This window comes from Rana temporaria, chromosome 1 (assembly GCF_905171775.1).
Source record: "Rana temporaria chromosome 1, aRanTem1.1, whole genome shotgun sequence".
Lineage (NCBI taxonomy): Eukaryota > Metazoa > Chordata > Amphibia > Anura > Ranidae > Rana > Rana temporaria.
Window position 1 is genome coordinate 393,387,582 of NC_053489.1, and position 61,816 is coordinate 393,449,397.

The 61,816-nt window shown below is 44.4% G+C and overlaps 1 protein-coding gene across 1 annotated transcript; it reads left to right on the plus strand.

Moving 5' to 3' along the window:
* Positions 1 to 27,923: 27,923 nt before the first annotated feature.
* Positions 27,924 to 60,663, plus strand: DIRAS1 (DIRAS family GTPase 1). Its single transcript, XM_040322646.1, has 2 exons — positions 27,924 to 28,297; positions 59,445 to 60,663. The coding sequence occupies exon 2, from the start codon at positions 59,464 to 59,466 to the stop codon at positions 60,058 to 60,060; it is 597 nt and encodes a 198-aa protein (XP_040178580.1). The 5' UTR covers positions 27,924 to 28,297; positions 59,445 to 59,463; the 3' UTR covers positions 60,061 to 60,663.
* The last annotated feature ends 1,153 nt before the right edge of the window (positions 60,664 to 61,816 follow it).

Genomic DNA, 61,816 nt, shown 5'->3' on the forward strand with positions numbered 1-61,816 from the left:
AATGTCCAACTTGTGCAGATCAGCATCTGATTCCGCTGGGAAGGCTGGAAGCACCCATTCACTGGAAATATGGATGCCACTCTTTGGAAAAATTATCCAATGGTCTCAGCACAACCCTGTCTGGGAATAACATTTTGGAGTCGACACACTTTCCCCTGAAATTATGGCTAATAGAAAAGCCGATTTTAAGGAGATCTCCCATAAAGAACAGTCGTCTGTCAGAATACGATGAGGGTTTGCTAGAAAACTGATCTAAGAAGTGATCCATCAGCAGGTTTGCTGCCCATTTCTTTTGGGTAAAATCCAAGATGCCTGAAATTTGCACCTTAAGCAAACTGAGCCCCAAATCCAATTCAGAGAAAAGACAGGATTTGAGATAAATGTGGGTCACTAGGGTCAAACTGATGTCCAGCTGCAAAGCTTGTGAACCTAATCCATATTCTGGAGTAGATGGCATTGATTGACCCCTTCATAGAACTCTGTAAAGTTCTAATCCCCCCTGGAAAACATCCTCACTCTTGTAAACTCTGCCTTACAATTTCCAGGCTGCTAAAGTTAGTCATGATGGTTGCCGATGTAGTGCATCTCCCTCAGATATGAGGAGTCACCGGCAGAGTGATCGGTGTGCACACGCTGATACCCATTTCCAGAGAAACCCAAGGTCTGTGTGGCCAGTAAGGAAAACCTGTGATGACTGTCAAATCTCATCAGGAATTTCAGGATTAAAGAAGTTGGAGGGAAGGTATTGGCGAGTTGCCCAACCCAAGGATTGGTAAAGGCATCTGTCCCCTCCACTAATGGATGAGGGTAGCGTGAGAGGAACCAGTTCCCCTTGTAGTAGGCCGATGAGGCAAAACAGATTCAGTTGTGGGAACCCCCACTCGTGGATGAGCCTTTGGAGCACTTCGGGTTGAAGGGACCATTCGTTGGGATCCTTGAATTGTCTGGATAGACAATCCGCTTCCAAATTCTGATAGGCTGGGAGATATATGGCCCTCAAATCTTTGAGATATTGCTGGGCCAAAGTCATGATTGGATCCACCTCTCTCAGGAGGGATTGGCTGTGCATGTCACCTTGTCGCTGTATATAGGACTGCTGCCGTGTGGTCCAGACGGAGTAGGACAGGCAGACCCTATATGTGTGGCAGTAAAGTGTTCAATGTCAATGCTGGTAGGAGTTCCAGAATATTGGAAACTAGACCCTGAGTGGGAAATTCCCACCTGCCCTGGATCCTGAGATGCTCCCTGCTGTGCTGGCATTTGTGGCAACAATGATCCATGGCTGCAGCCCTAATACACCAAGCCATTTAGCAGTTTTTTTTTATTTTATTTTTTTTTATTTGAAATCACCAGAACTCTGGAGCCTCCGGCTGGAGATCCTAATTGGCTGGGCTATACAAACTCTTCCATTGCATCAGGAAGCCTTGTTGGAAAACTGAGTTTCCAGTGAACCCAGAGGATCATCGGAATACAAGAAGCCATTGTCCCGAGAGGACTCATGCACTGGGATGCTGACATCACTGGTGCAGCCAACGCCTGTTGGAACATCTCCCTGACTTTAGGGAGTTTGAGGTGGCAAAGAAACTAAGGCCGCCTGAGTATTGAATCGGGCCCCATTGGTAGAGCACATTCTGCATAGGCGCCAACTGATTTTGGCAATGCTTGCCCCTCAACTCGAAACTGCTGGTATGACTGAAGGATCGGGACATGCTGATAGGTATATTGCAGGTCCACTGAAATCCTCCAGTGACCTGGTTGAATGACCTGGATTTATGGTATGGAGAGACTCCATCTTGAGTCTATCCGTATAAATTGATTCAGCCTCTTGAGGTAGTTTTGGAGGCTGCCGTTTGAGCAACCAATAACGGCCTTGCCATTGGTAATGATTAAGCACAAAATGAATGTGTGAAATGCGTCTATGTGACCTTGTGTTGGTGTCATCACTTTGAACAATAAAAGGCAAACGTAATGCCTGGATGTGCAGCCATTTCTTTTCTTACATGGCCTTGCGCCACTGTGGACTGAAACCACAATTTTTCGGCAGTGGTCTTACCAGAACTGGGTCACTTTGAGCCACTTGGCTCCAACTGCCTTCTGGGCAGGCCTGGCGTTAAAAGGGCTTCGAGTATCTTGGGAAGCCACAGGGATCTTGGCTCCCTGCAATCTTACGATGGTTGACTCTGTACCCTTCCAACGCCTTCTGAAGCCCTTGGATGGGCGAAAGCCTCCGAAATCCCAGTACCTGTTTGGCGCTTCTCTGGATGGTTGCCCCCTCTGGCTCTTCGATCTTGGGACAGAAGATCTGATTTTCCTCCTATAACCCTGGAGATGATAGTTTCCATTTTTTATTTTTGGCAAAACAGCGCCTTCCCATCAAAAGGCAGTTTACAGCAATTCTGCTTTGAGGATGGGCCAGCCGTCCAGGATTTTAGTCGCAGTGCTATTTTGGCTGTGACTGAGCCGAGCATGGCTCTGTATGACCATCGAATGATGTCTATAGCTGCCTCACCTGTAAAGTCCGCTGAGAGTTTTCTCTCATCAAGAGCCTTGATGACTCTTCTCTTTGGCAGCTGGTTTTAATCGCATACTCCAAGTTCTGCGCCCACACTCACATAGCACTTGCTACAGATGTTAAAGCAATGCGTCAATCAAGGATATCGTGAAAAGAGGAAGAGTCTTCCATCGGAAGTGTCACATTCTTGGCCAGTCTGGTGACTGCCGCATCCACGTAGGTGGGTTAGATAAAGGAGTCGCATCCTTCTCTGTTAGTGGATACAACTTCTGCAACCTATTGGTTTAGGAGGATTTTCTCTCTTTTCTCATTCCTCCTGAAACAGGCTTCTTATTTATGTCATAAGAGAAAAGGTAGCTTACCTGCTTCTTTAGATTCCTCCTATAGAACCCAAAGGCTTGTTCACACTTGCAGCAGGATCTGCTATTGCACTGAAAAGCAATCTGTGCTTAGGTCACTTTTCAGAGGCATTTGATATTGTCACTTAGAGGGGACCAGTGTTTCTGCAATGCGATTTTCAAATAGCGATTTGTACACAATGTTGCAACTCGCATGGGTGCGGCCCATTCATTTGGTTACCCTCCGTGTGCAAAAAGAAGCCCCTGCTCCTATTTAAGGATGACCAGTTTTACACAATGTTTTAAAAGGCACGTTCTCCCATGTGACCTATCACAGCAGAATCGCATGCCATTTGGGGTGCCCTGAAAGGATAACGGCACCTAATGCATATTGTTCAGTGATTGTCACAATTTTAAAATCAATTTTAAAATCAGATTGTATGGTATGTAATAACAAGCTTTTCTCTTTCTTTGGAGGAGGTTCCGGATCCACCCATTTCAGTGCAGCTTTACTGCCATAACGAATGGTGATATTAGCGTAAAACAAAGCCTCAACCTTCAGGATTCTATGTTGAGGAGGAGGCAATATCATCTCCCTCTGCCTGAAAGGTTGGCTGTAATACTGGGGAACCAGCCTGCCTAATCTGCTGGGCTGGAGTCACCCCTGAAGTGCCTGGTACCCCTCTAGTTAGAGAGGGTTAAATGGCTTGGTTTAGACCTGGTGTAGTGCCCATACTATCTGTCCACTTCTGTCCCTGGCTGCCCGAGATGATTGGAAAATTCAGCCAGGGGGTTGGGGACTATTTTGCTGAGCAAGTTTGACACCTGCTGACTCTCAAACTCCTGGTCTCTGGCAAGCTGCCTGAAGCAGTTGCTGCAAAGTAGCTTTCCAGGCATAGGGTCGCCTCCACATGACCAACATTTGCCTTTCGGGCACTGAGCCCTCATAGGAGAAGCTGTGTGCGTTCTCTTAAGCATACATTTGCGCCGTTAGTACTGGGATCTGCCAGGACTGGAGGAGACACTTTCCGCCCTGAAAATCCTGATGATCCAGAGGGCCTCTGAACCTCCTTGAGCGGGTGTGAGCGGCCGGGGTTGCAATAGATAAGAAGACACGCTCCTCAGGGCTCGATGCACTCTTTTCTCCCGTGTCTTCTTACTTACCAAAAGTTGGCCCTTTACCTGATGGCGCGGTGGTGGTCTTTATTATGTGGCGGTGGGCTCATGCTAATGGAAGTTACTGAAAGATGCAAGGGGGACTGCATGACAACAGAGAAATAAGGGAAGCGAGAGAGAAAAATATATACATATATCGCTCTTTTTTTTTTTTTTGGCAAATGGTAATAATTTAAACAAAATAAATCTGGGAAAACCCCCATCCCCTAGTAATACATTGCTCCTTCCTCATCCCCCCCATATATCCCCATTACTAGGATAGATAAAAACTTACCTGTCATTGACTGTTCCTCAAGACATTCATTACCTGTCTATTTGTTCCCTGGAATTAGATCATCTGAGACTCAGTCCTCTCTCACCTCTACTCTGATACAATTAGGAGGGCCAACGCCCATCCACACAAAAGGACACCTTTAAGCTGGCTACACACCATACAATCTTCTGCAGACCATTTCCCTCAGATCTATCAAAATCACACATGAGGCCAAACCCTAAGGCCTCAACCTGAATGCAATCAGGCAAGCACCACATGGTCCCAGCAAATCTAAAGGAAATCAGACAACAAAAGCTGCAGTGTGTATGGGGACTTTAAAGACATGAGAGCAAGAAAAAAGTTTTATAGAAATTGACAGACCTGGAAAGGGTTCCATAGAAGAGAAGGCATCTTGCAGTCCCAGCTTGCTTAAATCAGACTCCATCGCAGGCAATGCCAAAGGAGGACTATCGTCTCTGATTAGAGAACACCTCAACCCCAGAAGACCACCAGAAGGGGTTCCCCACCTTGTTGGTGCATTTAGCGTGCCTAAGATGTGGGACCTTGCACTGGGAGAGGCTTGAACCCAGCCGGAACTTCGACATAGTCGGTAGGTAAGGGCCTATCCTGAATGTAACGGTCTGTAGGTTGATCTTTGAGGACAAGAAGGAGAATGGGGAGGTTGCTCTCAGTCAGACTTTTATAAGAGTTAAACGTGTCCTGTGGGTGGATATAGGGGTGGGGCTATATCATATGTAATGCTGCCATGTCTGGCATCAGGAAAATGGATTTTACCTCATTTCAGGATAACCATGCAAATACTTTGCTTATACCTCATGGCCAATGATGCATCCAGAGCCACTGGTGTGTGGAAGATACAACCTGATACTATAGAGTAATTTAATAAAAACTACAGACCGCTGTTTCAGTCTTGTTGGCCATCTTCGGTGCAGTGCATGGAAACAATGGCTTTTATAAAGTAGGGCTATGCTTGTGAAGCAATATGAAGTCTATGGGACTAAACTGTACATGCACGGACATCAAATAGAGAATCTGGTGGAAGAATGTAAACAGTGCAGTAGGCCACAGAGCAATATCTAGGTAAATATATAAATTTGGGAGAGAATGTGGGTTAGGCCTACATAGGGGAGGGGGTTAGCGGAAATGGGTAAAGTTGCCCTGCCCTTTAAACCGAAAAGATGGGAAAATAATACATTGCTCAAAAAAATTAAAGGAACACTTTTTAATCAGAGTATAGCATCAAGTCAATTAACTTCCTGGGATATTGATCTACTCAGTTAAGTAACAGAGGGGGTTGTTTATCAGTTTCAGCTGCTTTGGTGTTAATGAAATTAACAACAGGTGCACTAGATGGGCAGCAATTAGACGACCTCCAAAACAGGAATGGTTTTACAGGTTGAGGCCACCGACATTTTTTTTCCCTACTCATCTTTTCTGACTGTTTTTCACCTAGTTTTGCATTTGGCCAGGGTCAATGTCACTACTGGTAGTAGGAGGAGATACTTGAACCTGGTAGAGGTTGCACAGGCAGTCCAACTCCTCCAGGATGGCACATCAATACGTGTCATTGCCAGGTTTGCTATGTCTCCCATCACAGTCTCAAGAGCATGGAGGAGATTCCAGGAGACGGGCAGTACTCTGGGAGAGCTGGACAGGGCCATAGAAGGTCCTTAATCCATCAGCAGGACCGGTATCTGCTAGTTTGTGCAAGGAGGAACGGGATGAGCACTGCCAGAACCCTAAACAATTACCTCCAGCAGGCCACTGGTGTGAATGTCTCTGAGCAAACAATCAGAAACAGACTTCATGAGGGTGACATGAGGCCCCAACGTCCTCTAGTGGGCCCTATGCTCACTGCCCGGCACCGTGGAGCTCGATTGGCATTTGCCATTGAATGACAGAATTGGCAGGTCTGCCACTGGCGCCCTGTGCTTTTCACAGATGAGAACAGGTTCATCCTGAGCATATGTGACAGATGTAAAAGGGTCTGGAGAAGCAGTGGAATACATTATGCTGCCTGTAACGTCGTTCAGCAAGACTGGTTTGGTAGTGGGTCATTGATGGCCTGGGGAGGCATATCCACTACAGACTAGACAACACAGACTACATTAGGTATTTTGATGAAATCCGTGGACTCATTGTCAGACCCTACTCTGATGCATTGGGTCCTGGGTTTCTCCTTGTGCATGACAATGCCCGGCCTCATGTGGCGAGAGTATGCAGCCAGTTCCTGGAGGATGAAGAAATTAATACCATTTAATGGCACCCACGCTTGCCTGACTTTAATCCAATAGAACACCTCTGGGACATTGTTTTGGTCCATCCGACGCCACCAGGTTGAACCTCAGTCTGTTCAGGAGCTCAATGATGCCCTGGTCCAGATCTGGGAGGAAATACCTCAGGACCCCGTCCGTCGTCTCATTAGAAGCATGCCCTGATGTTGTCAGGCTTGCATACAAGCACTTGGGGGCCATACAAACTACTGAGAACCATTTTAAGTTGCTGCAATGACATTTCAGCAAAATTGACTAGCCTGCTGCATCATTTTTTCACTTTGATTTTTGTGATTCTTTGAATTCAGCCCTCTGTAGGTTAATAATTTTAATTTCCTTCAAACCATGTGGCATCTTTTTGTTCCTAACACATTACCCAGTCCATATCAATATAGATATCCAGCGTGAGATTTTTCCCCATTGAGATCTGATATGTTTTTAAAGTGTTGCTTTAATTTTTTTGAGCAGTGTATATATATCATTCCGCTTTTTTTCTGCAAAACAGAAATATAGTTTTATCAATGCAGTCACTACTCAGTTCCCTAAAGAATTACCATTACACAATTTCACACTTTAAATCAAAACACATTTATGTATTTAGAAAAGGTATACACAAACACTTGGGTGCTGTAGATATGAACTGCACTGTAATATCCATTCAAACAGCAGAACTAGTGATTATATAAACGGAACACAGTTTCCCAGGAAGACTACAAGTTTCACTTCTGCCATTACTACCCCTTTGAATTTGCCGCCTAGCGGGTGCCACAAACTCGATGTTCGGCGTCGGCCCACGATCATGAAACGGAGAGGCAGAACGGGGAGATGTCCATGTAAACAAGGCATTTCCCTGTTCTGCCTTGCAACATTACAGGGATCTACTGCTCCATCATCGGGAGCAGTGATCTTTGTCATGTTGTAGTGAGCCCATCTCCCCTACAGTTAGGACACCTCCCTAGGACACACTTAACCCCTTGATCGCCCCCTAGTGTATAACCTCTTCCCTGCCAGTGTCATTTTTGACAGTAATCAGAGGCTATTTGTAGCTCTGATCGCTGTATAAATGTCACTGGTCCCAAAATAGTGTCAAAAGTGTATGATGTGTTCGCCATAATGTCGCAGTCCCGATAAAAATCGCAGATCGCCACCATTACTAGTAAAAAAATTATAATAAAAATGCCAAAAATCTAGCCCCTATTTTGTAGATGCTATAACTTTTTTTCGCAAACCAATCAATATGCACTTATTGCATTTTTCTTTTAGTTTTTTTTACCAAAAATATGTAGAATACATATCGGCCTAAACTGCGGACGAAATTTGTTTTTTTTTATATATTTCGTTGGGATATTTATTATAGCAAAAAGTCAAAAATATAATTTTTTTTCAAAATTGATGCTGCTTGGGTACAACGTGGCACGACCCCGCAATTGTGAGATAAAGCGACGCAGTACAGAATCGCAAAAAATGCTCTGGTCAGGAAGGGGGTAAATCCTTCCGGGGGTGAAGTGGTTAAAATTCACACTTTAAATGGAAGTCGTGTGCTCACAAAGTTCTGACAAACTCTGGCACACAGAACGCAAGGGCTGCCCTATAAGGTTTGCAAAGTCCAGTAGCAGTCATTACATGTCCATTACACAGCTGGGAAGTAAATAGGTTTACTTCAAACCATCCCTGCCTTCACTCTGCTCTTAAAAATAATACACCACATCTACAATTATGCAGTTAAAAAAATACACTCTTATGCCCCGTACACACCATCACTTTATGTGATGAAAAAAATGACGTTTTTAAAAACGTCACTTTAATTGACCGTGTGTGGGGGAAAACGTCATTTTATGTCTTGTAAAAAACGACCAAAAAAAATTGAAGCATGCTTCAATTTTATGTGTCGTTTTTCAAAACGTTGTTTTTTACTTCACAGGAATTGACCGTGTGTAGCAAAAAACGTCGTTTAAAACGACGTTTTTTCACCCGCGCATGCCCAGAAGCTACTTATGAAGCGAGCTTCAATGGAAAAAGTGGTGAGAACGTAACCTCGCTTTGCTAGAACAGTGTGAGAAAAACGATGGTGTGTAGGCAACTTCGTCTTTGAAAATTGAAGTTTCAAAAACGTCGTTTTTTACTTCATAGAAAATGTCGTTTTTTTTCATCACATAAATTGATGGTGTGTACGGGGCATAACTGGTCATCACTTATATGTTCAGAAAAGCCATCCAAAGTCTCTTAGAGGTAGAGGCTGGACAATTTGCACTATTTGATTTGCTTAGGAAGATGAAGGTTAGTCAGTTACCCAGTAACAAAGTTAAAGCGTAACTTTACCCATAACTAGAGTTGAGCGGACACCTGGATATTCGGGTTTGACGGGTTCGGCCGAACTTCGGAAAAAAGTCCAGGTTCGGGACCCGAACTTGACCCCGAACCCGAACCCCATTGAAGTCAATGGGGACCCGAACTTTTCTGTACTAAAATGTCTCTAAAAAACGAATTGAAAGTGCAAATGGCAGCAAAATGTTGGTAAGAGCATGGCATGTACTCTGCAAACACATGTGGATAGGGAAATAACTTAAAATAACATAAAATACATAAAAATAAAAACACTGCAAAAATATATATTTTTGCCCTAAATGGGTGTTTTTTGAATAGAACAATAGAAGAACACTAGCTAAAGTGTTTATCTCACACGTACAGATATGGAGGAAAAACTGCAAACACTGGAGGAAACACTGCAAACTAATTTTTGTTTTCCCTAAATGGATGTTTTTTGAATAGCACAATAGAAGAAAGGTATCTAAAGGGTGTATCTCACACATACAGATATGGTGGAAACACTGCAATTTTTTTTTTTTTTGCCCTAAATTTATGTTTTTTGAATAGCACAATAGAAGAAAAGTATCTAAAGGGTGTATCTCACAGTAATATATGCAGTGCTGGTGTAATTTGATTTCTGAAGCAGGACTGACTCCTATATATTTCTCTCCCTACAAGCAAAAGCAGGAACCTTTCCCTAAAGTATCTAATGCAGAGTGACTTTCTGTGCTATGTAGATCGCTGAGTAATTTGATTTATTTCTGAAGCAGGACAGTCTGACTCCTATCTAAATCTCTTCCTCAGAGCAGCAGCAGCAGCCTTTCCCTACCCTATATAAAGCAGAGTGACAAGCTGTTCTATGTGCCTCTAGCTTATATAGAGGCTGGGTCACATGCTGGGTCACAAGCTGCACTGGCCAATCACAGCCATGCCATTAGTAGGCCATTTAGTAGGAATTCAAAACTGCCCAGAATCTAGACAAGAAAAATAGAGAACCTGCTCTCTATTTTCTCTTTGTGAGGACAGGGCCTCTTCCCGACAAACCTGGCCATTGGTTGTCGGGGTCTGCGGGTGGGGAGCTTATCAGAATCCGAGAGCCCCCTTTAATAATGGGCCCCCCAGATCTCGGCCCCCCACCCTAGGTGAATGAGTATGGGGTACATCGTACCCAAACCCATTCACCTGGAGGAAAAGAAAATGTTAAAAAAACACACTACACAGGTTTATTAGTCAGCTCCTAGGTGAATGAGTATGGGGTACATCCAGGGCCGTTTGAAGGAATTTGGGGGCCCCAAGAAAAATGGACATGGAGGCCCCCAACCCCCCCCTCCCCCGAACGCCCGCAAAGCCTACAGGAACCACAGCATAGCGATCCAAATACAAACAGATGAACATTTGCAAAAAACACCACTGTACCATAAAATCAATTAATATAAATAAAAAAGTGCACAATAACTAAATCCAACATACTTCTTACTCCCCACTCCCCCTCCCACCCCACAGCAGGTGTCCCCACCAGAGTCACCCCACAACAGGTGTCCCCCATCATAGCCCCCCACAGCAGGTGTCCCCCATCAGAGCCCCCCACAGCAGGTCTCCCCCATCAGAGCCCCCCACAACAGGTGTCCCCCATCAGAGCCCCCCACAACAGAACACCTCTGATTTTCACTTTTAATTTAACAGTTAAACAGTCCGTCGGATTTACAAATACTGTATTTAAGCAAATAAGCTCCGTTTTGTGTTGAAATTACTGCATCCCGCAATACTTATACTTGCATCCACCATTGCCCCCACTCATCACGTAATGTCCACCATTGCCCCCACTCATCACGTAATGTCCACCATTGCCCCCACTTATCATGTAATGTCCACCATTGCCCCCACTTATCACGTAATGTCCCCCCACTCGTCATCACCATCACTGTTCCAGTGCAACATTGCCCCCACATTAGTAATAATTGCCAGTAGTTTAACATTGCCCCCACATTAGTAATAATAGCCAGTAGTTTAACATTGCCCCCACATAGTAATAATAGCCAGTAGTTTAACATTGCCCCCACATAGTAATAATAGCCAGTAGTATAACATTGCCCCCACATTATTACTAATAGCCAGTAGTTTTTTTTTAATCAGAAAAGTTTTTATTTTGAAAAAATAAAAAAGGTACAGTAGCAGTACAGAATACCAGGGATGTACAACCCGGATAAACAACACAAAGAAGATAAGCACCTTCACAGTACATAACTAATCAAACCCATAGCCTATGGATGATACACATTCCTGATGACGGTGCTAAAACAGTGTTTCCATGAACCTGGCATTTCTTCTGTAGGCAATACAAGCCTGAGAAAAATACAAGGCAAATAAACAATAATCAAATAAGAAGAAACAAAGAAAAGGTAAAAAAAAGAAAAAAAAGAAAAAGAAAAAGAAGGGGAGGGGGGGGGGAATCAGCCCAGCCTGCTGCCAAAGGTACCCTGTTTGTCAATAGCCAGTAGTTTAACATTGCCCCCACATTAGTAATAATAGCCAGTAGTTTAACATTGCCCCCACATAGTAATAATAGCCAGTAATTTAACATTGCCCCCACATAGTAATAATAGCCAGTAGTTTAACATTGCCCCCACATAGTAATAATAGCCAGTAGCAGTGGCGGCTGGTGCTCAAAATTTTTGGGGGGGCGCAAAGGAAAAAAAAATTGCAGTCTCACTGTGCCACTGTTACATCATCATGCCATCAAATGCAGCCACTGTGCCATCAATTCGCACCACTGTGCCATGCCATTAAACGCAGTCACTGTGCCATGCCATCAAATGCAGTCACTGTGCCATCAATTCGCACCACTGTGCCATCAATTCGCACCACTGTGTCATGCCATTAAACGCAGTCACTGTGCCATGCCATCAAATGCAGTCACTGTGCCATCAATTCGCACCACTGTGCCATCAATTCGCACCACTGTGCCATGCCATTAAACGCAGTCACTGTGCCATCCATTGTCACCACTGTGCCATGCCATTAAACACAGCCACTGTGCCATCCATTGTCACCACTGTGCCATACATTGTCACCACTGTGCCATGCCATTAAACACAGCCACTGTGCCATACATTGTCACCACTGTGCCATGCCATTAAACGCAGCCCCTGTGCCATACATTGTCACCACTGTGCCATGCCATTAAATGCAGCCACTGTGCCATCCATTGTCACCACTGTGCCATACATTGTCACCACTGTGCCATGCCATTAAACGCAGCCACTGTGCCATCCATTGTCACCACTGTGCCATCCATTGTCACCACTGTGCCATGCCATTAAACGCAGCCACTGTGCCCTTTAATGGTCACCGCTGTGCCAATTGTCCCCACTGTGCCCTGTAAATTGCGTTCTTTCCCCCCCCCCCCGCCCGGCACTTACCTTTACTGGAGTCAGGAATCCACGTCCCACGATGTCTTCTCCCGCCCTCGATGACTGACAGGCGTCTCAGCCAATCAGGTTACAGGTAGCCAGAACTGGCCAACGTGATTGGCTGAGACGCCTGTCATCTTATTCAAGGGGCGTACAGTCTGTGCGCTCCGAGAATAAGCTTCCGGGACCCAAGGGCTGTATTGGGAAAGCCTATCAGAGCCGTTGGCTTTGATAGACATTTCCCTACAGCCAACCAGCTGGCGTTATTCAGATTGCTTGGTTTGTCTGTCTAGTTCCGACGGGCCTGGGTACATCGTACCCAAACCCATTCACCTGGAGGAAAAGAAAATGTAAAAAAAACACACTACACAGGTTTTTAAAGTAATTTATTAGTCATCTTCGGGAGTCTTCTTCCAACTTCTCCGCTCGTTCAGGGGGCGTTCTGTCGGGGCCTCCTGCTTTCTTCTTTTAAGCTCTTATACAAGCGAGGGCCCCGGACTTCTTCGCCGTCTTCTCTGTTCTCTTCTGCCGGGGGGGGGGGGGCCCGGTCTTCACCGCCATCTTGTTCTGTTCTGCCGGGCCCCCGCTTTCTTCTTTTAAGCTCTTTTACAAGCGGGGGCCCCGGACTTCTTCGCCGTCTTCTCTGTTCTCTTCTGCCGGGGGGGGGGCCCGGTCTTCACCGCCATCTTGTTCTGTTCTGCCGGGCCCCCGCTTTCTTCTTTTAAGCTCTTTTACAAGCGGGGGCCCCGGACTTCTTCGCCGTCTTCTCTGTTCTTTTCTTCTAAAATGTATTTCTGTTAAAAAAAAATATTTATGCACATTCAGTCTGTGGATTTATTATTATTGCGATTCATAGATTTTTGCCACATTACTGTATTTGTTTTTTTTATTTTTTTACAAATTTAGTATCACAGTTTGTGGTGTTGGCTGCTTTTGTTTGCTATTTTATATACCCCAGCGCAGAATTATTTCTGTTTTTAAAGCACACCTAATTAACCTTTTTGTGCGAGTTAGCTGCGCTTTCTCATAGAATTCCACTCTGTTTTGCACTTTTTGTGCAATTTCACAAAAAACACGGGATATAATAGAAGTCCATGGGAAAGCATCCAAAGCACACTGGGGCAGTGTGAAGCCACACTAAGCTCTGGTGACAATGGGCTGGATTCAGAAAGATCAGCGGATCTTTCTGCTGTCGTAACGTATCTCCGATACGGTATGCTGCCGTAACTTTGGGCGCAATTTCCGTATGCAGAAAGAACTTGCGCCCTTAGTTACGGCCGCGTAACGTATGTGTGGCGGCGTAAGCCCGCCTAATTCAAATGGGGATGTTGGGGGCGTGTTTTATTTAAATTTGAGATGACCCCCGCGTTTTTGCCGTTTTTTTTGAACGGCGCATGCGCCGTCCGTAAGATGTCCCAGTGTGCATTCGACGTGAACGTAAATGACGTACAGCCGTATTCGCGAACAACTTACGCAAACGCAAACATATTCCTTCCGGATTTGCGGACTCCGGCTGTGTGACTGTCCGGAGCCGTGATGATGTCTCTCCTGCACATGCGCGCGGGAGCTATGATAAATGTCCCGCCCTCCGCCTCCTAGAGTAGCTCGTGTGATAGAGCCAGTGTTCTGTCTATCACACAAGCTGATCTAGGAGGAGGAGGGCGGGACATTTATCATAGCGCGCCAGAACTGTTACCAACACTGTGAGCTTCGTGACACAGCGGGACCGCGACAAAGCGGGATCGTGACACAGCGGGACCGTGACAACAGTTTGGCACAGTAAGGCTGTGATGGGCTTACAATGGTGAGGTGAGGGAGGGAGGGCTTGCGATGATGAGGGGGGCTGATGATAATGAAATGATGATGTAATGATGATGATGGTGGGGGGGGGCTGATGATGATGAAATTATGATGTAACGATGATGATGGTGGGGGGGCTGATGATGATGAAATGATGATGTAATGATGATGATGATGGTGGGGGGGGGGGGCTTGCAATGAGGGGCTGATGTAATGATGAAGGTGGGGGGCTTGCAATGGCAAGGGGGCTAGCAATGAGGGTCTGATGATGGTGAGGGGCTGATGATGATGTAATGATGATGGGGGGCTTGAAATGATCTTGATCGGCTTGCAATTAGGGATTGTGAGGGGGGGCTTGCAATAAGGGGCTTGCAATGATGATGGCGAGGGGGGGGGCTTGCAATGAGGGGATGATGATGATTTAATGATCATGGTGAGGTGGGGGGGCTTGCAATGATCATGATCGGTTTTTCAGTTATTGATTGTGAGGGGGGGGGGGGGGCTTGCAATAAGGGGCTTATAATAATGAAGGGGGAGGGTTGCAATGATCATGAGGGGCTTGCAATGGTGAGGGGGGGGGGCTTAAAAAGATGGCTTGAATTTGAAATGGCGGTGAGGGGGGGCTTGCAATGATGGTCTGAAATGACTGTGAGGGTGGGCTTGCAATGATGGCTTGTTCTTCATTTTAAATATTGTATTTGTTCCCATTTTGTTATTTCACTTCAAAATAACATATGTGCAGTGTGCATAGGAAATTGTTCATAGTTTTTTTTTATAGTCCGGCCCTCTAACGGTCTGAGGGACAATGAACCCGCCCCCTGTTTAAAAAGTTTGAGGACCCCTGATCTATACACTTAGTTTATCAGAATTTTTAGATTTTTGTTTTGTTTTATGTATTAATATTTTGGTTTTCATTTATTTATTGTGTCCATATTGCACTTAACACATAGGTGCAATCTAATGGTTTAGTTCATATAGATAGCACTATCTTATTCATTTAAATCTCAATTTTTTTGATCACATCAAAACATAATTTTCAGTGCCGCACTTTACCATTTTCTTTTTGCCTTTTATACAGTATATCTGTCGTGCAGGCAGCTACCATATATTTACATCACTCGATAGCACAGTTTTTCCTTTTCTTTTATTTTCCTATACTATGCCTAGGAAGCTACCGCGCATGCGTCAGTCATTTTGAGCATGCGCGGGTTTCCACAGCAACGGGTAAGTATACACACTCTCGAGTTCCTCGGCAGGAAAACTGCCGAGAATCTCACAACGAGAAAATAGAGAGCAGGTTCTCTATTTTTCTTGTCTAGATTCTGGGCAGTTTTCTTGTCGAGAAACCTGAAAGCATCGTACACACGCTCGGTTTACTCGGCAAGAAAGCTTGCTGAGTAAACCGAGCATGTGTACGAGGCTTAAGGCCCCTTTCACACGGACGACTATTCTGCAGCAGTTAAAAGCAGTTTATTTTCTGCTGGAATTCAAGACTCCAGGCACAGCGATCAGCTGCATTTGTACAGTGCGATTAGCTGCAATTGCGTTTAGCCGCGGCATGATATTGAACGGGGATCCGACTTGGATCCCTGCCAATACCAAGCACTGTGTATGGTATGAATCTTGAGGGGGAACTCCACGCCAAATTTTAAATAAAAAAACGGCATGGGTTCCCCCTCCAAGAGCATACCAGGCCCTTGGGTCTGCTATGGATTTTAAGGGGAACCTCGTACGCCGAAAAAAACGGCATGGGGCCCCCCCCAAAATCCATACCGGACCCTTATCCGAGCACGCAGCCTGGCCGGTCAGTAAAGGGGGTGGGGACGAGCGAGAGCCCCCCCTCCTTAACCGTACCAGGCCCCCAACCCCAAAGCACCCTGTCCCCATGTTGATGAGGACAGGGCCTCTTCCCGACAACCCTGGCCATTGGTTGTCGGGGTCTGCGGGTGGGGAGCTTATCAGAATCCGAGAGCCCCCTTTAATAATGGGCCCCCCAGATCTCGGCCCCCCACCCTAGGTGAATGAGTATGGGGTACATCGTACCCAAACCCATTCACCTGGAGGAAAAGAAAATGTTAAAAAAACACACTACACAGGTTTTTAAAGTAATTTATTAGTCAGCTCCGGGAGTCTTCTTCCAACTTCTCCGCTCGTTCAGGGGGCATTCTGTTGGGGCCCCCTGCTTTCTTCTTTTAAGCTCTTATACAAGCGGGGGCCCTGGACTTCTTCGCCGTCTTCTCTGTTCTCTTCTTCTAAAATGTATTTCTGTTAAAAAAAAATATTTATGCACATTCAGTTTGTGGATTTATTATTATTGCGATTCATAGATTTTTGCCACATTACTGTATTTGTTTTTTTAATTTTTTTACAAATTTAATATCACAGTTTTTGGTGTTGGCAGCTTTTGTTTGCTATTTTATATACCCCAGCGCAGAATTATTTCTGTTTTTAAAGCACACCTAATCCACCTTTTTGTGCGAGTTAGCTGCGCTTTCTCATAGAATTCCACTATGTTTTGCACTTTTTTGTGCAATTTCACAAAAAACACAGGATATAATAGAAGTCCATGGGAAAGCACCCAAAGCACACTGGGGCAGTGTGAAGCCACACTAAGCTCTGGTGACAATGGGCTGGATTCAGAAAGATCAGCGGATCTTTCTGCTGGCGTAACGTATCTCCGATACGTTACGCTGCCGTAACTTTGGCGCAATTTCCGTATGCAGAAAGAACTTGCGCCCTTAGTTACGGCGGCGTAACGTATGTGTGGTGGCGTAAGCCCGCCTAATTCAAATAGGGATATTGGGGGCGTGTTTCATTTAAATTTGAGATGACCCCGCGTTTTTGCCGTTTTTTTTTTGAACGGCGCATGCGCCGTCCGTAAAATATCCCAGTGTGCATTCGACGTGAACGTAAATGACGTACAGCCGTATTCGCCATATTCGCGAACGACTTACGCAAACGCAAACTTCTTCCTTCCGGATTTGCGGACTCCGGCTGTGTGACTGGCCGGAGCCGCGATGACGTCACTCCTGCACATGCGCGCGGGAGCCGCAATTCACGGCACAGGGCGCATGCACCAGTGATGTAATCGGCTGCATGTACAGTAAATATCTCTTATACGGTGCACGTTTAGGAGATATTTACACTACCTATGAGTAAGCTTTATTATAAGCTTACCTATAGGTAAAAGTCAGAGATGGGAGTTTACTCCTACTTTAACCAAACGTCCCACAATTACATCTTGGGGTTCGTGGAGATTTCTATTTGCATCAAATGGTTAGGCCTTGGGTTGAATTTGCTAGGCTGGCCATTCCTGGACAGATTGCTGATGTTGAAAAGTGTAGGCTATGACCAAAAAGCAATAAAGAAAAAAAATCTAGATGAACTAAATCACAGTGATTTTTGAGAATCTCCATCACATGAAATGCTGACCCATTGACCATTAATGTAAAGCTGGCCATACACGATATAGTCTGATTGTACAATCGCTGTAAAATCATTTACCAAAATCATATAATATGTAGGCCAGTGGCAAGGGTGTATTTTAATGGGGGGGGGGGGGGGGTGGCAAACAACCACCCCCCTATTAAAGCATCTGGCTCTATTCACGTGCGTTAAAAAAAAACTCCATTGGAATCCATGCGTCTGGCACCCTGCATGTAGCTTAGGCCCATCCATGGGGGGGGGGGGGCAGCTCCCTTATGAATGGGATGCCACTGATGGGGACAAACCTATACAATCCTTTTATTAATACAAATGCATGCTCTTGAAATACATAGTTGATGGTAGATTTAAAGGTGATTGTACAATTTGACTCTGACCATCAACCATCAATGTACGCAGCATTTTTGACTCTAAACACCAAAGTTCGGGGTCTTTTCCCACTGACCACCATTGTAAAGGGCATTTTCCCTCTGAACACCAATGGTAGGGGCCTTTTCCCACTGATCACCAATGTTCAGGGCATTTTCCCACTGATCACCAATGTTCAGGGCATTTTCCCACTGATCACCAATGTTCAGGGGATTTTCCCACTGACCACCAATGTTAGGGGCCCTTTCCGACTGACCACCAATGTTAGGGGCCCTTTCCCACTGACCACCAATGTTAGGGTCATTTTTCTCCCACTGACCACCAATGTGAGGGGCATTAGTACCACTGACCAGCAATGTAAGGTGTATTTTTACCACTGACCACCAGTGTTAGGGGCGTTTTTTAGCCACTGACTACCAATGTTAGGGGCATTTTTTCCCCACTGACTACCAATATTAGGGGTATTCTTACCACTGACCACCAATGTAAGGGACATTTTCCCACTGGCCACCAATGTACCACCAGTTACATTTTTCCCACCGATCACCATTGATAGGGACATTCTTCCCACTGGCCACCAATGTAATGAGCATTTTTCTTACCACCAATGTAAGGAGCATTCTTCTCATTGACCACTGGTCGAAGGGGCATTCTTACCAATGACAACTAACGTAAGGGACTTTTTTTTACCATAAGCCACCATGTAAGGTACATTATTTTACCACCCACTGATCACCTAAGTAAGGAGCATTTTTCAGACTTTTCACCAATGTAAGGGGCATTTTTTCCCACTGGCCACCAATTTTAGGGGCATTCTTTAGCTTTGTAAGATATATTTTTTTCCACTTACCACCAATTTAAGGTACATTTACCTCACATACCACCAATGTGAGGTATATTATCTCACACTGGCCACCAATGTAAGGGACATTCTTCCCACTGACCACCAATGTTAGGGGCATTCTTATCAATCATTACATATGTAAGGTATATTTTTTCCCACTTACCACCAATGTAAGGTACATTTTTCTCACATACCACCAATGTAGGAAGCATTCTTCCTACAGCCCCCAGTGTAAGGATCATTCTTCCTACTGACCACCAATGTAAGGAACATTTTTCCTACTGATCACCAATGTAAGGAACATTCTTCCTACTGTCCACCAACGTAAGGAACATTCTTCCTACTGACCCCCAATTTAAGGAACATTGGGCCAGATTCAGGTAGAAGTGCGGCGGCGTAACGTATCGTAGATACGTTACACCGCCGCAAGTTTTCATCGCAAGTGCCTGATTCACAAAGCACTTGCGATGAAAACTACGCCGGCGGTCTCCGGCGCAAGGCGGGCCAATTCAAATGGGCGTGTGCAATTTAAATTAGGCGCGCTCCCGCGCCGGACCTACTGCGCATGCTCAGTTTCGCAATTCCCGTCGTGCTTTGCGTGCCGTAACTCCCAATTTGCATACCCGACGCTGGTTTACAACGCAAACTCCCCCCAGCGGCGGCCGCGGTATTGGATCCTAAGATCCGACAGTGTAAAACAATTACACCTGTCGGATCTAGGGGCTATCTATGCGTAACTGATTCTATGAATCAGTCGCATAGATACTCTGAGAGATACGACGGAGTATCTGAGATACTCCGTCGTATCTCAGCTGTGAATCTGGCCCATTCTTCCTACTGATCACCAATGTAAGGAACATTCTTCCTACTGTCCACCAATGTAATGAGCATTTATCCTACTGACCAGCCAATGTAATGAACATTCTTCCTACTGATCACCAATGTAAGGAACATTCTTCTTACTGCCCCTCAATGTAAGGAACATTCTTCTTACTGCCCCTCAATGTAAGGAACATTCTTCTTACTGCCCCTCAATGTAAGGAGCATTCTTCCTACTGACCCCCCAATGTAAGGAACATTCTTCCTACTGACCCCCAATTTAAGGAAAATTCTTCCTACTGATCACCAATGTAAGGAACATTGGGCCTGATTCCCAAAAGAGATATGCAGACTTAACTGCTGTTCAGTCTGTGCCTAACTTTGGAAACGATTCTCAAAAGGCTTTTTCCAAAGTTAGGCAGAAAATCTGACATGTGTAAGACACTTACACGGTCAGATCTTAGGATGCAGTACCGCATCCGCCACTGGGGGCATTTCTCATTGAAATGCAGCTTTGAGTATGCAAATGAGGACTTAAGCAGATTCTCAAAGCATTTCATCATTGTGATTTCTGCGTAAGTTCCGAATTTGCTTGCGCAAAACTAGGGCTGGTTTTACAATGTGTAAAGTTAGTCACACCTTGTAAAGGCCCATTCAAGCGACGGCATTTGGTATGCATTCCTGAGGGAGAACTCCACGGCAATTTTTAAATTCAAAACCGGCATGGGTTCCCCCCCCAGGAGCATACCAGGCCCTTAGGTCTGGTATGGGTTGTAAGGAGACCCCCCCCTACGCCGAAAAATCGACGTAGGGGGTCCTTCTACAATCCATACCAGACCCGTATCCAAAGCACGCTACCCGGCCGGTCAGGAAGGGAGTGGGGACGAGCGAGCGCCCCCCCCCCTCCTGAGCCGTGCCAGGCCGCATGCCCTCAACATGGGGGGGTTGGGTGCTCTGGGGCAGGGGGGCGCACTGCGGGCCCCCCCACCCCAGAGCACCCTGTCCCCATGTTGATGAGGACAGGACCTCTTCCCGACAACCCTTGCCGTTGGTTGTCGGGGTCTGCGGGCGGGGGCTTATCGGAATCTGGGAGTCCCCTCAAATAAGGGGGCCCCCAGATACCGGCCCCCCACCCTAAGTGAATGGATATGGGGTACATCGTACCCCTACCCATTCACCTGGAGGCAAAAAGTAAAAGTTAGTAAACACACAACACAAGGGTTTTTAAAATAATTTATTATTCTGCTCCGGAGGCCCCCCCTGTCTTCTTTATTAGCTCTATTACCAGGGGGGGCTTCTTCTTCCACTCTCCGGGGGTCTTCTTCCACTCTCCGGGGGTCTTCTTCCACTCTCCGGGGGGGGGTTTCTTCTTCCGCTCTCCGGGGGGGGGCTTCTCCGCTCTCCGGGGGTCTTCATCTCTCTTCGCCGCTCTCCGCTGTTGACTCGGCGAACCCCGGTTCTTCTCCAGCTGTCCAGTGCCTTCTTCTTCAGCGCTGGCTGCCTGCTATCTTTGTGTGTTAGCTCAATTAGTAACAGGCAGCCGGCGGGGTCTTCTGTGACGTCACCTTCTTCTCTTCTGTTCTTCTCCCCTCTTCCGATGTTGCCTCGTCGCCTCTTGTCACTGTAATGATGGAAGCGCGCCTTGCATCCTATTTATATAGGCATCACCGTCCCATCATGCTCCGGCAGGTACCCACGTGGTGGGTGCCTACCCACGTGCACCCACCACGTGGGTACCTACCGGAGCATGATGGGACGGTGATGCCTATATAAATGGGATGCAAGGCGCGCTTCCATCATTACAGTGACAAGAGGCGACGAGGCAACATCGGAAGAGGGGAGAAGAACAGAAGAGAAGAAGGTGACGTCACAGAAGACCGCGCCGGCTGCCTGTTAGTAATTGAGCTAACACACAAAGATAGCAGGCAGCCAGCGCTGAAGAAGAAGGCACCGGACAGCTGGAGAAGAACCGGGGTTCGCCGAGTCAACAGCGGAGAGCGGCGAAGAGAGAAGAAGACCCCCGGAGAGCGGAGAAGCCCCCCCCGGAGAGCGGAAGAAGAAACCCCCCCCGGAGAGTGGAAGAAGACCCCCGGAGAGTGGAAGAAGACCCCCGGAGAGTGGAAGAAGACCCCCGGAGAGTGGAAGAAGAAGCCCCCCCTGGTAATAGAGCTAATAAAGAAGACAGGGGGGGCCTCCGGAGCAGAATAATAAATTAGTTTAAAAACCCTTGTGTTGTGTGTTTACTAACTTTTAATTTTTGCCTCCAGGTGAATGGGTAGGGGTACGATGTACCCCATATCCATTCACTTAGGGTGGGGGGCCGGTATCTGGGGGCCCCCTTATTTGAGGGGACTCCCAGATTCCGATAAGCCCCCGCCCGCAGACGCCGACAACCAACGGCAAGGGTTGTCGGGAAGAGGTCCTGTCCTCATCAACATGGGGACAGGGTGCTCTGGGGTGGGGGGGTCCGCAGTGCGCCCCCCTGCCCCAGAGCACCCAACCCCCCCATGTTGAGGGCATGCGGCCTGGCACGGCTCAGGAGGGGGGGGGCACTCGCTCGTCCCCACTCCCTTCCTGACCGGCCGGGTAGCGTGCTTTGGATACGGGTCTGGTATGGATTGTAGGGGGACCCCCTACGTCGATTTTTCGGCGTGGGGGGGTCTCCTTACAAACCATACCAGACCTAAGGGCCTGGTATGCTCCTGGGGGGGGGAACCCATGCCGTTTTTTTCTTTGAAAATTGGCATGGAGTTCTCCCTCTCAGGAATGCATGCTGAGCGACACTGTCATTTTTTTTTATAATTATTTGTTTTCCCGACGCGTATATTTTTTTTCACCCGTCGCAACTTTAGTGTCCCGTCGCAATCTTCAAAGTCGCCCGGCGTCAATTACGTTCGCGCGCTGCACGTCGGGAAAATTACGTCACATGCATGCGCAGTACGGCCGGCGCGGGAGCGCGCCTCATTTAAATTTTAAACGCCCCCCGGAGAGGAGGACCGCCTTGCGACGGCGGCACTTAAGTTACACGGCCTGAAATTTCTAGGTAAGTGCTTTGAAGATCGGGCACTTAGGTAGAGATTTTAAGTCAGTGTAACTTAACTGCTGAAAGTTAAGTTAGGCAGCTTTTTTGGGAATCAGGCCCATTCTTCCTACTGCCCCCCAATGTAAGGAGCATTCTTCCCACTGACCCCCCAATGTAAGGAGCATTCTTCCCACTGACCCCCCAATGTAAGGAGCATTCTTCCCACTGACCCCCCAATGTAAGGAACATTCTTCCTACTGACCCGCCAATGTAAGGAACATTCTTCCTACTGATCACCAATGTAAGGAACATTCTTTCTACTGTCCACCAATGTAATGAGCATTCTTTCTACTGACCCCCAATGTAAGGAGCATTCTTCCCACTGACCCCCCAATGTAAGGAGCATTCTTCCTACTGCCTCCCCATGTAAGGAGCATTCTTCCTACTGATCACCAATGTAAGGAACATTCTTCCCACTGACCCCCATTGTATGGAACATTCTTTCTACTGACCCCCCAATGTAAGGAACATTCTTCCTACTGCCCCCAAATGTAATGAACATTCTTCCTACTGACCCCCAATGTAAGGAACATTCTTCCTACTGTCCACCAATGTAACAAACATTCTTTCCACTGACCCCCAATGTAATGAACATTCTTCCTACTGTCCACCAATGTAAGGAACATTCTTCCTACTGTCCACCAATGTAACAAACATTCTTTCCACTGACCCCCAATGTAAGGAACATTCTTCCTACTGTCCACCAATGTAATGAGCATTCTTTCTACTGACCCCCAATGTAAGGAACATTCTTCCTACTGACCCCCAATGTAAGGGGCATTTTTCTTACTGCCCCTCAATGTAAGCAGCATTGTTCCCACTGCCCCCCCCCAATGTAAGGAGCATTCTTCCTACTGCCTCCCCATGTAAGGAGCATTCTTCCTACTGATCACCAATGTAAGGAACATTCTTCCTACTGCCCCCCAGTGTAATGAACATTCTTCCCACTGACCCCCAATGTAAGGAACATTCTTCCCACTGACCCCCATTGTATGGAACATTCTTTCTACTGACCCCCAATGTAAGGAACATTCTTCCTACTGCCCCCAAATGTAATGAACATTCTTCCTACTGTCCACCAATGTAAGGAACATTGTTCCCACTGATCACCAATGTAAGGAACATTCTTCCTACTGCCCCCCCCCCCCAATGTAAGGAGCATTTATCCTACTGACCCCCAATGTAAGGAGTATTCTTTCCACTGACCACCAATGTATAGAATATTCTTCTTACTGTCCACCAATGTATAGAACATTCTTCCTACTGACCCCCAATGTAAGGAATATTGGGCCAGATTTACGTAGAGCGGTGCAAATTTAGTTTGTCCTAACGTATGTCATTTAAGTTACGGCGACTGAATTTTGTGACGTAAGTGCCGTATCCACAGAGCATTTGCGCCCAAATTTGAGCCAGCGCGACGTAAATACCGAGGCGTAAGGCGGGGTTATTGCAAGTGGGAAGGAAGTGGGCGTGCTCCATTGAAATGAGCCGTGACCCCATGCAAATGAAGGGCCGGCCGTACTGCGCATGCGCGCACGAATCTGCACCTCACTGGGCATGTGCAGAACTCGGCTTGGCGCAATCCAGTGAGATAGGAAAAAGGCCAAGCATACTTAGTGTGAGAATCGCCCTGTGCTTAAATAGCCCCAGACATACGCACTTCCATTGCAAAAGTACATCCCTGTGTTTCCCTTCCTAAAGTAAGGTGCTTTTTTTCTGTTGTTTGTGGCTGTTTGTTGGTTAGTGTAGTATTGTTGGAATAAAGATTTATTGTAGTAGGAGGTTGTAGTAGGTGTGTGTATTTTCTGAGTGTTTTTTGTGTCTGTTTCTTCTGTGTTTTTTGTCTGAATTTGTATTAGCTGTCTGCTTGTGTTTTTTCTTTTTCGGTGTTTGGTTTTTGCTGTCTGATTTTTGTGTGTGTTTGTTCTGTGTCTTTTTGTGTCTGTTCTGTGTCTTTTTGTCGGTTTGTTCTGTGTGTTTCTGTGTTTGTTCTGTTTGAATTTAGTGTCTGTTTGTTGTGATGGCACCTAAGAGAAGGAAACTCAACTTCTCTGTGCGTGAGAAGCACTTACTGGCCAGGGCTATCACCCAATATGGGCGATTTTTGCATGGCCCTGACAGCCGGGACATCACCCCGACCAGGAAGAGGGCGATCATACAGCAAATTACTGATCGGATCAATGCGGAGGGGGGGGGAGACGAGGACTCCCAGTGGGATTCAGAAGAAGATCAACAATCTTAGGAGCCTGGTCCGTGAGAAGCTGGCCAAGCAAACAGCCCATGCCAGGGGCACTGGAGGAGGCCCACCCTGCACCGTAAGGTGGACTGAGGAGGAACTTGCAGTGGCCCGTTGCTTCCACAGCCAGCAAGTGTTGGGCCTGCCTGGCTTTGAATCTGATGATCCTGTGAGGACAGGTACGTTTTTTTTTTTATTTCCATCTGGTGAGTAGCATGTGTGGGTGGGGGAAGGGAATATGTGCCAAGTGTGTGGATCCTCCAACCTGTGTATGTTTTGTGTCCTCCACAGATGGCCAGGAGGTTGCTGGGCCATCAGGCCAGGCTGCACCACCCCCAGGACAACAGGCTGCTGAGGAGCCACCAGAAAGGCCGGAGTCCCCAGGGAAGGGGAGTGGCCACAACTCCCCTCATGAGGAGGTTCAGGGGGAGGAGGATGAGGGGGGGAGGTTGAGGATGACCGGATGGAGATTGCCCGAGAAGTGATGTTGTGTTGGGATCAGGATTCCCTTGTGGCTGACAGCAGTCAGGCCACCATCAGGGGTAGTCCCTCCCACTCCTCCCCTAACAGGCCCCCCCCAGGGGGCTCCCCTGCTCCTAGGCCACAAGACTCAACTGCAGGCAGGAAGGCTACCCAGAAGACCAGGGGTTGGCCGAGTTCCTGCCTGCAAATCTGCAGAGGGACCAGGCCCGGCAGACACAACATCTGGGTCAGGTCAGCCGGACTTTGGCCCAGATGGAGGAGAGCCTGGCCGCCATCAAGGAGTCAGTCAGTGACGTGGGCACAAATACGGTAGCATTCATCAATTGTTTCAGTGAGCTGCAGGCCGCCACAACAGGCGTGGCCCTTGAGGTGACTGCCCTGACCCAGGCTGTCCAGGACAACACCCAGGCTCTCCAGGTCAATATGGCAGCCCTCACTCTGGGCCTGACCAGGATCGCCGTGGCCTTGGAGGGCAGGGCAGCAGGTGGGCAGCCACCCGGGGAGGCTCCTCCTTCCCCTGCTTCCCCCCCATGAGGCTCCTCCTTCCCCTGCTTCCCCCCCATGAGTCTCCCCTGAGGGCCCGTGGCCGGCCCAGGCGTAGCTCACGCCGACATTGATATGTTGGGATGTTCTTTTGGTATATTTTTTTTATATGATTTTCTAGTGTGATTATGATTTGTTTTATGTGTGTGAATGTGGGGGTGACATTCCTGGTGAAAAAGGGTGTCACCCTCAGTTTTGGTGGAGTAGGGATCCCCAGGACCAGGGAGAAGTGATCCCAGGTTCATGTGAATGGTGTATGAATGCACAGTGACATAATTGGAGCTGTGGCGTGGCGTTGCTGCTCCCTAATACCATGTGGTTTTCTTGGGTCTAATGCATGCATTCTCATTGTGCCATGTTTAATGTGTGTGTTTAACGTGCAAAGATGCCTTCTGCGAGGCGTCTCCTGGCTGCTCTTCCCTCAGAAGAGGGGGTACCCTCGGTTAGGGGGGGAATGTCTGGTTCAGGGGTCAGGTCATCACGTATGTCAATCTCCAGGCCCCTTCTCACTGCGAAGTTGTGCAGCATACAACATGCACCGATGATCTGGCACACAAAGTCTGGGGAATACAACAGGGTACCCCCAGACTTATGCAGGCATCGGAAACGTGACTTCAGGAGGCCAAATGTGCGTTCCACCACTGCACGGGTACGTATGTGTGCAGCATTGTAGTTTTCCTCTCCTCGGGTTTGGGGGTTCCGGAATGGAGTCATGAGATGGGGTCCCAGTGCATATGCAGAGTCACCTGAAAGGGAAAAGACAGGAGGATGTTAGTCATGCATGTGCCCCTTGTGATGTCTGCATCATGGGGGGGGGGCAGTCATACCTGACACCCATGTCACTCACCAACCAGCCAGCTGTCCCCATACACGTTCTGTTCAAATTCTCTTGAGATGTTGCTCTGACGGTATATGTAGCTGTCATGGCTGGATCCTGGGTGTTTGGCACGGACGTGCCATATGAGGTATTGGGCATCAACTATCACAGATGCGCACAGGGCGTAGCCTACGCCGCACACACTTAATTTTGTGGATCGCCTTATCTCCCTCATTTGCATCTTTGCCTAACAAAACAATGGTGTGTCTAGCGTATTTTGCGCTCTAAGATGCGCCGGTGTAATTGTTTTAGGTAGGACGGAAAAAAATGGTTTTCAGGCGTATTTCGTTTTGAGGATCAGGCGCAAAAATACGCGCAGCGCAATTTTCAATTACGCCGCGCATCTCTAGATACGTCGGCGTAAGTGCTTTGTGAGTCTGGCCCATTCTTCCTACTGCCCCCCAATGTAAGGAGCATTCTTTCCACTGACCCCCAATGTAAGGAACGTTCTTCCTACTGACCACCAATGTAAAGAACATTCTTCCTACTGTCCAGCAATGTAAGGATCATTCTTTCCACTGACCCCCAATGTAAGGAACGTTCTTCCTACTGACCACCAATGTAAAGAACATTCTTCCTACTGAACCCCAATGTAAGGACCATACTTCCCATTGATTTATAATTTTTTCCCCCCTTCAACCCTGATGTATTGGTTTATTCATGGGGTCTTTGAGACCTGGACATTATATTAGTGGTTCCACTGTGGCAAAAAAGGGTTGGTAAATATATAAGGGTATATTACTTCTGCTAAATCCCAGTAATACAAAATACTCCAGTAAACGTTCAGAAGCGAGGCATTTTGACTAAACCTGCCATCATCATCTCTTTTCCTCCCATAGAGAAGCTGCGCTACCCCATGGGACTCTGAGGAACCCATCCACTATTGTGGTTTAGCTCACACATGAAACCACAACTGTCCAATCACACCATTACTATTGTATATCCAGCGTATCCTCTTCTTCTCCATAAATCTCCATTCCTCTTTTATTTCCTTTTTTTATAGATTTTGGAAAACAGCAAAAATAAACCCTTTGTAGGTCTAAAAATGTAAGCTAATTCAGGAGGTTCCCCCTTGCCATGCCCTCACACACACACACACACACACACACACACACACACACACACACATATACAGACACAGCATCAGCATCAGCATCAGCAGCATCTCCACACACGCTCCTCCATCCTCCCTCCCTCTGCTACCTCTCTATGCAGCCCACGGGTTCCTGCAGAATGCTGAGGAGTCACCCGGAGAGCTGATCGCCAACAAATGACATGTCCCTTGAATGATTAATCACTGAGTGCGAGGAATGGGGGAGAAGACAAAAACTGCTGCGTGTGGAAGTTTCCAGGGAAGGCAGAGCTGAACGTGTGTGGAAGGAGCTGCTGTGCTCATCCATCCTGGGCTTTGACTGAGACAAGAAGGAAGCTGCTGCTGCTGCTGCTGAGGAGCCTCATTGCAAACAATGCTGTAATAAGAAAAAAAGCCAACACAGAGGAGACACAGAAGGTGAGCCTCTTCTAAACATGTCTGTCTTCGGAGGGAATAAGAAGATTTTTTATTTTACTGATGGCATGCCATTTGCTGCATTTTAATGAGGGAGGGTGTCCTATTCCAGCAGCTAGGTGCATGAGGGGAAATCATGACATTGGAATGATCCAGAAGGCATGCATGCAATTGGCACCGGCTCTGTTTTCTGAGGAGCTAATTAGGAATTTGTGACAGGAAACGCGCTGCGATTACCTGCAAACCGTCTCCTGACCTACGCTTAATAGCCGGCGGGGACTGATGCGAACGTTACGCTATGCGAAGCTCTGCGTAAATTGTCGGCGCTATATAAATACCCGTAATAAATAACAAAGCAGCGTTCTGTGCGGCGAATGACGGTGGGAGCAGAGCCGCACTAACCTTGAGCTGCTAGAAGTTCAGAGTCCAGTCCTTGCCGTCATGTGTTAATGGTCCTGTAAAGAAGGACACTGGATGTCCACTGTGGTAGGATGACATTGTTGCCAAGTACTTGGTTCATCCTCAACGCTGTGTGCCTGCAGTGCAACGTCAAGCCGCGAGCAAATCAACTCAACCACATTTGAAGCGTGCACGGCAGAATTTTTCAGCAGAAACGTTGCAGCTCCATCAGAGCTTTTATATGCAGATGACCGCACAGCGTCATCCCATTGCGATATATGTTGCACACAAAAAAAATGAGTCCATCCATTTCAACCTTTGTGTGTGTGAATTTATGTGTTACCCTAATATTCTAGGTTTTCTTTTTTTATTGGTTAGTGTTGGTGTCTATTTACTAAAACTGGAGAGTGCAAAACCTGGTGCAGCTCTGCATAGAAACCAATCAGCTTCAAGGTCTTATTGTCAAAGCTAAACTGATCAAGCTGAAGTTAGAAGGTGATTGGTTACTATACAGGCATGTACACAGCTGCACCAGATTTTGCACTCTCCAGTTTTAGTAAATCAACCCCGTGGAAATTTAGCTGTAAATGGCTAGTTTGGTCGTGTGTTGGCAGAAGGATGCGGCTGGCGCTGCAGTGCACGTTCATTTACTGAGGTATCTCCTACACACTAGAAGAGCACAGGAAGACTGGAATGACTCACATGACATAACATTAGCACAGCATGCATCGTTTTAGGCTTTATTAGATTTCCTCTCGTGTACCAAGTCCAGAAGGATTTTGGTTGCCTCTGCGGGAACAGGTTTACGTAGAATGGGAATACCACTGCCAGTGCAATTAAATGCTTCATATAGGAAGTGACTCATGTGGGCACATATTGGCGGAGATGACAGTCTGACCGTGTTGAGACATAGCTCATCCTGTTTTTAAAGGTGGAAAATAGAAAAGTTATTCTATTTGTTTAATTTGATTTCATTATTTTACAAGAATTTTTCTGCTTTCTGTCATGTTTTTTTTTTTTTCATAGAAAATTTTATTTTGTGCTGCATTTTGACCAGTTTAAATGTGGATGTATGAAATTAACATTTCAGCTCTAAAATGTCCCATTTGTTTCTGCCTTACTTGTAAACTGGGCATATTAATTTATTTTCAAATGTAGTATGGCTAGGTCAGCATTTACCAATCTTTTCCAATCACAGAACCCTTTTTCAAAGTACCGTATGTAAAATTTCAAGTTTAAAATGGAAATAAATGTAGAATTCCATGGGTAATGTGATCCTGGATGATGATGCACACAACCACCCCACCACATCAGAGTCCCCCCACCACCCACCACCTTCATGTCAGAGCGAGAGAATGTCACCAGAACACCGCAGATCTCCAGAATGGGTCCAAAGCTTTATTCAGCGATCACATCTTTGAAAGAGGAGCAACATTTCAGAGCATCACAGGACCCCTTCATCAGGTAACGGCTAGCGAGGCTCAGAAACGTTGCTTCTGTTGCAATGATGTGATCGCTGAATAAAGCTTTGGACCCATTCAGGAGATTTTTTTGGTGTGCTGGTGACATTCTCTCGCTCTGATTACCTTCAGTTCTACCCGGTGGTCGCTGCAGACCTTTGCAGGAACGTGTGGGTTGGGAAAATAATTTTTGAATCCGAACATTACATCACCGGCCCCCCCATCACTTCAGTGGTCCCTCTTCATATTAGAGTACCACCATCACATTAGAATAACAGATTCCTCTCATTAAATCAGAAGCCTACCCTTCTCATCACCCCTATACATGTTAGCCAGGGCTCAAGTCCTGCGGGAACGCGTGGGAACGGAGTTCCTGCACTTTTTTCACAGCAGGAACTCAGTTCCCTTTGCAGGACTAGAGCAGCCGAGCCAATCCTTCACTAAGGGTGGTCCAGCTCGAGTCACCGTCAGGGGCAGGCGAACCTTAGTAATCCTTTATGTTACTGGCCGCTTCCTTTATATGGATTAATCGGGTAGTGTACGGGTATTCCTTCACTTGCTCGATGCCGCAATGTCTCCTGGGAGCTTTTGTCATTGTTCCCAGGAGACATTGAGGAGGTCTGCCGCGAGTTATCGCGGGATTTAGAAGTAACTTGCTTCTAGAAAAAACATGCGGTTTAGTAATTATGCATATGAGCGTATAATTTTTTTTTTCTTGGTGGGGGAGTGGATCTTGGGTGGGAGTTCCCACACTTTTTTGCCCAGGACTTGACCCCTGATGTTAGCCCCCCACAAACATCAGAGCCCCCATCACTTTCAGAGTTCCCCTTTCACGGAGTCCCCCATCAAAGAGTCCCATCCCACAGTCCCCTTTGCCAATCAGAGCTCTATTTTACGTTAGTTGCATGACACAGGACAGAAGGCAGAGCAGGTCTGGGCAAAGGTGCACTTCTGTCTTTTTCTGAATGCTGGGGGTAGCCCACCATGCCCCCTGCTCTGGAACAGCGTCATGAATAGTAATGATGCAGGCAGGATGCTGTGCATCCTTGCCCTAGAGCAGTGATGGGGAACCTTGGCACCCCAGATGTTTTGGAACTACATTTCCCATGATGCTCATGCACTCTGCAGTGTAGTTGAGCATCATGGGAAATGTAGTTCCAAAACATCTGGGGTGCCAAGGTTCCCCATCACTGCCCTAGAGCTTTATTGATTCTTATGTTTCTGGTGGCCAGCCTACCTGCACCATGACACTGCTCCAGGGCAAATTGTGTCCTGTGTTCATTGCACCCCATTTGAGAAACGCTATAATGGGTCAATTATTATCTATACTCCTCAAGAGTAGTATCACTCACTTATTTTTATTATTTTTGTATTTATTTTTCATTCCAAAAAACTTCTAGAAAAACAGGGAGTCCCATGGCTGTATGTCTATGGTGATGAACTGTTTCACTTGTCAAGGCATTTGTATGTTTTGTACACTGCTACAATTTTGCATACATTTAAGGCTCCATTCACACATGGGTTTTTTGGCAACGCGGCAACGTCACTGCGACTCTGCCCACGATCTTAATACGCACCACAATTGCAAAATGCAGGTTCAGGTGCCACTATTTTTAATGGCAACTAAAACGCAGTGCGGTTTTGCCACAATTGTTTTGCGATTTATCACACTGCAATTGTGGCAAATCGCATTGCATGAAGCTTAGTGCCCAAAAAGGAGCAGGAGCTTCTTTTGGGGGACAAGCTTCTCATGATGCTATTTGCCGCATGTTAGGTGCCATTGAAAATAATGGCGTCTGAACCTGCATTTTGCGATTGTAGTGCGTTTTGAGATCCTAAAATGCTCAGGTGTAAATGGAGTCTTAAATATATGCACAACTGTAGCAGTGTAAAAAAACATACAGATGCCTTAACAAGTGAAACAGTTGATCACCATAGACATACAGCCATGGGACTCCCTTTAAGCTTTACAACTCAGAGGTGCAAAAAGTACAGAGACATGCGTATGTAACTAAACACAACTCCTGCTGAGTCTGGAGAGCAAAGGTCTTCTTTAATATTTAAAGCGAACCTTGACTTAAAAGTGAAAGTACCGCTAATCCCCCTCCTCTATCATATTTAGTTCTTGGTGAAGTGGGTAACCGGCTGTGAGACAGCAGGAAGGCACAGCCAAGATGGCAGCGCTAAAGATCCAAAGGCTGGCAAAGAACCAGGCCCCCGTGAAGCAAAGTTTGACTCCTGGGCTGGTGAGCGTTTGTCTCTTAAAAGTCAGCTTTACAGAATAAAACCGGGGTTGGGAATTGGTGATGTGATGAAAGCAAGATTATATCTAGCTTTTCAAAAAGCCTTGTCAAGTGGTTGGTGATAATGACCCCATAAGTCAAGAGCTGAAAGGAGGAAGATTACAGGTAGCAGTAAAACAAGACTTAGGCCTCATACACACGACCGGTTTTCTCGGCAAAAAACAGCAAGAAAACTGCTGGCAGAGCTTTCTCGCCGAGAAAACCGTTCGTGTGAACGAGGCTTTCAGGTTTCTCGTCAGGAAATCTGTCCAGAATCTCGACGAGAAAAAATAGAACCTGCGCTCTATTTTCTCATCGAGATTCTTGTCGGCCTGTTTCCCGACGAGAAACCCGAGAGTGTGTATATTTACCTGACGCCGTGGAAACCCGCGCATGCTCGAAATGACTTTGACGCATGCGCGGTAGCTTCCACGGCATAGGCAGGGTGAAGCAAGATGGCGGCGACAGCATCGAATGTGACGAGCGCATGCTCGTCGTACGCAATGACGTCACCGCGTTCTTGCCTTTCAAGAGAACTGCGGTTCTCGCCTTTCAAGAGAACCGCGGTTCTCTTGAAAAGGTCAGTCTGTACACTCGGGCGGCAAGAGATTCTTGCCAAGAATCTCGTCGGGAAAACCAACGTTTTTTTCCTGACGAGATTCTTGCCCGTGTGTACGAGGCCTAACAATTTGAGAAGATAGTCAAGAAAAAGAGAGAGGAGAGGAGGTGGTAAAAGGAGTAAATTAGTTCATAATAGGATATTAAAGATATGGATCAGGGGTGGACCTGGGATGTTAGGCTTTATTCACACCTATGTGCATGTTTCTTTTGAGCATTTCTGTAGTGTGTTTTTTTTTACACGATTTTGCAGCGATTTGTGTTTTTTATGCTTTTTTTTAGGCAAATTTGTTGTTGGGCAGATTTAAAAATGCAAAACGCACTTCACGGCAAAATCGCGGTAAAAACACACGATATGCAGCTTCTTCATTATAGTCTATTGAATTGAAAATGCAATGTTTTGCTTTAAAAAAGAAGTCCCTGGCCCTTTCCAAAAACGCAGAGGCACAAAAATGCATTGATGGGAACGTGTTACATGGAAGCTCATGTTAAAAAAAATGTCCTGCGTTTCTGCAAAAAGCATGAAAAAATGAATTGGTGTGAATGGAGCCTGAAACCTTGCCAGCGTCCAGCACAATACAGCTCAGATATGAGGCCCCGTACACACGGTCGAGGAACTCGACGTGCCAAACACGTCGAGTTCAGGGATGAAGCCGCCGAGGAGCTCGGCGGGCCGCCTTCTCCCATAGAACAACGAGAAAATACAGAACATGTTCTCTATTTTCTCGACGAGTTCCTCGGCGGCTCCATCGGGCCAAAAGTGTACAGACGACAGAGTTTCTCGGCAGAATCCGGGTTTTGACCGAGTTTCTCGCTGAATTCTGCCGAGAAACTCTGTCGTGTGTACGAGGCCTGAGAGTGACTTCTATGGTTCAGCTAATGGTTCTGTACAGAACCCATTAAAGGTCTGGGATGGAATTGTTTCTCTAATTTAGTGCTTGATGTTTTTTTTTAGGTGTGACAGCAGTCAAGGAAAATATAAAAGCCCTAAAGCGGTTGGAAACCCTGGAAAAAATAAATAAAAAAATCCTGTAAGACAAAGACATAATGAGCTAGTTTGCATCACATCTTAGCTCATTATGAAATACTTACCTTAGAACTAAACCCTCCAGGGGCGCCCGTACACCGATGAGATGGCTAACAACTTCCCCAGTGTTTCTTTAGGGTTAGGGCGCTGTGGCCGGAGCTGCGATGACGTCACTCCCACGCATGCATGCAGGAGCCGCAGTTTACAGCATGGGCTCTGAAGGTCCGACACAGTAAGTCAACGTCTGCATGACGTCATCGGCTACAATCACTCTGAGTCAGGGCTCAAGTCCTGCAGGAACGTGTGGGAACGGAGTTCCTGCACTTTTTTCACAGCAGGAACGTAGTTCCCTTTGCAGGACTAGAGCAGCCGAGAGCAGCCGAGCCGCCCGAGCCAATCCTTCACTAAGCGGCGATGCCCAGCTCGAGTCACTGTCAGGGGCAGACGAACCTTAGTAATCCTTTATTTTACTGGCCGCTTCCTGTATATGGATTCATCGGGTAGTGTGTGGGTATTGCGTCACTTCCTCGATGCCGCAATGTCTCCTGGGAGCTTTTGTCATTGTTCCCAGGAGACATTGCAGAGGTCTGCCGTGAGTTATCGCGGGATTTAGAAAGAACTTGCTAAACATGCGGTTTAGTAATTATGCATATGAGTGTATCATTTTTTTTTTTTTGTGGGGGGCGGTGGATCTTGGGTGGGAGTTCCCACACTTTTTTCCCAGGACTTGACCCCTGCTCTGAGTGTCTCATAAACTGTGCAAGTTTAGGAGATATTCACAGTACCCACAGGTAAGCCTTATTATAGGCTTACCTAGTAGTAAAAAATAAGACTTTACTTCCACTTTAAGAATAACATTTTTGAATATTGTGTAGTAAAGCAGTACAGCTTTACCAGTTCACCTGGGTGACTTAATATAATATAAATAATTATTTTCTCTTCCTACAATAACTAGTGGTTGGGAAGAATAGCCCATCAACAGGGAACTTTTGATTTTATTGAATTATTTTTTAGGCACCTTCTTGAAGTACTATTCCGACACTTAAAGTGTATTTCACTGTAAAAATATATATTTTTTATGTGTGAGTTCAGTTGTGTATTTTATAAATCATAGTCTTTATCATTTTCATGTACTTCTTCCATCTAAAGTATATGGTTGATCCTGCCAGTCACCTTTCTTCCTCAAACTGACCACACAAAGCACAGAAGCTGGTCTATGTTAGTGTAGTCAGTTTTCATCCTTTGGCTGGCCATTGAGAGGGACAGGACACTGTGCAGACACACATGCATGCCTGCATTGGGTTGTATGTTCAGCAACTACACCCCTGACCAATCACAGCCTGCCTCTGGAACACACCCCCTGCTCAAGCACAGCCTGCATCATGTCCCAGGCTGAACAGACTGCACAGTGTACTGTAACTCCACTCCCCACATGTTATGGGCACATTACAGTACTTTTTAAACTTGTAAAAAAGGTAGGAAAGAGACTCAGAAAAATCAGTTACGATGCCTGCATAGTTAGCACTGTATTAAAAAGTATATATAACATTTTATGTTCACAACTACTAATGATGGAGGGCCTTCTTGTGTGAGGACCTCCAGCCTTACAAATGTACATTCATATGTCATAATTGTACATTTGTAAGGCTGGAGATATTAATAAAAAAAAATAGGAAAGTACCATATTTTGAATTATTATTGAAGTTTTAACTTAAAGCGTACCTGTGCCCAGACTATGGATATTAAACTATTTTCATATTCTTAACAAGCAGTAAAGGCCTCTCGAAAAAAAATCATCCCTGACCTCTATAGCTACTTTTAATGTGACGTATTGATTCAGATTCGCAAAGATTACAACAAAGGCTCAGAGCGGAGTTTTAGTCAGTTTCTACAGCTTAGAAACACTTGCTGATGTCTGTTTATAGGTTTTAGGCTACTTCCACACTGATCCGCTACAAAAATGCATATGTGTTTTTACCGCATTTTTTACACGTTATTACCACATATTCCATATCTTTCTGTGGGAAGGTGTGTTTTTGGTGTGTGTTTTTAACTCTCCAAACATCTTCTTTTTTTTTTTTCACCACAACAGAAGCGCACTGCCCCAGTGAGAACACATTCATTGATTTTAAAGGGAAGTATTTTTCTTGAGCTTTTCAGGCAAAAGCACTTAAAAAACTTCTCAGTGTGAAAGTAGTCACGTGAGCCAAATATCTTTTGTCAATTGCAGGCATTTGATCTTTTTTTTTTCTTTTATCTTTAGCTGATGGAAATTAAGCTATTAGGCAGGAAAACTCAAGTTACAATAATTTCTCAGACACTCCTGTTGAAGTCTGTTAAAGCCAAAATACATGACTCTGCCCATCCACTGCCTGTATTGTGATCTTTGAAAATTAATTTCTTCACAATACTTATATATACAGAGATACATGAGGGCTTGTTTTAGTTTTTGTTTGACCTACAAATCCACAATTCATATTTTAACCATCCTTATACTTAAAAATACATATTAACCTCTTGACCACCGCCCCATGTCAAAAAGACGTCCTCCTTTTTAAAGTTGAATATCTCGATAACGGCAGCAGCTGCTGCCACAACCGAGACATTCATCTTTTCAGGGGGCGGTGGTGTACACGATAACGGCGGTCTCCGTTATCGGTGGCGGGAGAGGGCCCCCCCCCCCTCCCGCCGCTCTCCCGCGCTCTCCGCCGCTTACCGGAGCCGTCGGTAGCGGCGGAGGGGATCCGATGTGTCCGGCAGCTGAGCGGGGACGGGACTGAAGGAGAAATCTCCTTCACCCGTCCTCATAGCTCTGCTGGGCGGAAGTGACGTCAAAACGTCAGTCCCGCCCAGCCTCTTAAAGAAACATTTTTTTTTTTTGTCATTTGAAAAAATGACTTTTTTTTTTTTATTTTTTTTTTTTGCATTTAAGTCTAATTATGAGATCTGAGGTCTTTTTGACCCCAGATCTCATATTTAAGAGGACCTGCCATGCTTTTTTCTATTACAAGGGATGTTTACATTCCATGTAATAGGAATAAAAGTGATCAATTTTTTTTTTTTTTTTTTTTCAGTGTAAAAAATTATAAAAATAAATAAAAATAAATAAGAAAACCCCCAAAAAAATTTTTAAAGCGCCCCGTCCCGACGAGCTCGCGCGCAGAAGCAAACGCATACGCGAGTAGCGCCCGCATATGAAAACGGTATTCAAACCACACAAGTGAGGTATCGCCGCGATCGTTAGAGTGAGAGCAATAATTCTAGCCCTAGACCTACTCTGCAACTCAAAAAATGCAACCTGTAGAATTTTTTAAACGTCGCCTATCGAGATTTTTAAGGGTAAAAGTTTGACGCCATGCCACGAGCGGGCGCAATTTTTAAGCGTGACATGTTGGGTATCATTTTACTCGGCGTAACATTATCTTTCACAATATGTAAAAAAATTGGGCCAAATTTATTGTTGTCTTATTTTTTAATTCAAAAAAGTGATTTTTATCCAAAAAAAGTGCGCTTGTAAGACCGCTGCGCAAATACGGTGTGACAAAAAGTATTGCAATGACTGCCATTTTATTCCCTAGGATGTCTGCTAAAAAAAAATATATAATGTTTGGGGGTTCTGATTAATTTTCTAGCAAAAAAATTGTGATTTTCACATGAAGGAGAGAAGTGCCAGAATTTACCTGGTGGGCAAGTGGTTAAATAGATACTGTAACCTTGCCCATGCAAGAGGACTAAACCACCTTTGTAACATATTGCACACACAGGCTCACCCTGTGCAGAGATTTTCCAGGTTGTGGGACAACAATATAAGCACCAGCAGACTAGGAGTAGATGCCACTGGGACAGGTTATCTCATTAGTTAAGCCTTTATACACAGAAACAGTAGCTGCTGCCACGTGTTTTGTAATGAAATCGAGCACCATTCACAGCATCCTCTATAGTAATGTAGCGATTCTGGCCTTCAAGAAAGGGTGTCTGGCACTCACTGCCATGCCCAGACAGGAGACAGGAAAATAACAATTTTAAAATTTGATAACCCTCACAGAGATAAAGATTCTTTCATTTCTGATTTAGAAAACACAGAGATTCAGCTTAATTTTCTAAAATATCATTTTCGTGAACAGAAAAGAAAATCTTTACAGAAAAAATAATACAGTACATAACAAACAATTAGCAACTGTAAAATGAATGGGATTAAAAGTGTAAAGTAATTAAAGTTTACCTGGTCTTTGGTTTCATGTAGAGTCTACTCCATAGTTTTGATGGAGACAAGAGCGGCAGCTGGTAATTTTCATGTCCTGCAAAAAGGCATTTGCAGTAATAACACAACCAATCAGGGAGGGATGTGCTGAAGGGGCTGGAGCATATTGGGGTAATTAATTGGCAGACATGTTCATAATAACAACAATTTTTCTAACCAGATCTATATTTCCAGATGACAAGGTTTCACATTTCGACAACATGTTATTTAACAGAATGAAATTATGATTTGTTAGACACCAAATACAATATAAACTGGATGCATATATCACTTAGGAAATTAATGTGTTCCATTTGCCTAATAGATGTTGTAGCATAGGCATGTTTTTTGTCTAACTGATTGCCATCTTCTCATACATCCGTGTAATCACTTTTTATAAATGTAACTCACAGTTCAAATTATGGAATATTTGAAAGTGCAGTTTTAGGTAAAATAAAATCAGCCTTAGAAATGTGTATTGTATCTAGATGTTTTTTTTTGGCAGGTTAACAAGAGGCTGTTTAAGATTCGCTGGCTTATTAGAGGTTTGAATAAGTTCACTTAAAAAAAAAATACTTGCACATATTTTTGCATTTAAAAAAATGTGCATTTATTATTTCTATTTTCAGGATTTGCACCCATGTTCAGCAATTCACAGGTGCAATGTCAGACTCCTGCTGACTTTTAATACAGCTGTCTGCTCATACCTCCCATATGGGCAGAAAGTTACTGAAGAGCAGAAAGAATCAATGAACTACGAGAGAACTTACCAGCACCCGTGCAGTTCATTGAGAACTACAAGCTGTCTGTTGGTGGCTGACAGTGTATGAATGGATAATGTGATTGTATGGGACAAGCCCCACACAGGCATGCTGTTTTTAAAATGGGACAGTGAATGCGGGAAGAAGATCCCCCACCCACCACATAGGCATGGAATCAGGGGTGCGGGCCGGTTCTTCTTAGTAACATGTTACATGTTACACCCTAAATACTGGTGTAACATGTAACCTGTTACTAATGGTGAACTTTTTCTGCAAAGCTTCGTACACACGACCGAGGAACTCGACGGGTGAAACACATCGTTTTCCTCGCCGAGTTCCTTGTTAGGCTGTCGAGGAACTCGACAAGGCAAGTTTCTCCATTCCCGTCGAGGAAATAGAGAACTTGCTCTCTTTTTGGCTCGTCGAGTTTCTCGACAGTTCCCTCAGCGAAAATGTACACACGACTGGTTTCCTCAGCAAAAAAATATCTCCCAGCAAGTTTCTTGCTGGTTTTTGTAGAGAATCTCGGTCGTGTGTACGAGGCCTTAGACTTTCACTGAGGACCCATCTAATTTTTAGGCTTGTTCAAATCCTTGCTAAGATGTTTATGCATTGTTCATATGGGGGGTTGTATGAAATGTGTCACTTCTTCACCACAGACATAAGATTTATTCTGGGTTCACATATGAGCATGCAGCGGCTCACAGCAGGAGCTTGGTGCATTCTCGTTCACTATTTCAGGTCCGATTTTAGCCTGAATTTTTGGCTGAATTCGGACCTGAAACGGACCAAAAGACACACAGCACTCCTGTGCAATTCACTCCGGTGCCACTGCAGAGATACGTGAACTGGCTCCATAGAGAGCCGGTCACAATCTCCTGCTGTGCAAATTGGATGTGAGGGAAAACTCACTTCCAATTCGCACTAGTGTGAACCCAGCCCTAAATCTGATTGTTTTCTGGCAAATTTTGAAGAAAGGAGGAGTTAGCGTTCAGTACAACATCCGCATTCTCCCCACTTAGTCTGGAGTTTGTCAGATCTCATTATCATCACACCTTCCCTCTTCAGTTGGTTGCACAGAATGGTTTGCAAGTTAATTTCCAACGTGACTAACTTCTGCTGGCTGTGCTTGTGGGGACATTCTGTCCGTGTTGCTTCTCTTCTTGTGCTGCATAATGAAATTTTACTGCATGAAAAACCAAGCTCAAACTGAGTAGCTTGCTGTTTTTCCAAGCAACTACTACTTACTACTGGCATGCCAAAGCACTGTGGCACATCTGAATAACCCTTAACTGCAGCATCTCCTCAATCTCAGATTTTATGTGTGCCTGGACTTCCAGCAAGATGCAGTAGGCAAAGTGAAGGTGGGTGTGCCTCTGGTGCCTCTATCTGGTTTCCCTGTGAAACAGTCACGGTGTGCAACAAGCATTTTTAGCAACTGAGTTTTCTGTGTGGAAGAGAGGTGTGAATTCATCTTGAGGTCTGTCTCCACTTCTCCATTTCTCAGCTAACAAGCCCAATGCCGCATACACACGATCGGAAATGTTTGATGTGAGCTTTTGGTCTGATATTCCAACCATGTGTATGCTCCATCGGACATTTGCTGTCGGGATATCCGATCGTCTGTATGCAATTCCGACGCACAAAAATCCTACGCATGTTCGGAATCAATTCAACACATACTCGGAATCATTGAACTTCATTTTTCTTGGCTCGTCGTAGTGTTGTACGTGACCCCGTTCTTGACGACCATGTGTATGCAAGACAAGTCTGAGCCAACACTCCGTCGGAAAAAAATCGACAGTTTTGTTGTCGGAATGTCCGATCGTGTGTATGCGGCATAAAAGTGGGGTTGTCTCTTCCTATTAAGGTTGGCTGCAGACTGATTTCCCCATCCACCTCGAATGGGTTGATGGGGAAATCAATTAATTTTCTTTTGTTCAACCTGCTGGTTGAACAAAAGAAAATGAAGCATGCATGGCCTGCCTAAATGTGCTGGTTACAATGACCTGTCATATAACTAGTTCTGCCTCCCCACCTTTAGGGAGTAGATATGCCCTGCACAGCTTTCCATTGTTTCAGTAAGCCATTTGTTTGTCTCCCTCAGCAGGAGGGCTGGAAGCTAGGCTTATAAACTGCTCCAGAATTGGGTTAGTCTTCAGTGCTTGATCAAACACAGTACTACAAGCTCCAGCCAGCTGCTCCATGGCCAATAAGGAGAGCAGCTGAAGCTCAGCAAAAGTCACTAGGCTAAAGCAAGGAAAGAGACTATAGGTATCATCCTCCTACTCTGGAACCAGAGACTACATATAGGTAGCCTTTGCAGTACTATGGGTGACCAGTAACACTGGAAAAATACTGTTATCTGATTCAGTCATTCAATTTCCTACATCAAGCATACATGTGTTGGGTAACTGTGCATGCACGTGGTTACTCCCTGTCTACTTCCCTAGGAGAACTTTACATCTCCACTTCATTCCACCCCAACCTGTTGCCAGATATCACTCTAACATTACAAAGTATGTTGGTATGTCCAGAGGGTCCAGCTGGCAAATTCTGGGTATCATCAGAAAATGCATAGTAAGAAGTAGTACTAGTGTGGATATCACATCCCAGACTAAAAAAACTCTTATGCCACTTCTTGCTCCCCAATCATTGAAAACAATGGGGTACACATGAATGGGTTTTGCTTCTATTTATAGTATGTTCTGGCATAATGTCCTTTTCATCCACCAGCTCAGTGCAAGCAAGTGTGACTTCTAAACCAGTGTCTTGGAAGGCAGTAATGGTGATAGCAGGCTGTAGTTTGGTGTTGTTACCAGTAACTTTCCCACTGGCAAACAGCACAGAGGAAGGGGTGCTGGCCAGCTGGTCAGGTGATGTTCCTGAGATGTCTGGGTTGCCACAAGGTAGCATCTGTGGGTATCAGATGAAGGGGTAGCCCCTGTATCTGATGTGGTCATCTGCAGTGGTCAGAAGCCATTTTAGGGAAATCAGGCATGCGCTCTAACATAAACTGTTGAACCTCTACAGATGTGTATGAATTTGTCCTGGATCATTAGGTCCTCCAGGAATTCATCGTTTTTTTTTAAATACTTTAGCCCACTCCCATAATGTGGTGCATAGGTGGCTTATCACACCTTTGTGATGCCGCGTACACACACAATCGCAAAAAAACATGCATGCTCAGAATCAAGCAGAAGAGCCGAACTGCCTATTGAATTTCATTGATCTTGGCTTGTCTTGTACGTCACCGCGTTCTTGACGGTCGCAATTTCCGACAAGATTTGTGTGACCGTGTGTATGCAACACAAGTTTGAGCCAACATTCCGTCAAAAAAATCCAGGTTTTCTTGTCGGAATTCCCGATCGTGTGTACGCCGCATTAGAGTCTGCCGGTCCTTTTTGCAGTGACCTGAAATTCTTGTGATGTACTTCTGGTTTCAATTGATACTTCATAATTATACCATCCTTTATGGCCTCATAATCATCATCTTTCTTAGTTGGCAATTCAATGCCAGGCCTCAAGGACCTTGCCTCTTAGCTTCTGGAGGAAAAGAGATTTAACCCCCACATATGGAAAGGCTTCTTCATAGTACGATCTGTGAAAATGTGGAATAGACTCTCTTAAGAATTAGTTCTGTCCAGCTCAATATGCACAAAATAAAACTGGATATTTACATTTATAGGTAATAACACCAGAGATTGTTGATACAGGGCATATCCAATTGCATTCCAGAAGATCAGTAAGACATTTAATTTTTTTAAATACATTTTTCCTCCATTGAAGCAAATTGGACCTTGCATTATAGTTGTTTATTCGTGCCTTCCTCTGAATCAACTGTGGGAATGGGATTTTGTATATAAAGATTTTCAATTTTTTTCAGTTGGTTGAACTAGATGATGGACTTGTGTCTTTTTTCTACCTATGTCACTATGTAGCCTCTGTCTTCAGATACCAGGCTCACTATGTCTGTGGCGAGTAGTACTGACAACCTGTTTTTTCAAAGGATAGGAAGTAAGTATTAATGTCACTGTCATTCTCCATGGCTGGAAATTTGGATGCATGGCTCAAAGCCAAAGGTGTTTCCCTGTACTCAAGGGAACCAAGTGTCTGATCCTGTTGCTGGAACTATGCCACAGGATCCTTAGCAAATATGCACTGCAAAGCTACTTGCAGAAGAATTGATGTTGAGTACTGTAACGGAATGACCCGGGACAAACAGAGACTTTGGAAGGATGAGGGGTAAAAACAAAAAAAAAACATAAATAAATAAATACTACTAACCAAACCGTCTGAGGGGGGTGCTGAAGGGGCTGAAGAACTAACTACTGTATAACTATATTTCAAGATGACAGTGTTTTACAATTCGACAAGCATATTATTAAAAATAATTAAAGTATAATTTGATGAAAATTAAATGCAGAAATAATATGTAAATTAGTTGTATACTCATTATGTTGTTAAAAGTATTGGGAAGCCTGCCTTGACACACACATGAACTTTAATGGCATCCCACATCCAAATCATTTGGTGGGGATCATGGCGTGGGGTTATTTTTCAGGGGTTGGACTTGGCCCCTTAGTTCCAGTGAAGGGAACTTTTTTTTTTCAAATATTTTATTTAGTCAAGGAACGTGGTCAAGGACAAACATCTGGACATAAACAATTAGTTGGATAACACAGCATTGTAAGTATACTGAATGGCAGTATAACGGTCTGCCATCTAGGGTATTCCTTGTGTTCCGTACTAGTGCTAGAGACAGTGTGCTGGCACTAGGTGTGCTCAGAAAATAAAAAGAACAGCGATCCATATATGCTGCCCCAGCTAAGGTCTCGGACCAGTTCTAATCAATTTTGTAACTTTATATGTTAAGAGAAAATCTTGGAACCCGGGAGCCCAGGTCCACGGAAACGGGAAAAGGGAGGAAGAAGAAGAGAAAAAAAAGGAAAAGACAGCGATAGGATTGGTGAGGAAGGGGGGAAGAGAAGGGGAAAGGATGGGGGAGGAAGGGGAATGCGGAGGTGAGCCCTGTGTGAGCTTGCCGAACGCGGGGGACACAAGGCGAGACTCTTGGGAGTCCTAGGGCCGGAAGGGCCAGTGAAGGGAACTCTTAAGACGTCAGCATACTAACACATTTTGGACAATTTCATGCTACAAACTTTTTTGGAACAGTTTGGGGATGTGCAGTGCACAAAGCAAAGTCCATAAAGACATGGATGAGCAAGTTTGGGGTGGAGGAACTTGACTGGTCTGCAGAGAGTTCTGACCTCAACCTGATAGAACTCCTTTCAGATGAATTAGAACAGAGACTGTTAGGCCGCGTACACACGGTCGGTCCAAACCGATGAGAATGGTCCGACGGGCCATTTCCATCGGTTCACCGCTGAAGTGGCCTGATGGTCTGATGTGCGTACACACCATCGTTCCAAAAACCGATCGGGTCAGAACGCGGTGACGTCAAACACACAACGTGCTGAATAAAACAAAGTTCAATGCTTCCAAGCATGCGTCGACTTGATTCTGAGCATGCGCGGGTTTTGAACCGATGCTTTCTGTACTAACCATCGGTTTGGACCGATCGGGCAGCGGTCCATCGGTTCGATTTTGAAGCTTGTTTTAAAATTTTGGACCGAAGGAAAACAGACCGATGGGCTATACACACGGTCGGTTTGGACCGATGAAACTGAACCTCGGTCTATTCTCATCGGTTTTGTCCGACCGTGTGTACGCGGCCTGAGTCAGGCCTTTTCGTCCAACATCAGTGGCTGACCTCACAAATGCGCTTTTGGAAGAATGATATTTCAAATATAAGAATGATATGTCAACACTCTTTGTGGACAGCCTTCCCAGAAAAGTTGGAGCTGTTATAGCTGCAAAGACTGGGCCAACTCAATATTAAACCCTACAGACTAATAGCTGGATTCAGAGAGAGCACCGCAACTTTAAGGCGGCGTAGCGTATCGTATTTACGCTACGCCGCCTTAAGTCAGAGAGGCAAGGGGCCAGATTCACAAAGAGATACGACGGTGTATCTCCAGATACACCGTCGTATCTCTGACTTACACTGGTCCTATCTATGCGCCTGATTCATAGAATCAGTTACGCATAGATAGGGCTAAGATCCGACAGGTGTAACTGTGTTACACTGTCGGATCTTATTTTCAATTTAAAAATGGCGCCGGGGCGTTCCCGCTGATTTACGTTGAATAATATGTAAATCAGCGAGATACGCAAATTCACGAACGTACGCGGACCCGACGCAGTGTTCTTACGACGTTTCCGTAGCGGCGTTCCCGGCGTATACTTAACCCTGCTTCTATGAGGCGCAGCCAATGTTAAGTATAGCCATCGTTCCCGCGTCGAATTTGAATTTTTTTACGTCGTTTGCGTAAGTCGTTCTCGAATACGGATGGATGTCGTTTACGTAAGCGTCGAAACCACTGACGTCCTAGCGACGTCAGTGGGAGCAATGCACGCCGGGAAATTCCCCGGACGGCGCATGCGCATTTAAATCGGCACGGTAACGCGCCTGATTTAAATAGTACACTCCCCCTAGCCGCAGAATTTGAATTCCGCCAGGGGTTTTACGATCCGCCGCCGCAAGTTTGGAGGTAAGTGGTTTGTGAATTACCCACTTGCCTCTCAAACTTGCGGGAGCGGATCTTAAATCACGTAGATCGAGCGGATCTATAGATCCGCTGATCTACGTGAATCTGGCCCAAGTACTGTATTCACAAAGGGCCAGATTCACAAAAGAGATACGACGGCGTATCTCCTGATACGCCGTCGTATCTCTGTTTTAGGGGCTTCCTAACTATGCGACTGATTCATAGAATCAGTTACGCATAGTTTGCCCTAAGATCCGACAGGTGTAATTGTTTTACACTGTCGGATCTTAGGATGCAATACCGCGGCCGCCGCTGGGGGGAGTTTGCGTCGTAAACCAGCGTCGGGTATGCAAATTAGTACTTACGGCGATCCATGACGGTTTTTCGCGTTCGCTACGTCGCTGCTAGTCTATTTTTCCGTCGCAAAGTTAGTAGTCGTTTTAGCTGCCCTAACTTTACACAGCCCATGTTAAAGTATGGCCGTCGTTCCCGCGTCGAAATTCAAAAAAAAATTTCTTGCGTAAGACGTCCAGGAATACGAAAGTACGCTACGCACGTCACCGTTCGAAAAAATGACGTCACTTCGCGCAAAGCACGGCAGGAAATTCAAAAGTGAGCATGCGCAGTAGGTCAGGCGCGGGAGCGCGCCTAATTTAAATGGCACACGCCCCTTTGAATTACGCGGGCTTACGCCGGAAGGCCGCCGGCGTAGGTTTTCATTGCAAGTGCTTTGTGAATCAGGCACTTGCGATGAAAACTTGCGGCGGTGTAACGTATCTACGATACGTTACGCCGCCGCACTTCTACGTGAATCTGACCCAAGTACTTGCCTCCTAACTTACGGCGGTGTAGCGTAAATGGAGCCGGCGTAAGCGTGCCTAATTCAAATTAGGATGAGGGGGCGTGTTTTATGTTAATGGGGGGTGACCCGACGTGATTGACGTTTTTTACGAACGGCGCATGCGCCGTCCTTGTACATATCCCAGTGTGCATTGCTCCAAAGTACGCCGCAAGGACGTATTGGTTTCGACGTGAACGTAAATTACATTCAGCCCTATTCACGGACGACTTACGCAAACGACGTTAAATTTTTACATTTCGACGCGGGAACGATGGCCATACTTAACATTGCCTAGTCCAGCTATTTGATGGAATAACTTTACGCCTAAAAATGCCTTACGTAAATGGCATATCTTCACTGCGACGGGCGCACGTACGTTCGTGAATAGGCGTATCTAGTCATTTACATATTCTACGCCAAAGTCAACGGAAGCGCCACCTAGCAGCCAGCCTAAATATTGCACCCTAAGATACGACGGCGCAGGCTGTCGTATCTTAGCTAGGTTTAAGTGTATCTCAGTTTGAGAATACACTTAAACTTACGACGGCGCAGATTCAGAGTTACGTCGGCGTATCTACTGATACGCCGGCGTAAATCTTTCTGAATCTAGCTATAAGACTGGGATGCCATTAAAGATCATGTGTGTGTAAAGGCAGGCGTCGCAATACTTTTGACATTATAGTGTATCTCTTAGGAGCTTTGTTGTACAGTATTTTAATAATCTGCTGGGCATTGTGGCATAAGAGTGTTTTGTGTCTAACTGATTGCCATCTTCAGTTTGTATGAATGTAACTCCCTCACAATACAGATTATGGAATATGGGTTGAAGTGAATGAAATACAGAGCCTTTCAAAAGTATTCACCCCACTTGGCATTTTTCGTGTTTTGTTGCCTCACAACCTGGAATTAACATGGATTGTTTGAGGATTTTGCATCATTTAATTTACCGAACATGTCCATAACTTTGAATATGTTTTTTTGTATATAACAAATAGGACAAAATAACAGAAAAAGTCAATGTGCTTAACTATTCACCCCCTAAAGTCAATACTTTGTAGAGCCACCTTTTGCAGCTATCACAGCTCCAAGTCGCTTTGGATAAGTCTCTATGAGCCAGCCATATCTTACCACTGGGATTTTTGCCCATTCCTCCTTTCAAAACTGCTCCAGCTCCTTCAAGTTGGATGATTTCCGCTTGTGAACAGTAATCTTTAAGGCCTCGTACACACGGCCGAGGAACTCGACGTGCCAAACACATCGAGTTCCTCGGCCAGTTCAGCCCTGAAGCCGCCGAGGAGCTCGGCGGGACGAGAGCTCCCATAGAACAGCGAGGAAATAGAGAACATGTTCTCTATTTCCTCGCCGAGGTCCTCGTCGGCTTCCTCGGCCGAAAGTGTACACACGGCCGGGTTTCTCGGCAGAATTCAGCCAGAAACTCGGTCGGAAGCTGAATTCTGCCGAGGAAACTGGTCGTGTGTACGAGGCCTCAGTCTGACCACATTTTCTATTGGATTGAGGTCTGGGCTTTGACTAGGCCATTCCAACACATTTACATGTTTCCCCTTAAACCACTCAAGTGTTGCTTTAGCAGTGTATTTGGGGTTATTGTCCAGCTGGAAGATGAACCTCTGTCCTAGTCTCAAGTCACACCCAGAGAGGTACATGTTTTGCTCAAGAATATCCCTGTATTTAACACCAGCCATCTTTCCCTGAAACATACCAGTTTCTCAGTCCCGACTGCTGAAAAACAACCCCACAGCATGATGCTGCCACCACCATGTTTCACTGTGGGGATGGTGTTTTTTGGGTGATGTGTTGGGTTTTCGCCAGACATAGCGTTTTTTTTGATGGCCACAAAGTAAAATTTCAGACCAGAGCACCTTCTTCTATACATTTTGGGAGGCTCCCACATGTCTTTTCGCAAACTCAAAATGTGCCATTTTGTTCTTTGCTGAAAGTAACGGCTTTCTTCTGGCCACTCTGCCATAAAGCCCAACTCTATGGAGAGTACGGCTTATTGTCGTCCTATATACAGATACTCCAGTCTCTGCTGTGGAACTCTGCAGCTCCTCCAGGGTTACCTTAGGTCTCTGTGCTGCCTCTCTGCTTAATGCCCTCCTTGACCGGTCTGTGAGTTTTGGTGTGCGGCCATCTCTTGGCAGGTTTGCTGTTGTACCATGTTCTTTCCATTTGCTTATGATAGATTTGATGGTGCTTCTAGAGTTCATCAAAGATTTGGATATTTTTTTTATAACCTAACCCTGACTTGTACTTCTCAACAACTTTGTCCCTTACTTGTTTGGAGAGTTCTTTGGTCTTCATGACAGTGTTTGGTTAGTGGTGCCCCTTGCTTCGGTGTTGCAGCCTCTGAGGCCTTTCAAAAAGGCGTGTGTTTGTAAGTAGGGAAGACCCTCACCATGCCAACATCCAAAATATATGTTTAAGGATTGACCAAGTCAAAAAATTAGCGAACTTTGTGGGCACACAATGAGAGGTAGAATCAGTAAAAAAGTATACATTTTATTACAACATAGTTAAAAAACATATAACAACATACAAACAGTACCCTGTATGGACACAGTTACCCAATAATGCAGTTATAAAGGACTGGACCTATGGTACAAAAATGTATTTAATAATGTATCAAAGTAAGAGAAGAATTTCTGATCCAGTAATGCCTCCAAAAACGTGCTCGTCGACATCAGTAAAATATTAGCTTCCTCGGGACAGATACTGGGTAGATGCTGGTATATTTAAAAACAAGCAAGTACATGTATACGTATTTAATGTAGTATATATCTAAGTATGAACTATGATTGTTACAACATTTATCCAGGAGGAGTACATATACACAAAGACTAATTACAATAAACATAAACAACGTGTATGCTTGCCTGGTAAGCTTGTAGCTCAGAGTATGGGAGACCTTGACTAAACTGACAGACAACCAAAAAAATGAAATTGCATATGTGTGTCTATGGCAGTAGGATACACATATATGTGTATATGTAATATCAGATCATGTGACACTTAGATTGCACACAGGTGGACGTCATTTCACTAATTATGTGACTTCTGAAGGTAATTGGTTGCACCAGAGCTTTTCATGGGCTTCAAAACAAAGGGGGTGAATACATCCGCACATGCCAATTATCAGTTTTTAATTTCTGAAAAATAGTTTTATGTAAATATTCATTTTTATTAAATTAATGCGTCCCATCACCCCTAAGGGTAGTCTGGACCATGTCTGCGTTTTGCTTTTAAGTAAGTCAAACAGAGGGGTTACATTCAATAGTGTATTGACAACCAGATCCCTAGTTACTTCTACTCCCAGATACTTAATCTTGGATACTCTAGCTAGGGGCAGCAGGGGGGGTTGTGAAAGGGAGGGAAACACATTGATTGGAAGAATTTGGGACTTGTCCCAGTTTATACGCAGACCCGAGTATCCCCCCATTTCTTCAATGAGTTGTACGGCAGCTTGGAGTGATGGTCCCTGGTCCGCTAGGTATAATATGGTGTCATCGGCATACATTCCCATTTTGTCAACCGTGGGGCCTCGGCGCAAACCCTGAATATCAGGGTGTGCTCTGATGGCGATGGCTAGCGGTTCAGCAGCCAGCGCATACAGTAAGGGGGAGAGGGGACACCCTTGTCGGGTACCCCTCTCCAATGGAAACTGCTCCGAGAGCCATCCATTCACAAAAATTCTCGCCTTGGGCATCTGATATAGGAGCTGTACCCATTTTATGAAACGTGGCCCGAATCCATAGTTATAAAGACATTCCCACAAATATGGCCATTCTACTGAATCAAAGGCTTTGGCTGTATCCAACGCCACCACCACCCTCGTTCCTGAATTATCGTGTCGTGCTTGGATATTCATGTACAGTCGCATGTTGTTGATGGCTGTATTTTTCCCCGGCATAAAGCCTGTTTGTTTCAAATGAATTGGTGTTAAGATAGCAGCGTTTAACCTGGAGGCCAGAATTTTTGCAAAAATTTTAATATCCACCTGTAGGAGTGAAATAGGCCGGTAGGATTCAGGATAGTGAGGTTCTTTTCCCGGTTTGGGGAGTACTATAATTTGGGCTTCCTGCATAGACTCAAGGAGATATTTTTCTAATTTTACTTCACCAACTTGTTCTGATCAATCACATATAATTCAGATTAAAAAAACATTGAACTAAAGGCTGTAATGTATGTAATAGGAGGGAGTTGAAATGTATGAAAGTGCAGTTTCAGGTCAAAAGAAACTAGACATACAAATATGAGTTGCTGCTGGATGGTTTTTAAACAGGTAATAAAAGGGCTGCATCAAGAGTCTAGCAAAATGGAGGTTTGCAACAGCCATTTAGGACAGGCTCTATTAACATTAACGTGCAGATCCTGGCTTAGATCTTTATCCATTCCTTTTAAGTTTATCAGCTATGTGTCAAAGTTATTATAGCTGTTTTGCTCTATTTGAGGGTTATACCTCTCCACCGCTGACAACAGACTAAATCTGTTTTTATTGCTGATTTTTTTGGAGAAATAAGGGTGCACCATGTTGAGCACAACTTCCTCTCAGTTTGGGGTTTGTCAAACCTCATTTTTATCACACCCTTCTACTCACTCTACTTGCCTGCACTCCCTCAACCTGCTCAGTCCATTATAGCTGATGGCACTGCCTGGCACATCCAGGTATGGGTAAGCATGTGACCTGCTTCTGTGACAGAGCTCGGGTGAACAAGCCAATCCCTAGGGGAGTGACGCCACTGTACCTCCAAATCACCTAAAGAAACATGAATTGTAACACTGTGCTCAAAGGCCATATGATAGATCAGCTGGTGAGTAGGAGTCAGGAATCAGCATATAGAGTGCAGTCGTCAGGACTACAGAACGTAACTATGACCTATTTACCTTTAACATTGCTTACAGTATAGAGTGTAAAGGTTTAGGACTATGTAACATATAACATAGCCTATGGGTTGCTGTGGTCAAGGCTGTGTAACATATGGCATAGCAGATCAAATGCAGGGACAGAACTATATAACATACACTACTGAATATAGAGTGAAGGATTTAGGACTATGTAACATACAGTATGACATAGTGTATAGAGTGCAGTGATCTGGATTATGTTAAATATTACATTGGGGTTGATTTACTAAAAGCAAAATCTGGTGCAACTGTGCATGGTAGCCAATCGGCTTCTAACTTCAACTTGTTCAAGTAAGATTTGACAATAAAACATGGATGCAAATTGGTTTCTATGCAGAGCTGCACCAGATTTTGCACGCTCCAGCTTTAGGAAATCAACCCCAGTGTGTAATCGTAGTGTAATACATAGTGCAGAGTCAGGACTGTATAACATATGAAATAGCATAGATAATTCAGCGGTCAAAACTGTAATATGCAACGTAGCAAAAGGAGTGCAGGGATCAGAACTATATAACGTGAGAAATAGCATATAGAGTGCATCGGTCAGGAATACGTAACACATAGCATAGTGTATATAACGCAGTGGCCAAGAGAGTATTTAATGTACTGCACAGCCTGCAGAGTGCAGTGGTTGAGACTGTGCAACGTAATGCCCCTTACATTGCTGGTCAATTGAAAGAAAAAATGCCCCAGTGTCAGTGGGTGAAAAGATTGCTGTTAGTGGTAGGAAACAAATGTTCCAAGGGTTTGGTGTTAAGCAAAAAATGCCTCGCGATCAGTTGGAAGACTAAAAATTACAGGATTGGTGGTAAGAAATAAATGCCCTATGGTCACTCAAAGGAAAAAATATCCCAGCATCAGTATTTATTGGGAGGAAATAATGTCATGGCAGTGGAAATAATGTCATGGCAGTGGTCAGCTTAAAAGATACAATAATCATTATTATGCAGTGTACAACATAGCATATGGGGTGCAGGGGTTAGGACTATGTCGTGTGTGGCATAGGATATTGAGTGCCAGTCTTTAAACTATGGCCCATGGGATGGTTACAGCCCTCTGTTTAACAAAAAATACCCACTGCATTGAGGAAACTATCCATACAGAGCATTCTTTTCGCACATTGTACACAAACTGCCTGTTCCTGCTCCTTTTACCAGGTGCTCCTACTCCTTTATCTGTCCTATGTACCTGTTACCCAGATCCCGATGCCTCCCCTTTTCCACATTCTGGCCCCTGTTCTGACCTGTCTCGACTAGGGGGACCACATTTCCATTTTTTTACTTTTTGCTATAATAAATATCCCCCAAAAATATCTAAAACATTTTTTTTCCTTAGTTTAGGCCAATATGTATTCTTCTACATATTTTTGGTTAAAAAAATCGCAATAAGCCTATATTGATTGGTTTGCGCATAAGTTATAGCATCTACAAAATAGGGGATAGAAATATGGAATTTTTATTATTATTATTATTATTTTTTACTAGTAATGGCAGGGATCTGCGATTTTTATCATGACTCCGACATTATGGCAGACACATCGGACGCTTTTGATGCTATTTTACCATTCAGGGACACCCCCCTTTCCCAAAAATCAGCTTGTGCTGTAACGAATCACAGTACAGTGATTATACACAAGAGGCGGGATTTATCATTTCCCCAATCATAAGCAGGGGGAGGGGATTGTGCTCCTCCAGGCATTCCCGGCCAGGACAAGTACTGTCAGTGAGTAAAGCGGTGATGTGGCAGTATTTTTTGGGGGCATCAGATTAGCCTGGGGAGTGTCTGTGTCAGTTTCATTCCGGGACGCTGCATTGTCCTGGAATGAAGGTACCCGGGACAGACCTGCAAAATGCGGGACTGTCCCGGGCAATCCGAGACACGTGGTCACCCTAGTCTAGACCCGTCTCACATGCCTTCCCTCACAGTCCCACATGACCCAGCCTTACTTGATCTTTCCCCCTTGCATATAGTTAGCTAGATTGTTAGGTTATTTTTTATACTGTTTTAGTTGTCATGTGCATTCACTATTGCTTGCATACATTTGTGGTGTTGTATATCTTTGTCACTTGCTGTGCTCCAGTCTCAATTGTGCAGCTAAAGAAATCTGGTCCCACCTTCTTTTGCAGATTAACAGCACTTGGTATCCTAATAGTCATCATGTCACTATCATCAGTCTGAAACTGAGTTAGTGCATATGATGACCACCCACTGCCCTACCAGCCTAACTCTTTGTATGATCCTCAGAGCCACCACCACTATTGCACATGCAACTCCATGGTTAATGAACAATATTAGTGGGTACACTAATAGCTGACAGGAGCAAGGCTGCACATTGCCTGATTCATGTAGCAGTGTCTGCGTCAGGTGGCTACCCAAAATATTCCTATGACTGTAAAACATATGCTTGGCGAAGAGATTACTCTTGGGCCTCTTAGCATGTTTGCAAAACAGAGGCCCTTATCCTTCTTTACTATCTGGGATGTTTTGGATTTTTAGCTCTGACAAGTTTAACCTTGGATAAGCAGCGTATTTTTTTAATTACTGACACTTCTACTAAACTGAATATTGAAAGAGATGGTCAGCTCTTAGGCCTAAAACAGCAGGAGATGTTAACCCTCAGTCCATCCATCTTACCCTGCCCACTCCCTAAAGCTTAATTTTTTTGCTAGTGTCCTTAGGTGATGGAGATTAATGGAGAAAGGAAAAACTGGTGGAAAATAGAAATATTCTCTAGGTGTCCATTACCTAAGGACCCCTTCTGTTGGAGAATTTTTCTATTTTCCACCAGTTTTTCTTTTCTCCATTAATTGACACTTCTATCAAGATCTGACTGCTTATTGCCATATGGTTCACTAGCAATTCCTGGATCAGCTATCCTCAGTATATACCTTGGGAACCGTGGAGACCGTGGCATTAGGGCCAGCCTATAATGTTTTGTTTCAGGCACTGGATCCTGCATTAGGTGGTTACCGTGGTGCAACAAGTGTAGTTTACAGCAGAGTGCGCTACAGGTCCAGGGCCATGGTACATTTCTATGATACCCAAACCCTGGCAGACAAAGCCTGGATTGGACCAGTGGCCAGTGGACAAGGTAAGACAGTGTTTCCCTGTACCTTTACATACCTATGTCTGGCTCGACATGTCTTGTTGGATTATTACTTGGATCTGTAGTACACTGCAATGTATCCCATTGTCCCACACAATAATGCAATGCACACAAGTTGTTCTGAAGGCACAAGTTATGGAGTAATGTACATTTTTGGTGTTTTTTCCCCTGCGTATTATAGTCTAATTTTATTTGGCCTTATAGGTAACATAATTAACCACTTGACCACCAGAAGGTTTTACCCCCTTCTTGACCAGGCCATGTTTTCTTATTTAGCACTGTGCTACTTTAACTGGAAATTGCGTGGTCATGCAACACTGTGTGCAAATTAAATATATAAATAATTTTTTGCACAAATAGAGCTTTTTTTTTGGTGGTATTTCATCATCGCTGTTTTTTTTTTGCTTTATAAATGAAAAAAACAAACCAAAAATAAATTTTTGCATAAAATTTTGCAAACAAAAAATCTTTCCACATAGATTTAGGCCAAAATGTAGTCTGCTACATTTCTTTGGTAAAAAAAATAACCTAAATTGGTGTATATTATTTAGTCTGTGTGAAGGTTATAGAGTCTACAAACTATGGCATATATTTAAAAAAAATTATCAATCCTAATGTACTGATGAATTAATGAATCTAATTTCTTGAGGCCCTAAAATGCCAGGACAGTACAAATACCACACCCCACATCACCTCTTTTTGTAAAGTAGAAAGTAGGAATTTGCTAAGAAGCCTGGCAAGTTTTTTGAGGTTTTAATTTTTTTGTGACCATTTTTTTGCAAAAGGAAGTCCCACCGATTTGAATGGGTGCCATTTAAAAGAATAGGCTGCGACTTGTCGTGCGACTTTGATGTCCAGAGTCGCATGACAAGTCGCACAAGTGTGAATGCAGCCTTTTTTTTTAATAATCTTGAAGCTGAATTCCGCAAACAAAAACCTTTATTCAGATATATTCTCCAATTGCCACAAAGGATATAAGTCGACCTAGATATTACTTTGTGGAAATAGCAGTGACATCAGCACTGGGCTATACATAGCCTGTGCATGTTATGTATAGCCCAGGCTTTACACACACTACAAGCTGCCTACAAAAAACAATCTACAGGAGGGGGCGGAGACAAGACCAGAAACCCTGCACAATGAAAGAGAGCAGCCATGGCCAATGTTTTGTACTGGAAGCTCCTGCACAAAAGCAAAGTTTCACACTGGATTATTATACAGATCTGGAAGAAAATACACAAAGCACACAATGGCCCAGACTCTCATACAATTACGTTGCTCCTGGGCAGCGTAACGTATGTGATTTACGTTACACCGCCGCAGGTTTACAGCGTTAGTGCCTGATTCTCAGAACACTTACCTGTAAACTTGCGGCGGTGTATCGTAAAAGCGCTCGGCACAAGCCCGCCCAATTCAAATGGGGCAGGCACCATTTAAATTAGGCGCGCTCCCGCGCCGAGCGTACTGCGCATGCTCCGTCGGGTAAATTACCCGATGTGCATTGCGCTAAATGACGTCGCCCCAACGTCATTTGCTTAGACGTTAACGTAAATGGCGTCCAGCGCCATTCACGGACGTCTTACGCAAACAACATAATTTTTTTAATTTTTAGTCGCGGGAACGACGGCCATACTTAACATTGGTTGCCCCTCATAATAGCAGGGGCAACTTTACGCGTCGCTTAAGCTACGGAAACGTCGTAAATTCTCAGCGTCGACCGCGCGTATGTTCGGGAATCTCGCGTAATTACCTAATTTGCATAGACGACGGGGAAAACGACGATGGGACACCTTGCGGCGGGAAAAAAAATGCATTTAAGATCTGACAGCGTAAGAGCCTTACGCCTGTCAGATCTAATGGGTATCTATGCATAACTGATTCTAAGAATCAGTCGCATAGATACCCGGGGCCAGATTAGGACTTACGACGGCGCAAATGGTGTTGCGCCGTCGTAACGCCATTGAGAATCTGGGCCTAAGATTCCAGGAAAAATTACACATGGCTTTTGTGTTTAGATATTTGCTAATCCCAGTGTTCAGCTAATATATTATCAATTTTTCCAAGAAAAGTATCAGTGAGGAAGACACTAACACCCCCCACTTAGCTCCTATCCTGCATAGAGCATCCATTGCATTTAGGGATGAACAAGGGCCTGATGCAGTAAAAGAAACAGATCCCTACCAAACAAGGATGGTGCACAAGGGGAACCCATCATTGCTGCAAAAACAGTGGTACTTTGGCAAATGCTGCCTTAACCGCAAACAATGAGCAGTTCAGTCAGCCTGACAGGATAATGCCTCTTGCTCACTAGAATTTATTCAGCTCCTCTGAACCTTCTTCTCCTGACAGGAGAAAAGCTGCTTTAAAAATGCAGTAAGTTTTGCATATTGTACACGTGTTTATGGGCGTTAATGCATTCTGTTGGTCAGAACTCTGGAAGCTGTGTCCAAAACAAAGGCAGGCAAATGAAAAAGTTCTAGTCACCAATATTGCCAGTGGTCTCTTTGCAGCTAATCTTTTACACATTACTGACTTGTTATACTTTATTCTGCACTGTGCCTCTGTGTGGTGGTGCCCATCCTGGTAGAGGTAGGTTTTACCTAATCATGTCAAAGCAAGGAGAACAGTGAACAGCACAGTAGTGACGTCCCTGAAGCTCAATACAGAAAAACCTAAGAATAGCAATCACAGGCAGCAGTGCCTTAGATTTCATACTGCAGATATACATCTATAAGGGGGTATCCACAGGAGTGCATAGGCACCCTCACATATCAGAAATATATCTGAAAGAGCACTGCTTTTTTTTAGGAGGAACTCACAACAAAGGATACATTTTCAGAGCACTACTTACGTACAATAGACATTTCTATATGTTCCTATAATATAGCAACTTCACTTTTTCATTTTATGTTCACTTTATGACAGCACTCTCCATTTATAAACATCTGATTGTTGAAAGTTAGTTGCATACCTCCTAAATTTTTGAGGTCGAAATGAGGGACACCTATCAGCAAAAATATGCAGGCATAGGACACACCCCTTGCCACGTCCCCTTAAAGGAGAATTGTACAAAAAAAACAAGATTGGTTAAACCCACAAGTGCTTTTTTTTTTACCACTACAATTCCTTTATATTGGCTTTTGGAATTTACAAATGCAGCAATTTAGAAATTGTATGAAAGGTTTAGCGCTGGAAAACACTTTTTGATAGATACAAAGTGCATTTTATAATCAACTATATAGATTAGGTCAAAATGAGGGACAAATGAGGAGGAATGAGGGACAGAGGGACATTGCTCCAAATCAGGGACAGTCCCTCAAAATCAGGGACAGTTGGGAGCTATGTAGTTGTATTGCTCTGGTTCCACAGTCAAATAAATACCTAAAGTGGATGTAAACCCACTCTCATCCTTTCTAAACTACTGCCATAGTGCTGATCTATAAGAATATACATGCCTCCTGCATGTATCCTTACCTGTCAAATGTCTCCCCTCTGTCTGTTATAAGAACTGAAAAACTGCAGATTCTGTGGATGGATCTGTTGTCTGGTGCTCTGTGGGTGGAGTTGTGATGTCCGTAGACTCCCCGCCCTCCTCTACACTCCCCTTGTCAACATGCATTTTTTCCTGAGTATTCCTTACACTAAATTCTGCTATGATCACTAACATCCAGTCAAAATCCAGAAAAATAACCACATGACTTCAGAAAAGGCGTGGGGGTGGGAAATTAAAAAGTAATGCCTGCCTCCAGGCTAGTGCATGATATATGTAAATAACCTGTCACTCACAGCAAGGGGACGGAACGGACTAAGGTTTTTCTCTGTAAGTCCGTTTTATTTCACTGAACAATAAACAAGGATTACTCAGAGCTGGATTAACTCTGTGTGGCAAGACTGGGCACAGATGATAGGAAATCTTATACTGTACATCAAAAAATAAAAAATTTAATTTTCGGGTTTACATCCACTTTAAGTATGCATCATTTACAGCCTAACCTGTGACAGACTGCAATAGCCTTTTTATATTACTGAATACAGCATTTGATATAGATTGATACAGTATATATATATTTATTTATATATCTATATATGCACTTTTCCCCCCTGAAAATAGGAGGCAAATTGTGTGTATGTGTTATACGCTGATATTGTACCTGGCTTCCTCAGAGGGGAAGGGGGGGTTGAATGCTGCCGCATTACCCAAAGTCGGGATCCCCTGTGTACTCAGCGCTGGCTGCTGGACTGGCTCTTAGGATAGATGTCACATGTCCTGGCATTGGATCAGTGCTCTGTCTATCAGAAGAGCCGGCCAAAGAGGCTCTCTCCTCCTCTCCTCAAGACTGACATAAGCAGAGGAATCTCAGCCCCGCCTGCTGCATCTCTCAGAGGAGGAAAGGAGAAAGCTGGCCAGTCATGTGATCACAATCTTGGCTGTGAAATTAGGTATTTTCAGCATTTATTTTTATAAATCCCACACAGAGGGGGATACTACAATAGGAGGCAGTGCTGGTGGTGTATACAGGTTAGAGTGGCTTAACAACCATGTTAAGGTTTGCTTAGCATACAGAATACCACAAAGACTGCTCTGCAGACTATCAATTTAAGGACCCCAAATTAATTGTGAGAACATATGGTTAATGAATTTTCAAGATACGTAAAGTGGTAGCAAACAAAGCAGATCAACAATTACAGTACTGCCAAAGTTAGAATCCAGAACAGCTTAAAAGTATAGTCTAATCCAAGTCAAAATAGTTTAAGTAATGATTTTTCTCATTTTTTTTCTTTTAAATTTTACAAAGTTCTTTGACTTTACATTTTTCAATATATATATCATGCATTAAATTATATATAGTTTTATTTTGTTTTTGTTTTTCTCCTATTCTAGGACCCAACAAGCGCTTAAAATGCCAGAACAAAGTAATGATTATCGAGTAGTGGTGTTTGGGGCAGGAGGTGTAGGGAAGAGCTCCTTGGTCCTGCGGTTTGTCAAAGGAACATTTCGAGACACATATATTCCAACTATTGAGGACACATACCGGCAGGTCATCAGCTGTGACAAAAGTGTCTGTACCCTGCAAATCACGGACACAACTGGAAGCCACCAGTTTCCAGCTATGCAGCGACTCTCCATTTCTAAGGGCCATGCATTTATTCTAGTCTTCTCTGTCACCAGCAAACAGTCAATAGAGGAGTTGAAGCCAATCTACCAGCAGATCCTACAGATCAAAGGTAGTATAGAGAGCATTCCAGTAATGCTAGTAGGAAACAAGTGCGACGAAACACAGCGTGAAGTGGATACAAAAGAAGTAGAGGCGTTGGCCAAAGAGTGGAAATGTGCCTTCATGGAGACCTCAGCTAAGATGAACTACAATGTGAAGGAACTTTTTCAAGAGCTACTGAACTTGGAGAAAAGGAGAAACATGAGCCTAAATATTGATGGTAAAAGGTCCAGCAAGCAGAAGAGGGCAGACAAAATTAAGGGAAAATGCAGTATCATGTAAGCAAATACAATCCTGGCACATTCATTTCAGTTCTGCATGTGCAAGGTCATAAAACGTGTTTCCCTTTATTTTGAAGAGAATTTCAATCCTTGGCTGCATTTTAACACTGTGACTGCACAGGCATATACAATCTGCCTTGCACAATAATTGGGCAGCGACTACGTTTTGCTTCAAGTCAACATACCATGTCATTTCGTTAAGAACACTGACGCAATGTACTTTTATCATCTTTTGTAACAGGATTTTGGCTTTGTGAACTTGCCCTTTCTTTGAAATGGTAATCAAAGAAAAAAAAAAAAGGCTCCCACATAATGGCTAAGTATTAGCCTTATGAGAACAGTGGTGCTGTAACAAAATCATGTGCAGTAAAAAAGAGATGTCATTAAAAGCACAAACATCCCAGCAAAGATTTTTTTACCCAGTCGTTGAAACAATGTATTTGCAAGAATGCATCATCCCAGAACAACAAAAGCAACAATTGCACAAACCTAACATGAAAAGGGATGGACCAGCATCAAAGTGAATTATTCTTCTAAATGAATACGCTATTCATACTGTATGCTTAAAACAATAAACGGCTGATCTCTACAGCTATAGAAAACAGGAATGTTGGGGGATGTACTATACTACATTAAATATGTATGAAGATTTAGTGATCTATAGATATGACCATAAATCTACATTACACATATGTATTATATGTATATCAATATAACGCAAAATCTTCTCTATTTGCAGTGTACTCATAGTTTTAATAAAAAGGTATATGACAAGAGTTTTTTTTTTTTTTTGCAGTCATCATATACCATCAATTAAATCATGAGTGTACTGCAACCTTTTCTGTTTTACAATCATTTAGGGAGAATACTCCTGTTACATTTGCCCTGCATGCTTTGGTGCAGTTCTTCTAAAGCTTTATGATAAATACTAAATATACAATATATATATATATATATATATATATATATATATATATATATATATATATATATATATATATATATATAGACAAACTAATGGAAGCACTTCAAATACATTTATATTAAAGGCCTCATTTGGAGCAGGATTACCCTTTAGCCTTCAGAATTACTTTTTTCCTTTTTTGGAACGCTGTGATGCAAATCCTGAATTTTGTGGAGTGTGATTTACCATCTTTAGAGAATGTAACTCTTTAGTTTGAGGGATGAAGGAAAATGGAAAGCATTTAGTTACTGTAATTTTAGTGTTGTGATATGGAAGCCATTTCCCGCCTTGAATTTTTTAGCAATATGATTGGAGGAAATATCCTGTGAAATAGGAACATCACAATTAAACAGTGCTTACTCTATTGATTGTATCTAGTTTTATACAATTAAATCCTATTCCTTGGCCTTTACATGACCATGGAAGGTAATTATGTGAACTAATGACCACCACAAAATGGCTTTTCATACCATTACAGATCTCTCTCATATTTATCCGTAGGGTAGGGTTGAAGTCAGGGTAGGTTGAAGTCGATTTTTGGCTTATATCACACTTACACTTGGCCAGAAGTAGGCAATAGGTAAAAAAGAATGCATCAGACCATATTACTTTTTATCACTACCAGGAGTCAAGGTTTTCCTTCAATTATACCAGGTTTTGTTCACTTGTCCACTGGTCATGCATGCAAACATATTCTGGGTTCCAGTGTTATAAGGCTTACAGTACAGATTTTGTTGATAAGAATCTGTAGTTGTGTCCATTCAGGCCAAGGTGACAGGTTTCTTGATATAGC

What these genes read in the sequence shown, in the direction of transcription:
- DIRAS1 (XM_040322646.1), top strand. Translation starts at nt 59,464, where the DNA reads ATGCCAGAACAAAGTAATGATTATCGAGTAGTGGTGTTTGGGGCAGGA.